We start from the raw sequence: 72,089 nt of genomic DNA on the forward strand, positions 1-72,089 counted from the left end.
CTAAGACCAATAACAAATGAAATGGTCATGCTGCAGAACACCCCCCCTCCCCCCAAAAAAAACAAAAGAAAAAAGTCTCTTTCGAGACTGTAGTTTTATACTTATAATAATAGAAAAGTTGCAACTGAACTTGTGAATTTTTCTACGAAAAAGTAAATTATTTAATAAAAATAAAAACTTATTAGTTTTACTTCCATAAAATACACATAACTCTTGATGATATATATATATATCTATATATATATATATATATATATATATATATATATATATATATATAGATTTATATATATATATATATATATATATATATATATATATATATATATATATATAGATTGATTGTTGTTTAACGTCCCTCTCGAGGATATTTCACTCATATGGAGACGCCACCACTTGCCGGTTGAGGGCTGCAAATTATATAGATTATACAACTCTTGCTCATATCTATATATAGAAAGAGAGAGATATAGATAGATATATATATATAGATTGATTGATTGTTGTTTAACGTCCCTCTTCAGGATATTTCACTCACATGGGGACGCCACCACTTGCCGGTTGAGGGCTGCAAATTATATAGATTATACAACTCTTGCTCATATCTATATATAGAAAGAGAGAGATATAGATAGATATATATATATAGATTGATTGATTGTTGTTTAACGTCCCTCTTCAGGATATTTCACTCACATGGGGACGCCACCACTTGCCGGTGGAGGGCTGCAAATTTATACCAGTTCTCGGCACTCAGAGCCATTGAGCAGTGATGAAACTTTTTCATGCCAACACCTACTGCGACACGGGACCTCGGTTTGTACGATCTCATCCGAAGGACCGGTCTCCACATCACGCAGTGGGATTCGAACCCGCGACGTAAGGATCAGCTCCTTACTCCTTACTGTAGAGCAGACGCTCTAACCACTGTGCCACGCGGGCCGACTATATTTAGTCTATTACTTTATTAATAGAATATTAGAAACAAACTGATGGATTAAAGACAGATACCTTACAAATGAAATACATAAACAGTTCTCGGGCTTAATTTGACCAGTAGAGTTTATTAAATAACGCTTCAGATTTTATTAATAAAATAAATATCAATAATTCCAATCTTAATTTTATTTATCGATTTCCTGTGTTTCGATTGGACGAGAACAAATTCAAGAAAAAGTTTACACATCGATAAATTCTCAATCAGAACTACTTTCTTGACCTAGCTTTTATTGTAAAAAAAAAGGAAACAAATCGTTACTTCTATTCAGTGTTTTAGCTAAACAATTACAGAATCTTGAAATTAAATAAAAACAAAACTGACGACATACAGGACTGACAGACGGGAATATTATGTTTATGTCACTGTCAGATCACGAGGGTAAATTTTAAATATCTGTAGTCATATTCCCGACGTTTCTAATAGGCCTACAAAACAAATCAACTCAGTTCTCGGTAGCGCTGTGATAGGAAAGAGAAACGTACCTTAGACTCTTGCCTTATTAGCATCAAATTCATTTTTCTACATCCTATATTCTGTCCCGTCTTTGAACAAACCAAAGCAATTCAAGGTTGTCGTCTGTCTGTTACTTTCGTTTTAGAGCGTCTGTCGTTATATTGTCAACATGGTCAAGGACGAATTCTTTTGAAGTCTACTTGTATTTACGATATTTGTTGACTTTAGTCTTAAACAATATTCGAAGAGTTTTTATAAGCTTATTTTATTAAATGTTTTGACAATTAAAGTTGAACGTTATTTTGATTGCGATTCATTTCCACATCGCGGTATAAAGTATTCCTCCGCTGTACAGAAATAACAGATTGTATGGAGGCTTCAAAGAGAAATAATTTTAAAACTGCGTAATAATTGGAATTATAAGAATTAAACGTTCTTTTTTCCAGAATTTATCGATGTGTAAACTCATGCCTTTGTACTCACAAACTTTACGTAAAAGTGCTTCGCACTTTTATTCAGTTTGCAAGTACAACGGCATGAGTTTACACATTTATTCAGTTTGCAAGTACAAAGGCATGAGTTTACACATCGATAAATTCTGAAAAAAGAACATTTAATCCTATAATGAATTCATCAATTTGAAGTCATACGCAACGTGTATATGGATTTTACAATGTACCTTTCCCACTGATAATTTTCTGGGATATTTTTAATTTAAAATCGAAATACCATCAGATGTATCGTCGGATACCCACGGCCTACAGGTGATTTCGTCTTTTACTTATCACCCGTGGACAAACTCGTCGAAATATCGTCGTATGTAATCAATATGCGGTCATTGAATTGGCTGCTGCATAGAATCGCGATGGCATATCAACGAATCACAGTTTACGTTACGTATGTATGTTCGGCAATGACAAATGCTTTTCCGTAGTTAACTCATCGACTGCAAACAAATCCACTCGCCGGTGCATTTAGCAGTTTGAGAAAGGTACTTCTATATTATTCCTGAACGGTTTTTTGCCAGTGACATGTACGTGTGGTTTATCGTCAGGCCCGTAGGAAGCAATTTCAGTAAGGAGGGCCCCCGTGCCCCCCCCCCCCCCCCCCGGTTCCTACGCCCATGATCGTTTTAAAACAAAATTCGCACGTTTTAACGGGATCACGATTTTACCATAAATAGCAAACTTATAAACGTAATTTTAAAACTGAAGAGTCCCAACTTTCTGATTGGTTGTCTATACTCGACGAATTTGCATAATAAACGACGATATTTCAGCGAGTTTGCCCACGGGTGACACCCGTGGGTATCCGACAAGTAAAAAGACGAGACCACCCGAAGGTATCCGACAAGTAAAGAAACGAGATCACTTGTGGGTATCCGACAGGTAAAAGACGAGATCACCCGTGGGTATCCGACAAGACGAGATCACCCTTGGGTATCCGACGATGCATCAGATGTTCTTCGACAGAATATCAGCATACTCTACCAGGAGTCTTGAAGAGATATCAAATGATGAAAATCCTTGTATTTTTATAAGACAAATTAACAAAAAAGAGTTTTAGCTGGTATTTCCAGAGGATGTGTACAACATAATCAGGCATAATAAAAAAGCACAAAGGTTCTTTGATCATTGGAACTCTTAGATTAAACAGGGAATAAGAAAATAAAGTTCAAAACTATGTTGCGTATGTTATTAATTACACGTGAAGTCAAAAAACTAACATTTAAAAACCCCTTCAATTTACAAAATTATGATCAAGTGACAAGAGCTTTTTAACAGAAGTTTGTTTACACATCTTTTTACTATCGATAATCTCACGGGATACGTCTCAACTAACAGGATACAAATTAATAATTTTGTCTAAGTATCAAACTCTTGGGCTGAACGTCAAGATACAGTAAAAAGACAGAAGTGCAATTAAAATATTTTCTTCAACCACTAGTCTAAATAATAAAAAGAAATCAAGGTAATTTTTTTTAAATTTAATAGTCAGGTAGCATTATAATTTTAAAATTAAGTTTCTTTAAGTTTGTTTTCCAAAGACAGGGTGGAATACAGAAATAAGTCAAATGTTTCAGTGATACACTGCAGTGTATATAATATTTTTAATCTTGTTCAACTCATTTCTCAGCGAGAGTCAATTTCTTGGAAAAAGCAAGACATGCGAGTGTTGTGGCCCAGGGACCAATGTTTCATTGGAGCTGACGCGGACCGAAGTAAGGACCGTTCATCGTGATCGGAACGATGTCCTCTTGGTAGATCTGGTACTCAGACGGCGGTGGTACACGTCTTTTGGGTGCCGCCGTATACAGGGGGCTCTACTGATAATACCTGGTACGTTTTCTTTTTTCCAGGACCTTCAAAATAGAGAAGAAAATACGTTTTACATGTTACTTAGTAAATGTTATTCTCTCATTTGTGATATTTTTTAAGTTCGATAAAATATCTGCAGAAATTGACATGATTTTTTATACTAAGTACTGTTTTCACTTCACAAATTGCCTTTAAAAAATTAAGCTTATAATACTTATTGACTTTTATACATGAAGTCATTACTTAAATTGCATTGCCATATACTACCCACACTAACTATAATTCATTTAATCATTATTGTTTTGTAAGAGGAGGGAATGAAACATGGAATAATGCATACAAAGCATTTATTCAGAGCACGAAGCACATGAAAATGTGGGGATCAAGCTCGAAAGCAAACAACAAAATACTACAAAATTAAAAGGACAAACAGGATCGACCCCTGAAAATATCAGAAATAGGATCAAGTGGCATGGAAGAGTAAGCATCCCATGTCGATCATGCAGGCTACAACTGATTACAACATGTACAAATGTTAGTAATTTTTTTCTGAAGTGAGAACTAATAAATACTTAAAATAATATAAAATAAATCGACAAATTATAACAAGAAAGTATGTGCTCATATACAGAATCAATATAAACACTAGTATTAGTCGAACATTTTTAGAGTGTCTAAGAAATGTCAAGTTAGAGTTTTATGTTGTATATACTGGTATGTATGTACGGATACATATTTACTAAATTTTCGCAATTTTTAAAAATAAAAATACTGAAATGGCTGTAATCTGCAATTTTTCAAATCATGGAGCTATAAAGAAATGGTATACATTATTCTAAAAAGTTGTATTTTGCTGCTGGGGTGCACTATGTCTTTGCGATCTTACATTAACTTCTCTGGAACTTTCTGGGCAAATAATTTGCATGATTTAATTGAGTGAAATTGATTGATTCTATGTTGTTATACGTCCCGTTTGAGATTTTTTCACTCATATAGAGACATCACCATATACCGGTGAAGGGCTTCAAATTTGGACCTTTACGCGGCACTCAGGGCCATTGAGCAGTGAGGGTTCTTTATCGTGCCAACACCTACCGTGGCACGGGGCCTCCGTTTTTTACGTCTCATCCGGAGGACCCGCAACTTTCACTTCAGAGTGCCGAGCGCTTGGCGAAGGAATAGTTGCTACCGATTTTTTATCGACTTAGGTCAGTCACGCCATGATTCGAACACACGACCTTCCGATCACGGAGCGAACGCTCTACCGACTGAGCTACTGTGACGTCTTCCAAATGTCAAGGGATTGGCAATCAAAATTGACGATAACACTTAAAATATTTCACGACCTTCTTTCCATCTGGGTATTAAATAAACAAATTATGTTCATAAATTGTGATCCTTTTCTTCTAAATTAAACTGTAAAATTTATATACATTGGAGTGGAGTGGGTATAACGTGCAGGAAAAAAGCAAGCACTTAATGTGCATAAGACTCTTAAATATATGCCCCTGGAAAATGAAATTACAGGAACTCTTCTGACCTGTCAGCTATTTCGTATGCATAGTAATATTATTAAGCATAGCCCTCTGTTCTTAAAAAGAAATTTCTTCCCTACACCTTCTTGGAGAAAATCTTTCCTATTCCAATGTAAATACAAGATCTCACTTTGACCCCATCCGACCCCCGGAGCATTTTAACAAATTTGAATCTGCACTACCTGAGGATGCTTGCATATAAGTATTACTAATAACAAAATAAATATTTCAATATGCAGGTAAGCTTTGTTATCTCGAACAACGATATCTCGAATACCAGGGATATATCGAAGTGATTTGGCAGTTCCAACCATTTTTTACTTCATGTTTTGAATCATTCTCGTCGTATGTCGAATCCTCGGATATCTCAAAGTTTAATCGTGGTCCCTTCGAGTTCGAGATAACAAGGTTTGACTGTATGGTACTATATATTCCGACGCAAAACACAAATCCCCTATCGGGAGGACCACAATACCACCACATTGCAAGGTATAACCGCTACTTTTCACCTAGATTTTACAACTCAACTCATTACCTTCATATACAAATTTTCCGGAGAGGTATATAATAAAAGGGCCCTTTACAAGAAGCACAGAATATGAGTTCTATTCAATAAAATTCACTCACAATATACATGTATAGTCGAAGTACAATTTAGTGTGAGTTCTATTCAATGTATAATTCATTTCGCTTGTAGTCGAAAGTACAATTATATGGAGTCATGTTGATCGAAATGGCTCCTATTAAGAGGTTTGTTACAAATTGCCTCAATGCATGTTTAATCACTGATTTTAAAACTTCTAGAAAAATAAAAACTGTATGTCTTTTAATTAAAATGGCCTAGGATTTCAAATAAGCAAGTGATACGAAAATCATATTCGAGGCATTGTAGTGGTAATTTATACATATAAATGTAGTGGTAATGTATACTATTTTGTAGCGGTAATATGATGCACACCACTACTGTGACCTTATCTACATGTAGCCCAGGGGCGATAATTTGACAAAATCGACTCTACACTATACGAGATTGTTTGCAGATTATTAAAACCAATAGTGGTCCACCTGTTCTTGGGAATGAATATTTTTATGATTAATTTAATAAAAATGATTTCCTTTAATATATATATTTCCAAGTTAAACTTTGACTCTGTTGTGACCCCATCCTAATTCCAGCTGCTATAAACTCGTATCTCTACTATAAGTAGCTTTCACATCAGGTTTTTTTTTTCATTTTTGGTCCTGTTGTTCTCCAGTGGGTAATTTTTAAATGAGCGGACTAATTTTGGCTATCTCTTAATTATCTCTCTTTTATAGCGGCTCTTTATTTGGGCAAATTTAAATCCCCTTTTACCCGAAGATGCTTGTGGGAAGTTTAGTTAAATTAGATCAGTGGTTTTCGAGAAGTTGATAATGTGAAAATGATGCAGACGACGAGCTATCAGACGTCTTTCGATCACAAAAGTTCACTTCTCTGACAAGGATATTTCTCGAAAATCAACCACGTTACGTACTGTTAGTTTCAGTAGTAGCAACGCGTCTGTGGCACTTTAACTATCGAATACGAAATTGTCGGCTTAATAATATTTTTTACCATAATCCTGATATGATTGAAATTTTGCTTAAATTTTGTATGCAGAATAGACCCTTGTGTGATAAATATGTTTTTAGCTCACCTGAGCTGAAAGCTCAGATGAGCTTTTCTGATCACAATTTGTCTGTAGTCCTTCTGTCTGTCACTCCGTCTGTAAACTTTTCACATTTTCGACTTCTTATCCAGAACCACTGGGCGAATTTCATCCAAACGTGTCACAAAGCATCTTTGGGTGAAGGGGGTTCAAGTTTCTTCAAATAAAGCGCTAAGCCCTCTTTCAAGGGGAGATAATTAAGAAATAGTGAAAATTTGGTGGCATGTTTTAAAAATCTTCTTCTCAAGAACCACTCGGTCGGGAAAGATGAAACTAATGTGGAAGCATCCTCAGGTAGTGTAGATTTAATTTTGTTCAAATTATGACCCCCGGGGAAAGGATGGGGCCACAATGGACGATCAAAGTTTTACATAGGAATATGTAGGAAAAATCTTTTGAAATCTTCTTCTCAAGAACAACAAAGCCATGATTGGTCATATTTATATGGAAGCATCCTCAGGTAGTGTAGATTCAAGTTGTTCAAATCATGACCCCGGGGGTAGGGTGGGACCAAAATGAAAGTTCAAATTTATAGGGAAAAAAGCCACAGTAAGTCAAAGAAATATGTAAGCATTCTTAGTGTAGATTCAAGTTAATTCAAATCATACCCCCCCCCCTTTTTAGGGGTGGGTCGGGATGCATTTAAGCTTTTCAATACTGGATTGATTTTTGGTTTTTTTCCTAGCTACATTGCTCAGGTGAGCAATGTGGCCCATGGGCCTCTTGTTGATGTTGTTTCATACTACCAACCATTTACCCTTTAATTCATGTATTGCGCCGATTTCAAACTGTGGCCTCCTGCTTTCAAAAATAACCGCTTTTTCGATTGATCTAAGACGTTACTTGAGGAGACGATGTTCTAAGAATCGATGATAAATAACGTGAAAAAGACATGAGTTATAGTTTATGCTTTGCAGATAGGTACGATAAATCCTTCGTTGGAATAAGATTTAATACTGCTGGCGAAAAAGTTCTTTTCCCCTTTCGTGAAGGACTTAATTTAGTTTATGAACTTTTCCTTTGGCGAGTATCATTGGATCTTTTTCTTGGTGAAAACTCAAAACTATTTTGTTTGCAGAAAATAAGATAAATTCTTTGCAAATACATGCAATACGTGTTTTCTACCTCTACGAAATGATTTCTTAGCTTTAAGCATTCTCATTTAAGCACAAGACTGTTTTGGCAGGACACAGGCATGCTTTGTTTCAAAACCCAATATCAGTACATTTATCAAAACACGAGAAGAAAATGGAATGAATCTTGACAGAAAATTCAGAGTACGATTCCCATACACTGAAAAGCAATATTGAATGCTTTAACAAAAGAAAATACGCAAACGACATACAGAACAAAAGAGAAGCAAAAACATACCACTAACTGGAGCAGCTCCCCTACAACAAGACATCCTAAGCATTAACCAGAAAATTGATTGATAAAAAAGACCCCTTACATGAATAATTCTGACTTTGACCTTTTAGCAAGTGGCCTTTGAATATAAATTTGAATATATATTGGTTGTGTAGTTAAAAGGGCTTTTTAAAAGAAGTTTGTACAAGACAGCCACATAAATTTTGTAGACCTTTTGGTCTTGATCTTTGCTCAAGAGGAAGAAAAATCAATAGAAGCCTGTTAACATTCTCGATCTATTAGTTAGTTAAAAAGACTGTAAATTAAACAGTATCCAGATTATCGCATCACAATGGTCTCTTAAATTACCCTGAGTCTTTGACAAAGTGACTCGAAGAAAAGTGGATAATCTAAAATTTTGACCTTGATCGATCAAATACCCTCTAATTTTTAGATGTCTCTACCCACAGCCATCTTTCACATAATTTGTAAACACGAAATCTGCACTTTGAAAGATACACAAGTGATTGAAAATATATCTCTGGTTTAAAGGGTACTCAAGTGATTGAATAACATAAAACCGTTGGAAAAGACACAGTGATTACTAGTGCCCCCCTCCCACATATATTAATGCGGGCCCTAACAGACATATCAGTGACCATGTACATATACCATTTGTCAAACATACATGTATGTACCAGAAGCAAAGCATACTAGTATCTTATCAGACTAGCGAAAGCGTGCTGTGCAAAACATTCCAAATAATTCAAAGCTTTGAGTGAATTTTCTTCCAACTTAAAACTGACCTTTTTACTTCAGCTTGAACTTGTTTGAATGGAATACTGATTGGAGCTATTCCCAATCCTAAACTGTGCCTTACTTCCCCTTTTCATTTCCATGGGAAGAATATACATAAAATCGTTTGAACTGGGTTTTGAAACAATTGTCCTCCAAACTAACCTTGGATTACTAGGCACCTTGCAAAGTTGGAATGCACCGTAGATTATGGGGTTCAAAATAGAGTTCGTAAGTCCCACAAACGTCAATCCGCTCATGACGGAAGGATTCAGTGTAGTCCAGTGTCCAAATGCAAATCCGGTGAAAACTACATAGTATGGCAACCAACAAATGAAAAACGCGATGACAATAAAAATGGACATGCGTAGTGCTTTCCGTTTAGCTTTGCGCAAAAGACCACTGCGCACATGGCTCCTTCCGCTGTGTTCTCGTTGGTCCGAAGAATTAGAAACATTTTCAGGTTCTACAACAAGAATATAAAATAAATCTTAATTAAGGAACAAAGACGTAAAGTTATTAGTTTACATTAATTGCATTGTATGTCTTTCAATAACAACTGAATCCAAGCTTCTTCCGAGTCCCATTTTACCTTGTTTATGCTCGAGTATTATTTTCACTCAGTGCCAAGTCATCTTCCCGAAATTGCGTCTTAAGGGGTGTTGCTAAAACGCGGAACGGAACGGAAAATTTGATGTCAAGTTTTTCATTTTGAACAGGTATAATTCAGACAAAGGAAGCAGTATTCTTTATCTAAGACATGTAGTTCAAATTTAATTAAAAGTTATCGTAACAATGTGATTTATTCATGATTTTTTCCCCTCAAAACATGTGGCATATACATGCAATGGTCAATAAAATACACATTATTTAGACTCACATCCCAATTATCTATCAGAATGTCTCATTTATCATTAACCCAAATCTGAATTTACATGTAAAAAATGGATTATTCGTTCAAAGACAAAATCATCATTATTGATTATGAAAGGGGCAATGTTGCTTTGAAACAGGCGGAGAGAAAGAGAAAGACGGTATAAAAACAAATGTGTTAGAGAGAATAATCACTGGCATTAAGGATTTTTTTTTCTAAAAAGTTTATCACAACTACAGGAGTGTTGATGCAATCCACATGGACCTGAAACGGGGATTTAAGAAAGATAGCATAGATGTATATGACCAAATTTTCAAAACAGCGCAAACTGATTGCACAGAATAACGTAAAGATGGATGGGAAATTACATATTTTCGAGAAAATATAGAGCTGTTATTTATATTTTAGTATTAGGCGGGGGAGGGGGTGTGCAGAGATGTACGTTATCCACGCTTACGGTACATGAGTACATGTACATTTATATCCATTGAAAGTTATGGAATTTTTATTTTTCGCTCATACAGCTCATAAGGATTTCGAAAATCTGCCGTTCATATTGATCAGAGTGATCTTCAATAAAATTTCCCACTCATCCATTTTTTACCACAACTACATGTTACAAGTATATACATGTATGTACGGCATTACATATTTTCTGTTCCGTTTTCCGTACCCTTTGTCTATATGTTCAGAGATCTTCATGAATAAGAGAATGAACATGACTAAATCAACTCGTATTTTAATAATTAAGGATAAAATATGAAAATTTATATAACATATACCGTTTCTGGTATGATTTTTATATTTTAAATGATTTAACCTGGAATCATATTTTCCGTTCCGCGTTTTAGCAACACCCTGTCTTAGGGCACAGAATTCTATTTTTACATGCCAGGATATAAAAGGTTTGGCTCAGTAAAATGAAACAAAACAATGTCAAAGCCAATTCATAATCCTCTAAATAGTAACTGAATAAAAGTTACAAATCACGTACATATCTTAGCTCCGATACTTTTTATGCCCCCGGATCGAAAGATCCCGGGGGTATATTGTTTTTGTCCTGTGTGTCTGTTCATCTGTTTGTCCGTTTGTCTGTCTGTCTGTTGTCAACTTTAACCTTGCCCACAACTTTTGATTGGTTGGGGCTATGACTTTCATATTTCACATGTGTATTCCTTGTGACAAGACCTTTCTTTGGATACCATCATATTTGACCTTTTGACCTTGGAGTTTGACCCACTTTTGCAAAATTTTATGAGACTTTAACCTTGGCCATAACTTCTGAACAGTTGGTGCTTGGGGTTTCAAACTTCACATGTGTGTTCTTTGTGACAAGGCCTTCCTTTGGATACCATCATATTTGACCTTTTGACCTTGACTTTGGACTTTGACCAACTTTTGAAAAAATTTAACCTTAACTTTTGAACAGTTGGTGCTAAGGGTTTCAAACTTCACATGTGTATTCCTTGTGACAAGATCTTCCTCTGGATATCAACCACTTTGATCTTGACCTAGGAGTTTGACCTACTTTTGAAAAACTTTGACCTTGGCCATAACTTTCGAATGGTTGGAGCTAGGTCTTTCATACTTCACATATGTAATCCTTGTGACAAGACCTTCCTTTGGATACCAACCACTTTGACCCTTTGACCTTGACCTAGGAGTTTGACCTACTTTTGAAAAACTTTAACCTTGGCAATAAGTTTTGAATGTTGGTGCTAGGGCTTTCATACTTCACATATGTAATCCTTGTGACAAGATCTTCCTTTGGATTCCAACCACTTTGACCTTGACCTTTGACTTTTATTTAAAAAACTTTAACCTTCACCATAACTTTTGAACAGTTGTATCTAGGTCTTTCAAATTTCACAGGTGTATTCCTCGAGACAAGATCTTTCTTTGGGTATCAACATTTTTTATCTTTTGGCCTGGATTTTGACTTGCATTTGAGAAACTTTAACCTTCGCCATAAGCTGCCATACGGGAACATCAATGTTTCACAAACACATCCTGTTTGATTTTGATTTGTCTTAATCCAAAGTCTGAATGTCACCTTTGCCCAACTATGAGCAGATACCAAGCCTTGACTTCAAATTGACGACATATATATATATATATATATATATATATATATATATATATATATATATATATATATATATATATAAATACTACATAATATATCTTTTACACACGTATTTTAGAATCATGTTTTCATCGGTAAGAAAGGCAAACCGAACCAAATATTGTAGGGCATAAAAGACCTTGGGGCTAGGACTTTCATATTTTATATCATTTTAAATGACATTTCTTCAATAGGATATATTGACCGTCACGGTAGCTCAGTCGGTTAGAGTACCGGGTTCGACTCTCCTTCCTGGCCCCGCGTCAAACCTTAGACGTAAACATAGGTAGCGACTGTTCCTTCGCCAAGCGAAGTCAGTCGGTTTAGGAAAATAAGCCCCAAATCAAAGAAATTGTTTCCGTTTTCTGTTGATTAAACGCATGTTGACGACTGACAAACGCATCAACATTTAGGAAAATCATCACTGTAGGGGACAAAACCTTGGCAACGAAATAAATTAATGCTTTAGAGTCCAGAAATAGGCGCTGAAGTGGGTGGCGGTATTTTTTCCAAGACGAGAACTTTCGTCCCTTGTAGAGTTTATGTATATAGGTATGGTACGTCTTTTTTTAAACGTGGTTTTTCTTGACAGAAAGTGTCAGAATATCTAATTTAACAACGTTTAAGTGTATTTAAAGAAGATTCAATTTTTTAAAATTTATTTTACATTTAACAATCAGAAAGACAAGCCCCCATGGATAGCAAATGAAAAAGTAAGTCAACTTTTACAACATATGAATACCTATCCTGTTTGATTGTTGTTTTACGTCCTTGCGAGAAATTTTCACTCGTATGAGACGTCACCATATACCTCTGAAGGGCTTCAAATTTAGACCTTCACTCGTCTATATGGCGGTTCTCTTTAGTACCAATGCCTACCGTGACAAAGGACCTCAGTTTTTTTTAAGAGGTCTCATCCAAAAGACCAGTGACTTTCACTTCTAGTGCCGGGCGCAGTCGCTATACTATGTTTACGTCAAAGGTTTGACGCGGGGCCAGGAAGGAGAGTCGAACCCGATCACGTACAGTTTGGAGATTTGAAATATTAGTACACGAAAAGTGCAGTGGTAAAATACAGTAGAGTCCTTTCTCTAAAAGTACTGAGTACGCTCCGACTCATCGAAAGTCCTGTTTTTACATCTATCTGGGATTCTCGTTACACCGATGCTGAAGACAACACAGAGGTAATTATATTAAATAATCTAGTAGATTTTTTTCCCTAGGATTTCTCAAGAAAGACCAGTGACAATTTTTTTTCTCCATCTTTTTATTATATATAAGAAATGTTTATCCTTGTCTTAATCCTTCTAGCAACTACTTAACAAATATAAGCATTAAAGAAGAACAGTCCTTTAACACGTGCAACGAGAAATAGAATTTCTTTTCATCTAGCATTGATTGAAATAATATTTGAATTAGTTATTTATCAAATTAAACATTTTCAAACTTGTAGAAATAGTTTGTGGGCTTCAATTCATTTTCGTGTTTTTTTTAATTAGTTCGTATATTTGGGAATTACAATATGATATTGAAGCATCCCAATGTTGTGTGAATTCTACCTTGGTTAAATCATAGGTCCTTAGAATTAGATTTTTGTGAACAATATGAGTCTTTTTGTATGAAATTAAAAGAGTAAATTAAAAAATCAACTGATAATTATAAACAGCAAGGTCAAAGAAACTCAAGTGAGAGTTGTGGACCATGGGCTTCTTATTTTAAAAATATTATAATGATACTAGACGAAACCACAGGCCTTTAGATCGCTTTAAAAAATTAAGGTGTTAAAAAAATAAAGGTATGGAACTCCTTACATAGGGTATCCACATTCGCCAATAAAATACTTTTAAATCAAATGATCTAAAATTTTACTTTCTATTCATAACTAGTCACATATAAATAATCAACGTTAATACCAAAGTTCTTTCCGAAATTCCGTATACTTCCCGAGATATACTGAAATCATATCCCAAAATTGATCTTATTTTTTACTTGACATTAGCCTGGGCCTCTGAATAGTTACACTAATTGTAAAGGGGGAACGACGGGACGAATTCTTCCCAGAATTTATTCTTTACTCTTTGAATATTTGTTTATTAGTACTCAGTCTCTATAAAATTTTATCTGGTTTGATCATTTGGTCTTACTAAGTTACCACCAACATTTTAGCTGTGAAGTTGTTGAAGCAAACGTTTTCTAATTTTTTTTACCGCGAAAATGGGGGTAACTTAGTAACCAATATCAAACCTGACTAAATTTACGAGACTGGAGTACAGTAAAAAATGTTGAAAGATTGTGCAAATACTATGCAGGTGTTCGCTGCAGTTCAAACACCGTCTGTATACATGTGAATAACCAGGGCCCAAGCTAATGTCGAGTAAAAAAAAGTAGGTCAATTTTGGAATTTATTTCACCATATTTCGGGAAGTACACTGATTTTGGGAATGAACTTTGGTAGTAATGTAGATTGATTATATGTGAAAAGATATGAATAGAAAGTAAAACTTTGGAACATTTGATTTAAAAGTATTTTAATTATTAGCGAAAGTGGGTACCCTATGTAAGGAGTTCCATACCTTTATCTTTTTTATACACCCCAATTTTTTTTAAGTCGGATTTAAGCGATCCAAAGGCCTGTGGACGAAACTGATCATGGTATAAGAAATCGATTTTTGTTTAGCACATCTTTAAATCCTTATAGTTAAAGCATATCTCTTTGATATGTATAGGAAGAATTATATTATTTGCTTCGGGAAAAAAAATGAACTTCCAACAAAGGATCACAGCAATGTAGCAGAAGTGGCCATCTAATTTTTTTTTTTAATAATTAGCCCCAAATTCTGTGTTTGAGGGCTTAACGCGTCGAATTTTTAAGTGTTGTAACGTATGAGCTGTAAGAAATTTAATCTTTGTTAATAGATCACTTTATTTTACAGAAAGCTTCATATTAAACGCATGCTAAAAAGTATCAGTCAATTAAGCTAGCACGGTGCACCTCGTTCAGCCTGGAATTACGAGTTTCAGTAACCATTACATATAACATAATTCGTGGAATGACAAATCGGCTTGCATCTTAACCTTCTTGCATTATTACGTTCTATGAGGGCCGTTATTAGAACCTAACATAACCCATTTTCTTTCAAAATTCCATTAGATTTCAACATTTTCAGTTAAGTTAATGATAAGCTATGACGGCAAAACACGCGAATTCAGTCACGAAATATGAAGTCCATACTCGTACACTTATTTCTACGAAAATTGTTGACCCACATTCAATACAATTCTAATTATGTCACCTAAAGTGAAATAAGGTCAATATTTACATGTATGTCAAAAGAGTTTCAAAAAAGCAAGACATGATAAAAACCTTGATATACTTCTGAAGAAAGAAAAATAAGTACAATGTTTTTGGGGTTTTTTATCTATAGTGATACCTATCTGACATAAAGCTCTACATACTTAGTACATGTGTGTAGGTTGTACATCATTTCTGTGTAGAGGAAAGACCTTAATTCTGCTTAAGGAAGTTGTACTTTAACGATTGAGACGCTTTAACCAGAAAAGGGATCTCGGTCGGAAAGGGAAAAAAAGAAAGAAAGAAATGACTGGTAAATATAACACGTCTTGAAATCATGTGTGTTTATTGTCTATTAAACATAGACAACGGTGATAATTGTTAAGAAATTCGTGGAAAACAATAAAGACTTATTGCAAGTTAAGGGACTAAAGTTGCACTAAAACAATTCCCTAGTGTTGTACTAATTAAGTCTGTAGCTTTGTCTTACTAAGATAAATGTGCTTACATCAACCGTGGGAACTAAAATTTATGACTCAATTTCCCTTTTTCCTCGAGCTTGCTCTTGTCCTATGTTTTAAAAGGTTTTTTTTTTTACCGTTTAAGTTTGGGATTAAAGATATAATGTAATTGAGTTCACATCAATTAGCGAACAGTTGTACCCCTTCAACAAGGACTGAATTGCAGGCATACTTTTTAATGTTTATCATTATTTTCAGGCATAAATAACAGTTATGTATGTTGCTGTTATTATTATTATTATGAGTCGCTGATTAAACACAATTTTGTGATTTCCTAGCGGAACTTTTCTTTCGCTGATTTCACAGAAAACTTTTTTTTTGATTTCCTATACTGGAAATCGGAGTATTCCGACCCATGAAATACCGGAAAACACTAGGAAGAACGTATATGCATGCGGTATTGCTATAGATACACTAATGAAAGCAAGTCTTTTAGAGAATCTGATATCCTTCCTGCATGCCTTGGAGATACATGTAGCCTATTATCTGATAGATCGCCGATATTATAATGGGGATATTTCTATATTATAGGGTTATTGGTGAATATTGGCACGAGTTAGCTGAACAAATACAGGAGCTTGCGGAAACGGTACAAATCTCGTCATTGAAGGGGAAAAAACAGGGTGCCAGCCCTCGATTTAAGGGAGCCGACTGGGATTTTATTGTGTGAAAACTACTATAGAGAAACTCTTTAATTTTATACCATATGTACCTTAAATTGACTTCAGTATGCATGCAAAGTTTAGTGAAAATCTACCGTCTGGTTAAGTTTTACGGACCATATCGAAATACTGGTACATTTACTATAGGATTATATAGGAAATTACCATTTTTTCGCACTTCCGAGCAAATTATACAAATGCTACTATAGACTTTTTGCTCAGATTATATTATTTGATGGGTAATACTGTATTGTACATTTTGTGCAAGAAACACAAAATTCTACCGTTTGGTTTCCAGAGGGGGCATCTCAAAATGTCAAAATTCATGATATTTTCCTATTTTTATGGAGTACAACAAAACATGACAGATACCACAGATTTACATAAAAAATAATAAATATGATTGTTAGATTCTCAATTTCCTATCTTTAAAATTTCAAGGGCATATATTTTATACTTTTTATTTTATGGTATAATGAATGACCCCGCTTAAAGAACTTCGGTTATTCATAACGTCAAAAACACACTATTACGACGTCTATCTACCCATTATTTGAAAAATCTTTTTTAAAATCAGTTATTTAAAAATGTAATTAGAACTTTTAACCTGAGATTTCCTAAAATTTGTTAATTTTTATAAATTATGTAAAAATAGTTGCTTTCAAAGAGTAAGTACGCTTTATTTTACAATGCTGCGCAAAGTATTGCGCAATGAAAACCCCAGTCGGCCCCCTTAAGTTTACATGTTTAAATGTTATACAAGATCCTCTATACATTATTGAAATATATGCTTTTAGGGAATTTGAGAACATTATATGTTATAAACTTATATATATTTACCTGATTTCATTTTTATGCCCCTAGATCGAAAGATCCCGGGGGTATATTGTTTTTGTCCTGTCTGTCTGTTTAACTGTTTCTCTATTTGTCTGTCTGTCTGTTGTCAACTTTAACCTTGCCCATAACTTTTGATTGGTTGGAGCTATGACTTTCATATTTCTCATGTGTATTCCTTGTGACAAGACCTTTCTCTGGGTACCATCATATTTAACCTTTTGACCTTGGAGTTTGACCCACTTTTGCAAAATTTTATGAGACTTTAACCTTGGCCATAACTTCTGAACAGTTGGTGCTTGGGGTTTCAAACTTCACATGTGTATTCTTTGTGACACGGCCTTCCTTTGGATACCAACAACTTTGACCTTTTGACCTTGACCTTGGAGTTTGACCTACTTTTGAAAAACTTTAACCTTGGCCATAACTTTTGAACAGTTGATGCTTGGGGTTTTAAATTTCACATGTGTATTCCTTGTGACAAGACCTTCCTCTGGATATCAACTTCTTTGACCCTTTGACCTTGACCTAGGAGTTTGACCTACTTTTGAAAAACTTTAACCTTGGCCATAATTTTTGAATGGTTGGTGCTAGGGCTTTCATACTTCACATATGTAATCCTTGTGACAAGTCCTTCCTTTGGATACCAACTACTTTGACCTTGACCTAGGAGATTGACCTACTTTTGAAAAACTTTAACCTTGGCCATAATTTTTGAATGGTTGGTGCTAGGCTTTCATACTTCACATATGTAATCCTTGTGACAAGACCTTCCTTTGGATACCAACCACTTTGACCTTGACATAGGAATTTGACCTACTTTCGAAAAACTTTAACCTTGGCCATAACTTCTGAATGGTTGGTGCTAGGGCTTTCATACTTTACATATGTAATTCTTGTGACAAGACCTTCCTTTGGATACCAACAACTTTGACCTTGACCTTGATGATTTACTTACTTTTAAAAAATTTAATATTTTTTATCTTTTGGCCTGGATTTTGATTTGCATTTGAGAAACCTTAACCTTCGCCATAAGCTGCCATACGGGGGCATCAGTGTTTCACAAACACATCTTGTTAACATAGAAAACTAATCATTCTCCCCATGGAAAAATGTTCAAAAAGATTGATTGATTGTTATTGTTTAACGCCGAGTCGGCAATATTTCAGCCATATTTCGGCGGTTGAAGTTTATGTTCCGGGTTGAATGTTTCTGGGATTTCTCTGGCGGCCCCCAATGAGCCTATTCTTTTTCGAAGAACAAGGCACTGATGAACGGAAATCACTCATACTTAAAGGGGAAAATACATGCAAATAACGAAACTATGAAATTATTTCATCTTGGCCTAATATTATGTTAACAATACTGATTACAAATTGTGTATCTTTAAATCAAAGGACGGCTCTTGCTTTCTTGCAAGATAGTAAGCCGGAGCCCTTGCCATTATTTTAAAGATTTAAAAGCAAGTAGGAAAACGAAATTCTCCAAGTCAACTACAAAATATCATTTTTTGTCAAAATTAAAATAATTTCCTGTTTTGTCATTTCTATTGCGTTTACTTGTCCAATGTAATTTATTCCTTTATAAGGAAAAAGACATCAAGAACTATACTTAGTATACATGAAGAATCCAAGGGATTACAAGTACAGGAAATTCTAGACGGGATTGAATTAAAAATATTCTTTAAAAAATCAAGGTGTTTCTTCTTTCCGTTGTAAAGTCTTCAAAATGCCATTTATGTCTCTCTAAATGGTTTTTAAAAATTCAGCTTTAAGAAGTAGGTAAATCGTTTAAAATTACCAGACAGTGATCTACTTGCATGATTATAATTATATAACAGTTAGTAATGTGGACAATTTGATGCATTGCAGCTGGCAGCCATTGGTGTCACTCCTGTGAACTATGAAGAATATGTAAATCTTTAAGAGTATTTAGGATAATAGAATTAAAAAGGAATTAATGTCTAACCTAGATGTACCCTGAAGAAAAAATGACATATAAGCCATTTAAGTTTTATTTTTGCAATGACTTGGAGAGTTTTTCGTCTTTCTAAATTATGTTTAAGCTGATAAACAGTTAAACTAATTGCATTGTTCAAAGTCCGCTCAGTTTGGATTTTATAATAGTATCGTGCTGTAAGAAGCTCGATTCATTTATCTCTCTCAAAACCATTTTTGAATGGTACAAAAAAAAAGAAAAACGCACTTAAAGAAACAATGAAAATAGGAAGAACTTTGTTTCCTTTGTTTATTGTTTAACGTCCCTCTCGAGAATTTTTCACTCATATTGGAGACGCCACCACTTGCCGGCGGAGAGCTGCAAATGTTGACCTGTACTCGGCACTCAGGGCCATTGAGCAGTGAGTGATCTTTTTCGTGCCAGCACCTACTGCGACACGGGACTTCGGTTTATACAGTCTCATCCGAAAGACCGGTCTCCACGTCCCACAGTGGGATTCGAACCCCGCGACGTAAGGATCAACTCCTTACTCTACGACTCTAGAGCGAACGATCTAATCACTGTGCCACGCTTGACGACAAAGTAGGATGAGAAGATTTATTTGAAACATCATTGAACTATGGCGAACGGACTTGATACATAACATAACGAAAGCATTAAATATCCCGCAGTATGTTTGTTCGAATAGCCTTGAATATTGATCTTGACCTTTCAGAAGGGCCTTCAAAACGATCTTAAGGGTTTTTTTTCTTTTGGTTATGAAATAAATAGAAAGTTTTTAGGTTGAGTAATATCCTTATGACCAAAAGGAATGGATTCATCGGAAAAAAACACTACTTTTGGATAAAGTTTTTTTAACAACCTCAAAATGTGTGTTCAGAGAAAAGGGGATTTTTTAAAGCTACAATACCTGATTTATTGCATCACCTAAAATGGAAATGGCCAAGTCAATATCATACAAGACAACTTGATGTTGCCATCAAATGTCGCCCGGGAAATATTCTATGTTAATTAATCTTTCTAGTTTAATATATACACTAGACAAAATTGCTAACGCACCACCAATTTACTTTTCAAAACTTATTTATTTCATATATAATTACACTTGTATGTTACTTAAATAAAAAATGAGGAATTTAAATGTCTGGTAAATAACTTCAATGTTAACTGAAGCGTGACCATAGAAAAAATTACAATCGGGTCCATACTTTTTGGGAAGAACAAAAATTTCTATTTTTTCTTTGTGTTTGTGTTCTTTAAATGTTTATATTTGTACTAATTAAAAACTCAGAAAAACTCAGAAAAAAAGTTATATCGTATGCGGCGTTTGACCCTATGTTTGACCCTATGGCAGACAGTATGGTGTCTGTGTGGGGTTTTTTTGGAGAAAATTGTAAAATATGGAAACAAAAGATTATGAATTCCTCTAATTAAAAATTGTTGTGAATAGATTAACAAACATAAAAAAATATTTACTATAGATAACGACGATATTAAAAAAGCAGCACACGATAATTTGAAAATTGTTCTACAAAATTGGGTCAACCAGAAGTTGAGTGGATTTGGTATGGACACCTAGGCACTGGATGACTACTAGACGATATGATAGTCAAAAGCTGTTTGTTATTTGATTTTTAACTGGGAGAATACTTCTTTGGCAACCTAACGGACCACCTTTGGTGATCACCAACTTCATATCTGGGCAGAAACGGTGCGCAGTGCAAGTCGGGAAATTGGTTTTCGGGCAAGAAGGTCATTTAAGGGTCCTGTCATGATGCCAAGACATTTGTCAATCCCGCTTTTTTTTGGAAAAGTTGGCATATTATATATATAATAGTACCGAACAGGCAAATGTTCAAGTCACAAATAAGAAAAACAAGTGGTGCGATAGTAAATTTGTCTATATATATGTAAGACTCCAAAGTCCGATGGTGACGCCAAAGTCCGATGGTCTCGCCAAACCCCGATGGTTTGATGTCGGTACGGACGCCAAAGTCCGATGGTCACGCCAAAGTCCGATGGCTCGTTTCTTATAAGACGCGCTGCGCTAAAGTGCGATGGTCTGACACGCCAAAGTCCGATGGTGCGGAGAAACAATCAACGTTTATGACGTCACAATATTCCGACGTCAATCCTTGACGCCGTTGTCCTGCATTCAAAAGCCATCAGTTCAGTATTCGTCCTCGCATAAAATTTTACTGGTTTTGCTTATTGGTTGCACCTACCAGAGATACAGTTGTATTAGGGTTAGTCCTCGCACACCACTCGACCGATTAGGGTTAGTCCTTGCTTCGCACCTAGGGTTTGTCCTCGCACACTAGACGAGTGATTAGGGTTAGTCTCGCACCCACCCAACATATCTAGGTTATAGTTGTTACACACTTTTCGAGCGATTAGGGTTAGTTTCACACCTATCCGAGAGATTAGGGTTAGTTTTCGCATAATATTTTTCTATACTTATTTAAGACCTTGACATGGCGCGGCATTGCAGTTTGGCGCAGTAGTACATGTACTATGGCGTCACAAACGTCAATCGTTTTTCCGCACCATCGGACTTTGGCGTGTCAAACCATCGGGATTTGGCGCAGACCATCGGACTTTGGAGTCCCATCGCACTTTGGAGTCCTACATATATATAATTTAATTCCGGTTGTAACGTTGTATTTGACTGGATAAAAAATTTACTTTATATCTTATAAAATGGGTTGCCTACATCACAATGACTTGAGTAAAAAACGTATCGATCCGCCTGACGTTACATTCAAATTTTGTACAAATTAAAGTCATTTTTAAAGGACAATCAACCTTTTTTTTCTTACACAAAATGAATGAAAATTAAATTATAAGGAATGAACAGTTTACGCTTTTTTATAAACCGCTTCGCGTTTTCTAAAGCGTAAACTGCCCCAACCTAGTTTATACCGTATAAAATGGGTAGCTATTAAATCCATTCCTTATATATATATATATATATATATATATATATATATATATATATATATCTTACATCCAGACGTTTGTCGCCTGCGTCGGAGATTTTTTTTTTGTTTTACATTTGAATTGATATGAAAAGTCGGATTGAGATACATATTTTTCGTTTTTATTTAATTTTAAAGTTCTTAAAAATCGGGAGCTCTCATTTTCTATGGGAGTATATTATAAGCAAACTTGAATATTAGATCAGAAAATTATTAATTTTACATATGAACGTAATGGAAGTAAATGTATTGCATATCCTATAAATGATAAATTTTAAACAAGAGGCCCAAGGGCCTTAACGGTCACCTGAGTACAATACAACAATTTAGAGGATCCATAGAGTATTAAAATGAAATGAAAGGTGAAGCTTTGTTGCCCAAAAGCAAGAAAAATAGGGTGACCAGGATCAACTAAATAATTAGTCTACTATTCATTAACAGTTCATAAATTAGGTTCTAATCTGTTCCCCAATTATCACTATCACCATACAGTATATTACCAAACTATCAGTGCTTTGTACTATTTTAATTCCTTTTTGTAATCTCTTACATTGGCCTCTCTTGGTCTTTGATGAACATTTAATAAGACAAGTTATTTTTGTCTCATTTTTATTTATCTATTACTTACAAGTCCACATGATCATTAAAACTATGAAAATACTTTTTGTATTATACAATAAAAATTCTTGCATAATTCTCTTATTCTATTAATTTTTCAGGTACATTATTTACAATGATTAATTATCAAAAGTAAACGGCAAAGGGGAATAACTCCTCTCAGTAGAATGCAAATTAATTGAGCCCTGGCTAGGACCAGAACACTTGACCAAATGGTCCAGATGTTCAAAAATCTGGTAAAAATACCCTTCCTTATTACAACTTTTACTCTTTTTGCCTCTGATATGCCCAAGTGCAGAGAAGATTTTTAAAGAAATAATGCATTTTCAGTACAGATTCACTATATTATCAATAGAGCCCCCCCCCCCCCCTTCACCACCGAGAAACACCAGAGCCTCTCACCCTGGGACCAGATTCAAGTTTGCTCATCATAAGTAATCACTTTGTTTAACTGCTTAACATTAAGGAGCAGACAGGATCATTTAATAGAATTAATGCATTTTCACTACATTATCAACAGCCCCACCCTTATACCAGCACATCTGACCCAGGGGTCATGCAATTCACTACTCTGGAAGAAGCACTCTTGCTCATCATAACTATATACTTAGCTTCTTTGCTTTTTAACCAGAAGCAGAAAAGAATATTTTCAAAGAAATTTTGATTTTTCACTATATAATCAATAGAGCCCCTCCCCCCCCCTTTTGACAAGGATCCTTGACCCTGGGGCCATGAAATTCACAATTTTAGAAGAGGCATCCTTGCATATCATAACAATGTACTTAGTTTGTTTAAATAGTACCCAGGGGCAGAGAAGAAGATTTTCAAAGAAATAATTCACCTTCACTGTAGGAGCTATATAGCCCCACCCTAGCACAAGAACCCCTGTCCCTGGGGCCATGAATTTCACAATTTTGGAAGAGGTGTCCTTGCTTATCATAATAATGTACTTAGTTTGTTTAAATAATACCCAGAAGCAGAGAAGAAGATTTTTAAAGCATTAATGCATTTTCACTATATAATAAATAGAGCCCTGCCCTAACATCAGAACCCCTGACCCAGGGGCCATGAAATTCACAATTTTGGTAGAGTTACTCTTGCTTATCATAACTATGTATTTAATTTGTTTAAATAATACCCAGGAGTAGAGAAGAAGATTTTCAAAGAAATAATGCACTTTCACTATATGATTTATATAGCCCCCCCCCCCCCAGCACCAGAACCCCTTACCCTGGGGCTATGAATTTCACAATTTTGGTAGAGTCACTCTTGCTTATCATAACTTTGTATTTAATTTGTTTCAATAATACCAAGGAGTAGAGAAGAAGATTTTTAAAGAAATAATGCACTTTCACTATATGATCTATATACCCCCCCCCCCCCCAGCACCAGAACCCTTGACCCTGGGGCCATGAATTTCACAATTTTGGTAGAGTCACCCTTGCTGATCATAACTCTGTATCTAATTTGTTTAAATAATACCCGGGAGTAGAGAAGAAGATTTTCAAAGAAATAATGCACATTCACTATACGATCTATATAGCCCCACCCTAGCACCAGAACCCCTGACCCTGGGGCCATGAATTTCACAATTTTGGTAGAGTCACCCTTGCGTATCATAACTATGTATTCAATTTGTTTCAATAATACCCAGGAGTAGAGAAGAAGATTTTCAAAGAAATAATGCACTTTCACTATATGATCTATATAGCCCCGCCCTAGCACCAGAACCCCTGACCCTGGGGCCATGAATTTCACAATTTTGGTAGAGGGCTCAATGCTTATTACAATCATGTCAACAGTTTGACTGCTTGATGTCCAGGAGTAAAGAAGAAGATTTTTAAAGATTGCATTAATTTTGATGGTTTTAGCCCCACCCCTCAGGGCCCAGGGGGGCAGGGACCATGAAATTCACAAATTTTGTTCCCCTTCACACATAGATGCCATATGCAAAAATTGGCTGAAATTGGTTCAGCGGTTTCAGAGAAGAAGCTGAAAATGTTCAAATGTTAACACACGACGCACGACGGACGACGCACGACGACGGACGAAAACAGATAGCAATAGGTCACCTGAGTGACTCAGGTGACCTAAAAATAAGAAATAAATAAATAAATAATAATAAAAAAATAATATATAATTTTTTTTATAATGAAATAGTTTAATTCTAAATACATGTAACTTTTCCCGTCGATTTTGCCATTACATCTACTAAGGGCAGCCCAGTCCTCCGGACTGCACCAAGCTTTCAAATTGGAGACAAGTCTTCCATCGTTATCAACTGGGCCACGGTACAGGGTAAAGAAATCAATTACTCTCCGAAGTCTTTTTTTTTTTTTAAATTATTCTGTAATTTTAAAAGCAATTATTTTGAGAATTCATTTTTTTTTTCACTACACCATTTTATAATCTAGTATATTACATCCATTTTATACATTTGTATGTACTGATCTTTTGAGTTCTGTTAGACACTGACAGAAATTTATTAATGATATGAAAATTTTGGTCGCTTCAGACCTTTGATAGGTCAATTTCTAATTTTATCCCTAACTACAGTGACAGAAAAGACACCAAATAAGTACTATTTTTGTATAACTCTCATTTTCTTATAATCTTTTTTGCACTAAAACAGATTCGTTTTTAACCTTTCATGTAAAGTTTCCCTATGCATCTTACATTTGGAACGTGGGACAGAAGATATATTGAATAAAGAAAATCCATTAAAAAGTGATTCAATGTGGAATATATCCATTAATCAGTATAAATAGGTTACGAAGAGCACTTTCCTCATAACAATAAGCAAACTTAGTTGCTGTAGCCAAGGTCTCGTGAATTGTTTTTCCAATATCAGCTTTTTTATGATATCCTCTGTCTACATAGAATAGGAATGGCGTTAACATCCGTTTATGACGATAATGGAATTAATTTAGACACCATTTGATAATAAAAGCAACACAACTTTTGTTGTAATTTGCTTGTAGATTTATTCACATATGTAACATGATATGCATAAGAATCAATATTTGGGAAAGTTTTTAAAACATACCTTGTCCAACATTAAAAAAAAACTTTCAGATCTCTCAAAACCCCGAAATGCTAAAAACGCAATGGTGACATGCCTGTTCTCGGTTTACAAATTTTCAAAGTGCTACATATACTCCTTCTACAGTTTTAATGAAACGCTGTACACGAGTAGATTACATCAAGCTTCACATGAACTTGCATTGGTTTTAAAATATCGATGCTTTTTCAATGGTAATGAAAATACCAATTTCTGTGAAATTCTTCAAAACTCTACCCCTTCTACACTCTACAAATAAATCCATGATAGACAAGTCTGCATGTATATTATTGTTTGATGAACGGTAGTGCCGCGGTTATGAAAATATAAATTTTGTGAAATTCTTAATCTACTTTTGTACCGTTTTAAAGTTTAATCTTTAAAATTCTGGGTGAAGATTTTGAAAGATTATTCTTTTAAAAAACCACAGCAATATCGTTCAAAGGAATTAAAATTCGGTGCACAGATTTATTTATATTGATGTACATAATTAGTTTACTTGTGTGCAATGTTTTGGACTATAACTGTAGAATGAGTAGCAATTGAAGAATTTCACATTTTATTCTTTTTGTAGTCAATCCTGGCAAAATATTGAAAACCGATCTACAGCAGTAATACATGTATCATTGTGTATTCTTCTTGTACCAATAGTTTTATTAAAATCAGACCAATACCGAAGGAGTAGCGTTTTTTTTTTTAGTCAACAGATTATTCTAGTAGTATTGGCAACACAGTTTAATGAAATTGATATACCGATATATATAAACGTATACATCATGATCTCGTCTACTTGTGAATCTATTTTTAGTTTAAATTAAAATCAGACCAAATATGTAGGAAGAGTACTATAGTAGCAATTACAGATGAATAGCAGTTTGACAGACAGCTAGTCAGAAGTCGTCTAGTCTCTGGCTAGTAGAGCTAAAACTCATGTTTTCTTGACAGAAATGTACATTTCAGAAGAGGTAAAGGAATCTTTAAATCATCAAAGATGGACCGGCATTGGTCATCCTAAGTTTACCCATAAGCAATAAAATGCCATGAAAGCAAAAATTTAGCTATGAAAGGTCAAAGGAATCCAATTTAACTTGTATCATAGGTATAGAAATCAATGGCATACCATTAATAATGAGAACCGTCGATCAGTTATCAAATATTTAATTAAGAAAATATTCATTTCCTTACAAATTAACGGGGGTACATTTGGTGCGATCGCATCCTCCTTAAAAAAAGAACAATTGATCATGTTAGAGCACATGTTAAAAACAAAATTGGATGAATGGATTGTTATATAATTTTGGATTTATTTTGGTGGTAAATGATGCATACTGTATAGGTTATCAATTCTACTGGTTGTAACGTTTTTCTTTCCTCTGACACGATCACAGTTTGATGAATGCGTGGAATTGGTGTAAAAAGAAAAATAATTTCAAACCACTTATATTGGATCCGCGGCACTATTCAAATAGCGTGACTGGTTTGACGATAAATGCCGAATAAATTCCCTGTTTGGTTTCCCGGTAAATGGTGTCGTACTACATGTATCCACAAAGTTGTTATACCAATTCAAAACTGACTAGTATCAACCAAAATTGTTCTTTCCGAAGGGTTATTTAAGGAGTGTTTTTAAGTTTTGTGTGAGTTATTGGTGTGTAAATCACACAGACTTCTCACGTAGGCATATTTCATGAACCGCGCTAGCGCTTCATGAAAAATATGCCTACTTGCAAGTCTGTGTGATTTACAAACCAATAATTCACACTAAACTTAAAAACATTCCTTATATTTACATTTTACAAGTTTAAAAGCACCAGTAATATACCCAATATTTGAATTTCTCGCTGCTCTATGTCGTTACATTTTTATTTACGTCTCTGTAGCCTCACTGTGACGTCATTTTAGCGCGAGTTTCACCTTGTATATTTCTACGCGTGAGTATACACAAAAATGACTTTCAAATCGATTGCACAGTTGGTCTAGTAGAAAAACACAGCAAATGTAAATATTTATAAAACATCACCGCAAAAGTTATTGAGTCAGTGCATTAATTATGTCGACGAAATAAATATTATTCCGTATCTAAAGGAAGTCCGACAGTTACTAGAATAAATAAAATTAAAAAAAGGAAAACTTGGGTTACTCAAAATGTTGATAAAATCAGGTGACAAGTATCCGGGGTAATATTAGTTACGCAAGGGTAATCAACACCCACAAACCTTGTGTTTTATCTAGATTTGGCTAATTCAAAGGCTATTTAACGATAATAGTCATTATCTGCAGATTTGGTTAAGACAAATAAACTTCATTGTTCATCTGTTTAATGTAATGTTGCTACAATGCATTGTTTATTTAATATGTGAAATGCATCAGCATACACCAAAATGATACACCTTTATGAATAAAAAGTTCTGGCTGAGAACAGAGACTACCCTTCTTTGCCCCTCGTTCGCAACACCTATCCAGAAACTTGGCTACGACCCTGGAAATGTACTTCAAGCCATACACAGAAAAATATGCATAACATTTAAAAAAAAATCTTACCTCCAAACTCTTTGGACTTTCGGGAAATTGTGAAGAGGATAAGACCGTAGGCTATTATCATTAAAGTCAGAGGCAGAAAAAACTGGATGAGCATACAGAAGATGTTGTAGAGTTTCTTGTAGGCTGGACTGGGATACCCCAGAATGTCTACACACTGGTAAAAGTCTTCTTTAAAAGGGCCTCTGTGAACGCTAAACAGCAAAGCCTTAACAAAAATAAATAATGAATGGTATCATTGCCAAAAAAAAAAAACCCAACAACAAACAAACAAACATTGACAGGCTGTACGACTTATAGTATTACACAGTCCAGTTTTCAACTGCTGAGAGAATAATCGCATATTTCCTAAATTACTCATACTGTCATTTTCCGTTTTAGATTGAAAAACCACCAAAAAGATAGCTGGTTATTTTATATCTCATAAAGAATTTTTGTACATTACATCGACATAACTGGTACTCTGTGTCTCAAGTTCCAGATGAAGCTTTGTATTCACCCGACTAGGACTAAGACTAAGTATTTGATGGACGTAAGAGGTGTTAGCAATTTGTTTAAAGTGAAAAAGTGAAAATTTACCGGTGATTGCTCATTATATTTTTTAATGAATGAAACTAAGGCGCAGCCTAAAAAAGCATCAATATTTTTTTATTACATTGAAAAAATAATTAAAAATTTTCTAAGTATTTCTCTACTGAAAAGTATGGATGCATTATTTGTCCATTTTTTCTACACTGGCTATAGGTCAAGATCATGACACACCCAAAGGTCATAAACAATCTTTGTGTGAAGTGGAAACTCCCAACATCCCAACATTATTTTCCATAAGAAAGATACATACGGACCGGACACGAATTATGAACTTTTTCTGTCTGTGACCTTGAACTTGCACAAATGACCTTGGGTCAAGGTCTTGACACATTCTCAGGTCATAAGCAATCTTTGTGTAAAATGAGAACTCACCAAGTTCATCCACAAGAAAGATATGGACCGGACACAAATTATGAACTTTTTCTTTCAGTGACCTTGAACTTGCACAAATGACCTTGGGTCATGTTCATGTCACACCCTCAGGTCATGAACAATCTTTGTGTAAAGTAGTAGATTCATATGTTCTACCGTAAGAAAGATACTGAACGGACACATTTGCACAGACAGGCAGACAGAAAGGATGATTCCTATATATCCCCCAAAACTTCGTTTGCGGGGGTATAAATATGCTTAATTAAATTTAAAACGTATGTACTGGGTGGAAGTAAACATAAAATTTAAAACGTTATCATACTGTAATTTTTTCACAGTTTATTCATAATTTACACCCTGAAGAAACGTTATAAATGTCCAGTGCAGGTCTAAATTTGCAGCCCTAATGGGCATTTGATGGCGTCCGAACATGAGTGAAATACATCATGTACATATATTCCTGATGAGACGTGAAGCCAACAAACAATCAACCACCCAACCAAGAATTTAATCTGAATAAAATCCATATAAAGATCTTTGAGGTTTGGTTGGTTTAATCTTGTTTTTAGTTCATCCATTTTCTTCCAATTATGTTTTTTACTGCACAAAAATATACAACTAATTGTCCTCTCAGATAAATAATTTGCTAAATCCGATACGTCTTTGTGATCACATGATACTGTTCACTGTGTAACGAGAAAAAAAGTGTATGGATGATTTTCTTGCGGAATTGGTGTACATGTATCGATATTTTTTTCCCTGTGACTATTCTTAAAACAATGCTACCTGTGAAAGCAGGACTATATAAAGCTTTGAAATAAGTCAAATTACATGGCTCTGTCTGAACACAATGCTTAAATTTATGGAACAATATTTCATAGTAGGAGATTGGTCTCAAACTGTCAATTCTTTGAGAGGAGGAACTAATCTCAGACAGTCCTCGATCATTTTTTTTTTAACGAATCTCAGACCTACATGTATTTGTACGGTCCTCGGTTAATTCACAAATTCACATAATGGGTACATGTAGTTGTCGGCCTTTTGAAGTCAATTGCAAAACATACGTGCACATTTGACAGAAAGAGTATCAAAGTAATTCAGTTAAAGGGGGAAAAACAAATGAACAATTTTAGAACGATCGATGCCGACAGTTAAATTAAAAATTCAATCATACCAACCCATTTTTATGCCCCCGTAATCGAAATATCGGATGCATATAGCTTTTGTTCTGTCCGTCTGTCCATTAATCTGTTTGTCCACAAAAACTTGAACCTTGCCCATAAACATTTGGATGGTTGGAGCTAGGATTTTCATATTAAACATTATTCCTTGTGACGAGACCTTTCTTTAGATACCAACATATTTGACCTTGGACATACTTTTGCAAATTTTTACCAAAATTTAACCTTGCCCATTACATTTACACGATTGGTGCTAGGGCTTTTATATTTCACATGTGTATTCCACTTGACCAGAGCTTACCTTGGGTACCAACGATTTCGACCTTGATGTTTGACCTACTTCTGAAAACTTTAACTTTGCCAATAACTTTTGAACGGTTGGTGCTAGGACTTTTATATTTCACATGTGTATTCCACGTGACCAGGCCTTTCTTTGGGTACGAACAATTTTTTACCTTTGACTTTGACCTAGGAGTTTGACTTACTTCTGAAAAACTTTAACCTTGGCCATTCTTTTCTGCGTGGTTGGTGTTAGGGATTTTACAGGTGTATTCTTGTGACAAGACCTTTCTTTGGGAACCAATATTTTTTAACTGTTGACCTTGGCGTTTGATTTACATTTGAAAACGTTTACCTTGACCTTGAACTGCCAAAGAGGGTCATCAGTATTTCACAAACACATCTTTAATATTAAATTTATGTCGGTATACCTTTAAGTTTAATCAATACAAAAACCTGTTTTATGCAAATTACAGACGTAAATGATGAACAAGTTGAATTATTTGAAGATAAATTACTCTATGGTACTAAACGAATTAATCTTACACTAGTGTATTCTAGAATTATAACCTCCTGCAGGGGTATTTTAGTGAAATCACAGTAGCAGTTATTTTATTCTTGGATAATCGGATTACACCAGATATCTTCGCCAATTCAAATCCTAATTTGTAACCATAAATACAATATATCGTGTACGATGAAAAATCGCGACTTCCATTCACACACCTGTCATCTTAGGAACTTGTCTTCTTGTCCCCTGGCAAAAAAAATCAAATACATGTTCATCATCGTTCTATTAATGGATTTCACTAGAGACGTGTCGTATGCCAGCATCCTCTAAACTTACAGCACTCCGAGGCACTATTAATTCGTTCATCGTGATAGAATAGATCTTTTCCTTGTCAATCTTGCCTAATGCGTTAATCAATATTCTGGGGGTTAAAGTTGTCCATCTGCTCATTTTTACTTACAATTCGCCATGACAGTATCTTGTCAGTTGACTTCATGTATGGCTTTTTGTCTTTCTCTCTGTTTTTTAGATTAGGGTTCGCGGAACGGAGAACCCCCATCGATTTACAAGGAATATGAAACGTGCTTTAGCGGTTCGAAATAAGGATGGAAAAAAATGTTGTTAATGATTATTTCCATATTAAGTTAATTGGAAGAATACAGCAGTTTGCTCTTTCCAGTTGTCCTACGAAATGGATCTCAGATAAAAATGCACTCTTTTTAAAGAATGTAGTGGACACCATTGTGATTGATAAAACATCATATACAATTATGCTAGTGATAGGTTCTTTACTTAAAGAGAAGCAGGTTTTTCTATATACTTTTGTTTATGTAACTTTCTAAATAACGCAACTAGGTCATACATACAGGAAAAAAATTGGAGAGAAAAAAATGAAATTTTATAGTCTATAACTACACTATTTGACATAATATCGAAATGAATGATACGGAAATTCTTCATAAGTAGGTGGCCGATCACGGTAACCTAGTGGTAAGGCGTTCGTTTCATGATCAGGAGGTCCGGGTTTGATTCTCGTTCGCCGTGCCGCGTCAAACCTAGGACGCAAACATAGGAGGTGACTGTTCCTTCGCCAAGCGTCTGGCTGGTCTTTTGAATGAGACCTTAAAAACCGAGGTCCACGGTCAGGTAGGCGTTGGCAAGATAAAAGAACCCTCGCTGCCCAACGGTCCTTAGTGTCGAGTACAGGTCTAAATTTCAAGACCTTCACCGGTATATATGAGTAAATAATTCTCGAATGGGACGTCAAACACCATTCAATCAATCAATCAGTCAGAATTAGGTGATTTAAAGTTTACACATGACATTGTACAATAGTTTTTAAGATTTTAATATGACAAGATTAAATCTGTCTGAACGGAGAGTACGGTTATTTCCAGCAGGGGTATATATTATTAAGCACACATCATTCCAGAGTACTTTGCAGGTAATTTGCGTCATTTATAATGTTAAATGTATGAAAGATATAGTTTGTATTTTATGATAAATTACTACCTGGTGTAAAGTAAAATAAAAATCAAACTAAAAATCCCATATATGTGCGCAAAATATTTTTCTTCGCTTCTGAAGAGAAAGATATTATAGTCCTTGTTATTTTGAATCAGAAAAAGTTTGTTCGTTAATAATCAAGAATTAATTTGTACTTGAATGGTAAGAGGAAAGTTACATGGTTCGTGAGGTTTTCAACATCCATGTACATTTCTATATCATCTATGCAAAAATATTGAGATGGTGTAACTACAATGTATCAACCAGATTTTCACACTTCCCGATATTTCTTTTACAATGAAATATGAAGATTACGAACAGTATTCAAAGGAATACAACATCCTACATGGACTTCTCTTCCTATCGCTTGCTGGTTGAAGACACTAATAAAAGTACTGACATATTGAAATACTGAACTGAAACGGGCTAATTTGATACTGCAAATGTATATAGATACCATGTTCCTCTCAACCGGTCAAAAGCATGAAATCAAAAAGATGGCACAACTGTAGCAGAAAGAAAAGCAGAAACAGAACACAATAATCTCCCCGATGATAATAGAATCACATCTGACTATTGGACAGGCTAACAAAGCAAGTCTGTTTTAATTTCTGGCGAGACATTTTATTTCCGAAAACTGCCAGACAGACCTCCCTCTCAGAAACAAACGTTAATTTCTTCATATCATGCTCTAGTAAACCTTATCAAAATACAATGTCAGTTCGTTATATTCACGGATCCTTTCCAATTGAAACATGTATCGTATACACTGTGTATGGCACATATATTCATCAAAGTACCAATAGAGCACTGAAAGTGAGGGCCAAATCAATTGTGCATTTTAATTAAAGATTGTATTTTATTTGAAAGATCATTAATGTCACCACAGAATTTCTATTGGGTGAACAGAGGGAAAGAGGAACCTAAATTTATCACACGGAATGATTGTATAAAGTGATTAATATATTCCTAAATTGTACATTTAGATTTTGACAAAATTTTGTGATTTCAAATTTTCTAAAAGTTCTTAAGAGTTTTTGAGAATCAACATTTGATTTACAACAATTATTTTAATATGTTGAAGCAGAGTAAGCGTACTCTGAAGTTTCTCTTTCACAGCAGTTAATTTTTAATTTTTGAGGACTAAAGATAGGACATGATGGAACATTTACTCAACCCTACAAATGCATCTTTGTAAGGATTTTTATGAGATTTTGGAATCCAGTAGAGGTACGGTTACACAGTTCACTTCCATTGACCTGGATGTTACAAGTACTTAATACTGAAACGTGATTTTGAAGAATATCCTCCTTTACAAGGAAACTGTGCAGTTGGACCGTTTGATGTGAACAAACAGATAACTGAACTTTACAAAGACTAATATGTTCTTACAAAATTTGAGAGCTGGAACCATGATTTCTATATTGTTCAAGTGCGTTTTTTTTAATTCTTTTATAATTTCTACTGACCACTATAGAAAACCGAGAGATAGGTGATACAGAAGGATCATTTATGTTCGGTGTTTCAACAACGATGCTGTAATATCGCGAAAAACAACGATATCGATGCAACGAAATTATTTTAGAAAGCATATTACATGTATTATTTTTCGGGACTTCTTTAACAAAACTAACAATTACAAAATGACTTCTTTGGAGTTACGAAATATTTATCTACATTGTACAAATGTATAATGATTAGAAAAGTGTTAAAAAACCAGAACATGATTACTACGTGCGCCCAGTCTGCATGTCCTTGACGATTTTCTGCTTGAGAAATTGACGTGTAATTAGATTATTAGAAGAAATTGGTTGTGTGTTTGGGAAAGATAAAACTCCGACAATAAAAGGGGCTGTGCAATTGTTTAACAACATCTCTAATAGAATATAATTCATGCGTAACTCAAACTACATGTAGAGGTACTGTGAGCACTGAGCCCACAAAATGAGACCCCTGCTCCATTTTTTGCTATGGGAAACCCCAGTTAGCTGTCCGATCAGAACATTAAATAGGAGGTGCACAATGGCATTATGTAATAAAGATTCTGTGAAAGTTTCAATTTTATTCAGTGGTATAGGATTTTCAGATAAGAGATGGGCACCTCAAAATGGTACGAAAGTACAGACGTACGCATGATTATGAACACCCCCTTTTACGATACTTGAGCGGTGGGTATATAATGATAAATTGGTGTATTAGCAAATCTATTTTGAGGACTCTTTCTTTAACATATCACATAACCAAAAAAAAAGGGGGGGGATATCACATAGTGCTTGTGGGCGGGAGACATAAAAAGATGTGTATTGCTTTATTTAAAGCATTGGCAAAACAGTTAATACATATAGCGACTGCCTGTAATACTTGCAATAAGTAGCGTGCTAGTCGTCTACAAATTAGGTGCAAGTTATTTGGTTTATAAACATCGTCAAAGAAGACTAAATTGAAAGATAATAAATGCTAATCTTCATTCAGATTTATTGAGTGTAGCACTTGATGACAGTAAATAAAACCAAATACTAAATCTTTTGAAGGCACGCGTTATTGGCGTTTCAAAAGAAACAAATTTCCAAATTGCATGAGGAGTATAGAATGTTTAGAATTGCTGTTCTTGGTTAATATATAATTCATGTGTCCAAGCAGTTGAGAATGGTATCTAGTTTTATGACAGAGTCTAGATACAGAGGTCATTGTTCAAGAACTCAACGGCCATGATGCTGTTCAAAGAGTAAACAGTTCAGTTAATCAGATTCAAGAAACATTAATCTTATGGATATCAATAATATATGTATTTACAAACAGATACATATCAAATGTTATTAAATATATTATATAAAAATAAACCACAAATGATAATTTTGTTGCATTATCTTAATTCTTTTACATTTTGTGAATTTAGTAATTCTACCGATTTGAAGACATTAATGACTTGGTCTTTTTGGAGTCGGAACTTTATTTTTTTCGTGTCATATATTGTGGGCATCTTAGAACAAAATGAAATTCATCCTCTATATCCCCCAATTCAGAAATATTGCATCTTTTGTTATTTCTTCAAAATTTTCATCTTTTTTGTTCAGTCATCCAATTATGTGCGATACTCTCAATCTAATATTTGGTATTCTACGCGATATTTCAAATGAACAAGATGTTTGTGAATGAGGCATTTTTGTGATTAACATAAACTGACAAAATATTTAGGACATATACATGTATGCATCACCCATTTTCTGATATATAAAATCCATTCTGTTACTATTAATACAATTATACAGATCTGCTAATCTCATCGTATGGAACTCATTTGTAAATTGAAAATCCATATATCGTTTTTTTTTATCCTATCTTGAAGACACGACTTAACATACATTTATCATTATTTCTACGTTTTAACCAGTATCTGGAAGAAATTTACGAAGTTCACAATATACATGTACAATATTATTATGTACTCCAAGCTAAAGTACTCTTTTGCAGCATTTTTTCTTGGTTTTCTTCAACTGCAAAGCTCAGCACACAAAGAAAAATACGCCTTAAACATGTCTATCTATGCTTTAAAATTCAAATATTTCATTTTGGTAATGATACTATACGTACTTCATTTCTCGGGGATACAAAAAAATCTATGCTTTGAAGAAATTAACATTAATAAACAGCATACCAAGGTAATTAAGTTCATTAACCATTTCAATAGTATTCCTAGCTCACGTCTAATCTTCTTTGTTTCTAATTCGTCCATTACATCTAAAATGCATTTATTTATGGATATACATGTAGCACTTAAACATGTGGAATTCAATTAAACAATGCTAACGTATATGAATGCATTTATATTCATTGATACGTATAAGATATAATAATTTTCTCATCAAATAAAAGAAATAAACAAATAAAATTCATTCGAGAATCTCATTTTAAAATCAACTTGTTATCGATACATGTAGTAACATAGTAATAGTGAGTGCTCTTGCAGTGGATTAGAAAAGAAACTGATGTTAGGCGAATTCAATAATTGATTATAATTCAGTCCTTGTCTGTGCCAGGTCTGTAACGAATTCATTGCACCTATATAGCTAAGATCCGTTCATCATGAAAATACACGATAATGTTCAAATGTGTAGTTGACAGAAGAACCTAACTGGTATTTCATGAAACCACAGCAATTCTCTTTAAAATATCAAAACATATATGAAATCTATTCTATCATGATAGTTTTTACAAGAATACATAAAGTATAAGGTCATCTGCCTCGGATGGTTTCAGTTACTGTCGCTTACAGGAAAATGTTGAGACAGCCAAAACGAAAGAAAAGGAACTACCAAAATTCAAAAAAAAAAAAAAATATTGAAAAATCATATAAACTAATTAATAAAAAAATATTTCAAATTCAACACGCTTAATTTTTTTTCTTGAAGATTGGAAGCCAAGTGCCATTGCTTCAGTATGTACTTGTACATGTATATGAAATTGAACTAGAATTCTTCAAAGCTGTAAATAGATAAATTTTACAGAGTTTCCTACATTTACAACTTCAATACCTGAAAATCTATAGAACATCTTACACCACTAAAAACCTTCATTGAAGAAAGGATCAAATCCAATCGCATCGCTTTATGGTCTGTTACCAGTTAGCAATCACGATACAAGATTTTTGACATCTTTCCTTAAGTAAAAAATAAAGTAAGTCAATCATTGTATGAAGTAAGAGAGAACTACAATTGTCAGAAGACTTCCTTTTTCTCGGTTAACAAGCGCACAAGTCTTTGATATGAAGCATTGTCCCTCAAACATTTTTCATTTTTGACATATACTCGCGATCGTCCGTTGAAACACAACAGACACAAACAACAACAAAAAAAAACAATATTAACGAGATTGAAGAATTATGTCCCATATGCAGGAACTAGGCAAAAGATTTTGCATACGAAATTTACAGTACATCAATGTTTTTATTTACACGAGACTTTTGACAATAACAAAGTTCGTTTAGTCATTTTTGTGGTATTCAAATGATAAACATTTAGTCATTTTTCTGTTTTTTTTCCTGCAAACTGGCAGATAAAAGTAAAGGAATCTCGAGAATATTTGCTTCCATGGTATATATACATGTCTACAATATATTCAATTATGAAATCCCTCTAAAGAAAACTAATTTTAAAACAAGACTGATGTGCAGGATTGGAACGCCGATTACTAATAAAACCGGAAGTTGATATAAAAATGAAATGTGAAGATAACAAACAATGATCATTTTCAATAGTCCATTTAAAATATAAGGAGCCTGAAGCTGGGTTTTTATTTTTTTTCCTTCTGTGATTTTACTGTATTAATGCTAATTATGTATATTTTAAAGTTTAAACACCACAAGACTATCATATATCTATATTGGGATGCTAGAATACATTGCAACAATGTATTTGATGCTGCAATGAAAATCTTATTTGTTTTAATTTCCAAAATGTTAATTGTTTACAGTAAAACACATTCGGATACCTTAGATGAACTCTTCTTCATTTCTTTTTTTATGACAGTGATCGATGATTTCTTTCAATGACCTTACAGTATATATTTTATGCCTAATTAGACCAGATTATCTTGATATCGAGTATACATTAAATAGTTCATACTTAGTTTGATTGGATCTAGCATTACGTAGTAATTGACGACGTTTTTTACATTACAGAAGTTCTTGGTCGTTCGCAGCTGCGTCTAATCATGACGGCTTGTTATTTTTAAGAATGTTGCCCCCTTTTAATTTGATATCTTGATGAATTGATCAAAGACAAGCACAGTAAATTTCTTTCTTGGATTTGTTTCTGTAATGAGCTCACAAATTATCTACAAATTTTACATCAAAGCTATGATTTATGTCATCCGTTACAAAGTGAATAGCATTGTAAACATCATGAAGAATTATTAAAGACACCATCCTATATGTATTTGTAAAATGTTAATATCTACTTCAGTTATCGACATTTCTGCCTAAATAGCAATAAACACGAATTTTTTTTTCGACTTTTCTCTTTTTTAGAGTGCTTTTTTTTAAATTGTGGTTTACTTGCTTAAGCCCAGAGGTCAAGTGAGTTTATGCAATCATTCAACGTCCGTCATCATCATTTAAGTATTGATATGGGATATGTTTTCTAGTTCACTGTCACTATAAATAGAAGAGAGGTATGGTATGCAGTTATTGTCAAATACTCTAGCCATGTCTATATAGTAGCTACTTAATAGCAAGTTTCATTCAAATATGCGCATCTTCGTTGGAGTTACTGGCCCTGGAACTTCAGATATTTTTTTTTCAAAAATATTTCTTATGAACTTACCTGGAAGATTTTTCTTAGCGTGTTTGTAACACTACTGGGTTTGTCCTCTACAAACGATACAATTTTTTAATCTAACTCTCTGAATAACCAAGACAGTGTAATGATATTATACGAATTTGTATATGTACGAATGAACCGAGTGATGTACGAATTACTTATGTTTTGTGTCGTTGATAAACGTTTCATATTAACATACACGTGGTGTGAATCCGCATGATTGAGGAACCCAGATTAAAACATATCAGAAAACGATACATAGTGTCAGAAGTGGCGGATAAGTCCACCTTCACAAGTAAGACACGGCTATCATGGAGTTATGCGGCATTCCCCCACTGACCATGGACTGGTCTAGTTCGAATTTGCCCGAAGCCTGGAAAAAAGTTTGAACAACATGTGAAACTAATTTTCGCAGGCCCATTGAAAGAAAAGGATGAAGAGGAACAAGTCTCATACCTTCTGTTGTGGATTGGTGAGAAGGGTCGTGATATTTATAATACATTTCCAGTATTTTCGAACGATGATTTGAAAAAACTGCAACCACACTTCGATAGATTTCTCAGGTACGTCCAACCCAAGTTAAACCCAATTTTCGCCAGATACAAGTTTAACAATGAAGTACAGGGACAAAACACGTTTGATCAGTTTGTAACGAAATTGAAACTTTTGGCCAGAGACTGTAATTTTAAAGACACTGATGAAATGATTAGAGACAGAGTTGTGTTGGGTATTCAATCAGAGAAAATTCGGGAAAAGCTGATTACTGTTGGCGAGGAACAAACACTAGATAAAGCTGTAAAGATAGCTCAGGCATACGAGTACTCTCAGGAACAGCTTAAACTCATGGGACAGCAGTCAGCACATGTGCAAGCAGTGTCCAAGTCCACAACCAATGCATACTCATCTACAGAGAAGAGCGGAAGGAGACCACCCGTCCAGACAAAGACTCGACCCAATCCGACAAAGACCTTTGCCACCCCGACAAAGTTTTCATCTACAACAACGAAGACGAAGCCATGCGGCAAGTGCGGAAAGCGACATGGATCTCAAGATACTTGTCCGGCGCAAGGTCAGAGTTGCAACAACTGCCACGAGTGGAACCACTTCGCCAGTGTTTATCGTTCGCGATCAGTAAATGACATTAACCATGCGAATTCTAGTAACTGTCTGCAGAAGTCCAGTGAAATGAACAATGTTAATTGTAGCTGCAATAATGTAGCCCTCTCCGATTTTTTTTAAATCTGATATTTTTAGGAGAGGGCTACAATTCCACTGCATCTCCGTAATGGTGCAAATCTATTTTTTAGATACGGGCGACTGCAGGCAAAATAAATTGTTTTTGCATTCAACTTACTTCCAGTGAGACGGAATTTTTATTCACCGTCAACATCATAGCCCTTTATACGCGAAAACTAAGTAAAATAAATCTGCGTGTTTACCAGTCGTTCTCCTCAGCAGCCATGACAGTTCTCGCGTGATGAACTGAGACTTGCGCTTGAAATAAATAGAATCACTTGATAAAGTAAATGTCAGTGTTGATAAATGTTTGTGTTGAATGATATCACTAAACATCGATAAATAAAAGCATTCCATGTGATATTTTTTTCATAAACAGTTATATTTATGCTTAAAATAAGGGAAATTCCCGAATTCTCATTGGTTGTCCGAAAATAAAATCGATTAAGGTCAGTAAACATGGCGGATAAATTCAAGTTGTGATGTTGACATACACGAAAAATAACCGACATACGGATTGTTCTGTATATTTTTGGATCAATTCATGTCTTGCATAACTACATTTTATGAGTTCAAGAAAGATATGTTAATAAAATACCCACTTACTGATAATTTGAGCTGAAATCTGTGCGGTAGTGAATCACTCCCGCACTTGCACCATTACGGAGATCCTAAGGAGTTGTAGCCCCCCCCCCCCCCCCCGCAAAAAAAATCGGAGAGGGCTACATTATTGCAGCTATGTTAATTGCACTAGTGATTCTTCACAGAGATCTTCTGACATCAATTATGATAGTGTATTTGACAATGATGTTCATGAGTCAGATTCGGACTTTAATCTTGACAATGTTGATAGCAATGTTGAGCATGATCAAGCATTTATTAACATTAAGCTAGGCCCAAAACACAAAGAGGTTAAGTTCAAAGTAGATACAGGGTCTCAGGTCAATATTCTGCCCGATTCTTTGTACAGTGACTTAGCCCCCTATCACACATTAAGCAAATCTAAGATCGAGCTTTTCTGGTCACTTTTTGTTCGGCGTCCGTCTGTCTGTCTGTAAACTTTTTACATTTTCGACTTATTTTCAAGAACCACTGGCCAATTTCAACCAAACTTGCCACAAAGTATTCTTGGGTAAAGGGGATTCAAGTTTGTTCAAATGAAGGGCCACGTCCTCATCAAGGGGAGATGATAAAGAATTAGTGAAAAATTAATAGCATCTTTTAAACATCTTCTCAAGAACCACAAGGCCAGGAAAGATGAAATTCATGTGGAAGCATCCTCAGGTAGTGTAGATTCAAGTTTGTTCAAATCATAACCCCCAGGGGTAGGGCGGGGCCAAAATGGAGGATCAAAGTTTTACACAGAAACATATAGAAAAAATCTTAAAAAATCTTTTTCTCGAGAACAACAAAGCCATCATGAGTCATATTTATATGGAAGCATCCTCAGGTAGAGTAGATTCAAGTTTGTTCAAATCATGACCCCCGGGGGTAGGGCGGGCCCACAATGGAGGATCAAAGTTTTACATAGAAATATATAGGAAAAATCTTTAAAAATCTTCTCAAGAACAGCAAAGCCATGATGAGTCATATTTATATGGAAGCATCCTCAGGTAGTGTAGATTCAAGTTTGTTCAAATCATGACCCCCGGGGGTAGGGCAGGGCCACAATGCAGGATCAAAGTTTTACATAGAAATATATAGGAAAAACCTTCAAAAATCTTCTCAAGAACAGCAAAGCCATGAGTCATATTTATATGGAAGCATCCTCAGGTAGTGTAGATTCGGAGCTACGCTTTTGCAGGATGGCAAACCAGTTGCATTTGCTTCAAAGTCACTTACGCCAGCAGAAATCAAGTACCCGCAAATAGAGAAAGAGATGTTGTCTATCCTATTTGGCTGCGAGAAATTTCACCAGTACCTGTATGGTAGGGAAGTCAAGGTCCATACAGACCATAAACCTCTAGTTGCCATTCACACAAAGCCACTCGCACAGGCCCCAGCAAGGTTACAAAGGATGCTTTTGCAACTGCAGGCCTATGATCTGAAGTTGACGCACATCCCAGGCAAAGACATACCAATTGCGGATACCCTTTCACGCAAGTTTCTGCCAGATACTTACCCACAGCTAACAGCAGGCATGGATCTACATGTACACAGAGTGATGTCTAGTACTCGGATGAGTGATAGAAGATTAGAGGAAGTCAGATTAGCAACCCAAGCTGACCCACAGATGAAGATACTTATAAACATAATACATGATGGTTGGCCCGAAAAACGCAAAAATGTCCATCCCAAGCACTAGAATATTGGAACCATAGGGATGAGTTGACAGAGATAGATGGCATTATATTTAAGGGTCACAAGATAATCATACCAAGAGACTTAAGACGCCAGATGATGGAAGCTGTACATAGCGGCCACATGGGTGTGGAAAAATGCTTGAGGAGAGCTAGAGACATTATATTTTGACCCAGGATGTCAGCAGACATCACAAACATGGTTCTGGAGTGTGGAGTTTCTTAGAGAGGAGGAACTCAAACCCCAAGGAGCCACTGATCAGTTTTGATATTCCAGACTATCCATGGGATGCCATAGCTACAGATTTGTTCACATCGAACAACCAGGAGTACCTGTTAGTGGTTGATTACTACAGTAGATACTTTGAAATAGAGAAACTACACAAGACAACCAGTCAAACTGTTATAGAGAAAATGAAGGAGATGTTTAGTAGGCTTGGTATACCACGAAAAGTTGTATCGGATAATGGTCCACAATACGCAAGCCAGGTTTTTTCCATATTTGCTTTGGAGTATGACTTTAACAATGTCACTTCCAGTCCAAACTATCCACAATCCAATGGATTGGCGGAGAAGACAGTACAGATTGCTAAAAGAATCCTGGATAAGAGCAAGGCAGATGGGAAAGATTATAACCTAGGACTACTAGAATACAGGACAACACCTTTGAACTTTGGCTACTCACCCGCCCAACTATTAATGTGTAGGAAGTTGAGGTCCATACTTCCAGTCGTTTGGGATGAACTAAAACCAAAGGTGCCAGTCAGGGTTAGGGAATTGATGGAAGCAGAGAGAGAGAGAGACAGAAAGAATACTTCGATCGCAGTGCTAAGCCTCTACCACCCCTTTCAGTAGGAGACAGTATAAGGTACCAAGAAGGGAAACTATGGAAGCAAGGAATAGTCACCAAAGAAGAGGGAGACAGATCATATACAGTAAAAAGCACAGAAGGAGCACTGTACCGGAGAAACAGACGACACCTGATCCATTCAAAAGAAAAATTTGAGCCAGATACCTCAGACTCCAATATCGTCAGTTTCACAGAACCTTCTACTTCGCCCCCTAGTCCAGCTAGTCCTAATTCTGTTAAACCAATCTCAGAGCCAGCTACTGAGGCTAAGCATGAATCCCCTGCTACATGTAACCCCACTCCTTATATTACTCTTTGTGGTAGAGTTGTGAAACCCAAAGTAATTGTATCTGTGTAAATGTTTAAATGAGAAAATGATTCTGTTCAATCAAACAAATGTCTTTACAGATATTTTTACATTTTTTATTAGCATACTTGTTTTACTCAAAAGAAGGGAGATGTAATGATATTATAGGAATGTGTATATGTACGAATGAACTGAGTGATGTACGAATTACTTATGTTTTGTGTCGTTGAATAAACGTTTCATGTTAATATACACGTGTTGTGAATCCGCATGATTGAGGAACCCACAATTGATTAAAACATATCAGAAAACGATACAGACAGATGTTTGTATAAATATTGTAAACAAAATTTTCGCCCCGTTTTATTTTCGCTCAAGATACAAATGTGCGAATTTAAGACAAGGCGAATTCAATGAACACAGTATATTAATTTCTTAAACAGAATTGTGACTGGGCGAATTTAAAACGGGACAAATTGTTTGCAGGTGTGAAAGGGCGAATTAACAAGGGACGAAAATAACCCTGTATACAGTAGAATATAAGGGTAACGTAGTTTTTTTTTTCGTTAATAACTCAGAAATAAAAGCAAATAGGCAAAATCTAGCAGGATGGAAAGATTGAACAACTTGGCAAACTTCATGAGAATCTGTGCACCCATGTGGGAATTTGGGCCTCTGAAATGTCAAACTCCTCTGATTCTTGTATTTTTTGATAATTGAAAACTAATGGGAGTTAAATATATGTTAAGTGTCAACATGGAATAGTAAGGTTTACTTGTCTACCAAATTTCATAAATTAAAATATTTTATCCCAAATGCTTGAGTTATAGCCCCTAAAATACAAATTTTTATATTATGTTTTTTTTGCTGAGTTATACAAGATAGATGAAAAGTGTGTTTAAAAAATGGTCCATTAGACAAAAATATGTTCTATACATGTATAATTATATATATTATCCATTTCGGAATAATTGCCGCTGAACTGTAAAAGTTTTGTTATTCTTGGTTCATAGTCCAGAAAAGTTTAGTCCAATCCACGTTTTGAAAAAGATGTTTCCCTTTGCAGGGTCAAGCAAAAGGGAAAACAGCAGTGTTTCAGAATCTCTTCTTTACACTACTAAACATTTGGACACATTGTAAGAAATTCACAGTGATTAATTTTTTTTCAGTCACGGCTACCCCATTACCGGGGCAATTCAATGACCATTTTTATGTCAAAGTTACAAACGTTAAAGTTTCAAAGACCAGTGTGGGAATTCTGTGCCCCCCCCCCCCCCCCCAAGACGGCAGCCAAGGGACATAACTTTTGAAAAGTGTGGATTCAACTATTGGATTTTTTTGATTGGCTACAACCAGGTGAGCAAATCTGGCTCCTGGAAGCCTTTTTTCTTGTTTATTTTTGATTTGTTTGTTTAATGTCGACAGAAGTCAAGAAAGAAAGCGTAAAATGTAAATAATCCTTTCATGTAGAAATTAAGACTAATACTGAATAATTTATTCATATTACATAAACTTGAAAACATGTTTTCAACAACTCAAAAAAGTCATATTCTAAACCCCGATCCATCATATTACATAAGCCCGAAGTTGATTTTATCACTTAGATTCAACTTTGCACTTAGAAACCTTTGGCTCAATAAAAAGTTACCTGTAATTTGTTGATAATAGCGATTTCACAAGACAGAACTGATCATTTGTGAAGTAACACCATCATCATGTATGATGATGTTGTTGCTTCACAGAATCCAATTACCTCAATTTTTTTGTCAGGCGATTATCACACAATGTTTCCAGAAGTGGAAAATTGCAGCTTACCTTTGATCATTTTTACAAATGCACGTAACGTTACACAATATTTGTTTGAAACTTCCCTGCTTCATATGAGATATTTATTGCAGCAAACTTTTCTATCTACACACTTTTATAGCCCGATTATAAATAGGGAATCTAATTAAAATTAGATGTTCCGAATCCGCTACTGCTTCTCAAACCATTCGGGGTCACGTTAGAGTGTCCTTTCGATCACCCAATGAAATCGCCGTCGCCGAAATCTTGCCTTATCGTTCGGATGCGTTTCTTTTTTTACTGCCAAACCTAAACGCCCGAGGGGTTTCGTAGTAAACAAAATATGCATGGTAAAGACCGTGCTATATATATGAATGTGACGTGCGGGATAAATAGTACTTTGTGCATTTTCGTTTGCGTTATTCAGGTAAGAATGTCAGATTGGCGGACTATACGTTCAATTTATACCAAAATTACTTTAATTCAACGTAAAACAGTCTACTGAGCATCAGTAATGTATAGATGTTGCCGTGGAACTAATTTTAGAATTGTATACAGAAGGTTGAATCTGATTGGCCAAAGTTTTTATGTTTATTCGTAATCGAAAGGTCGCTCTGACGTGACCCCGAATGGGATGTTGTTAGATGTTTGAGAAGCGGTAGCGGATTCGGAACATCTAATTTTAATTAGATTGATAAACAGGAAAACTAGTAACCTAAGACCGATGTGAGTGTATATATATATGTTCATGTAAACAGTTTTAGAATTTGCAGAATTTATAGTCGTTGTATATTTATTGCGATTTGTGCACTATCTTATGGTAATTAGTTTCTTTGAATTTTTATGCCCCTGGATCGAAAGATCCCGGGGGTATATTGTTTTTGTCCTGTCTGTCTGTTTGTCTGTTTGTCCGTTTGTCTGTTTGTCTGTCTGTCTGTTGTCAACTTTAACCTTGCCCATAACTTTTGATTGGTTGGAAGTATGACTTTCATATTTCACATGTGTATTTCTTGTGACAAGACCTTTCTTTGGGTACCATCATATTTGACCTTTTGACCTTGACCTTGGAGTTTGACCCACTTTTGCAAAATTTTATGAGACGTTAACCTTGGCCATAACTTCTGAACAGTTGGAGCTTGGGGTTTCAAACTTCACATGTGTATTCTTTGTGACAAGGCCTTCTTTTGGATACCAACAACTTTGACCTTGACCTTGGACTTTGACCTACTTTTGAAAAACTTTAACCTTGGCCATAACTTTTGAATGGTTGATGTTAGGGCTTTCATACTTCACATATGTAATCCTTGTGACAAGACCTTCCTTTGGATACCAACCACTTTGACCCTTTGACCTTGACCTAGGAGTTTGACCTACTTTTGAAAAACTTTAACCTTGGCCATAACTTTTGAATGGTTGGTGCTAAAGCTTTCATACTTCACATATGTAATCTTTGTGACAAGATCTTCCTTTGGATACCAACCACTTTGACCTTGACCTTGACGTTTGACTTTTATTTAAAAAACTTTAACCTTCACCATAACTTTTGAACAGTTGTATCTAGGTCTTTCAAATTTCACAGGTGTTTTCCTCGAGACAAGATCTTTCTTTGGGTATCAACATTTTTTATCTTTTGGCCTGGATTTTGACTTGCATTTGAGAAACTTTAACCTTCGACATAAGCTGCCATACGGGGGCATCAGTGTTTCACAAACACATCTTGTTTAATGGTATTTTTAGCTCACCTGAGCCGAAGGCTCAAGTGAGCTTTTCTGATCACATTTCATCCGTCTGTCTGTCTGTAAACTTTTCACATTTTTCGACTTCTCCAGAACCACTGGGCCAATTTAAACCAAACTTGCCACAGAGCATCCTTGGGTAAAGAGGATTCAAGTTTGTTCAAATGAAGGGCCACACCCTCTTTCAAGGGGAGATAATTAAGAATTAGTGAAAATTTGGTGGTATCATTTAAAAATCTTCTTCTCAAGAACCACTGGGCTGTAAAAGTTGAAACTTATGTGAGACCTTCATTACATAGTGTAGATTCAAGTTTGTTCAAATCATGACCCCCTGGGGTAGGGTGGGGTCACAATGGGGATCAAAGTTTCACATAGGAATATATAGAAATAAATCTTTAAAAATCTTCTTCTCAAGAACAACGAAGCCACTATTAGTCATATTGATACGGAATCATCCTCAGGTAGTTTAGATTCAAATCTGTTCAAATCATGACCTCCAGGGGTAGGATTGGGCCACAATGGGGGATCAAAGTTTTACATAGGAATATATAGGAAAAAATCTTTTAAAATCTTCTTCTCAAGAACAACAAACCCACAATTAGTCATATTGTTATGGAATCATCCTCAGATAGTGCAGATTCAAGTTTGTTCAAATCATGACCCCCGGGGGTAGGGTGGGGCCACAATGGCGAATCAAAGTTTTACATAGGAATATACAGGAAAAAATCTTGAAAAATCTTCTTCTCAAGAACAACAAACCCACAATAAGTCATATTGATATGGAATCATCCTTAGGTAGTGCAGATTCAAGTTTGTTCAAATCATGACCCCTGGGGGTAGGGTGGGGCCATAATGGGGGATCAAAGTTTTACATAGAAATATGTAGGAAAAATCTTGAAATTGTTTTTTTCTCAAAAACAGCAAAGCCACAATTAGTCATATTGATATGGAATCATCCTCAGGTAGTGTAGATTCAAGTTTGTACAAACAATGACTCTCGGGGGGTAGGGTGGGGCCACAATGGGGGATCAAAATTTTACATACGAATTTAAAGAAAAAATCTTGAAAAATCTTCTTCTCAAGAACAACAAACCCACAATTAGTCATATTGTTATGGAATCATCCTCAGGTAGTGCAGATTCAAGTTTGTTCAAATCATGACCCCCGGGGGTAGGGTGGGGCCACAATGGGGGATCAAAGTTTTACATACGAATTTATAGAAAAAAATCTTTAAAAAATCTTTTTCTCAAGAACAACAAAGCTACAATTAGTCATATTGATATGGAATCATCCTCAGGTAGTGTAGATTAAAGTGTGTACAAATCATGACCCCCAGGGGTAGGGTGAGACCACAATGGGGGATCAAAGTTTTACAGAGAAATATATAGAAAAAAATCTTGAAAAATTTTCTCAAGAACAACAAAGTCACAATTAGTCATATTGATTTGGATTCATCTTCAGGTAGTGCAGATTCAAGTTTGTATCAAATCATGACCCCTGGGGATAGGGTGGGGCCACAATGGGCGATCAAATTTTTACATAGGAATATACAGAAAAAAAACTTGAAAAATCTTATTCTCAAGAACAGCAAAGCCTTGTTAAGTCATATTGATATGGAAGCATTCTCAGGTAGTGTATATTCAAGTTTGTTCAAATCATGACCCCTGGGGGTAGGAAGGGGCCATAATGGGGGATCATAGTTTTACATAGGAATATATAGGGAAAAAAACTTGAAAAATCTTCTCAGGAACAGCAAAGCCATGTTTTGTCATATTGATATGGAAGCATCCTCAGGTAGTGTAGATTCAAGTTTGTTCAAATCATAACCCCCAGGGGTAGGGTGTGGCCACAATTGTGGGATCAAATTTTTACATAAGAATATATAGGAAAAAATCTTTTCAACAACAGAAAAGCCATGTTTAGTCATATTGATATGGAAGCATCCTCAGGTAATGTAGATTCAAGTTTGTTCAAATGATGGGGGGGGGGGGTAGGGAGGATCCACAAGGGGGGATCAAATTTTTAACAAGGGAATATATAGGAAAAAATCTTTAAAAATCTTCTGCTCAAGAACAGCAAAGCCCTTTGTTATATTGATATGGAAGCATCCTCAGGTAGTTCAAAATCCAAGCCCCCCCCCCCTTAAACTTTTCAATACTGAAGTGATTTGTGCTTTTCCCTAGCCAGTGTGTTCAGGTGAGCGATATGGCCCATGGGCCTCTTGTTATAATAAAGCTTCTCATTGGAATCAAACCATATTGGTTGAAGCCTATTTTCTGTATTGGTTATTACCGTGTCAGTCCATCAATTAGTTTCTCATAAAGTTTCTTTATCATAAAGTTTTATTTAAAATAGAAACTTTATCTCAGAAAAACGATGATGTGTCAGATAATGCCTTTTATCACATGTTTACTGCTTTATACAGTGGATATAGCTCATAGGATATCGTTTTCATATCCACGGTTATGACGTCACAATGGTTTTTGCGTGAATTTGATCAAGTCAAATATTGTGGATTTACTTATATAAAACTGTGTAAAACATGAAATAATTTTGTGTAAAACATGTGATAAAAATAATCTCCTATGGTTTTTGGTTGGATATGATTTTTTTTATCCAACTCGTTGTGTGTTTTTATCCCCTCGCCAAGGCTCGGGGATAAAAACATGCAACGAGTTGGATAAAAAATCTTATCCAACTAAAAAACATGGGAGATCCTATATTTCTTTCTATTTTATTTCAGTAATTGCCAATTTGAACATTTCAGATGTTACCGCATCACATCATTATTTTCATACCAAGCTGTTAAACCTTCATCGACGTCTGAATTGTTTGTTTTGTGAAGTTTCCTTCTTTATTGTATAAAGGTAAACCTTTATGTGGATCCATGACGTACATGTGAACAGTGTAGCTCTCATAAAAACTAGTACTGCCGCTATGGACCAAAACATGTTTCGATCCCAAAACTTTTATCACAATCATTGATTTCATGAATGACCATATATTTCCACATGTGAATATTAAATAATTAATTGCGATACCTTCTTGATTTTACGTCAAATACGTGAGATTCTTATCTATCCAATTTCAAGACTTGGTGCAATTCTGGTAACCCGCAAAATTAGATTGGTACAATCTAGAGCATAAAAAATACAACTTATCTTTAATATCGCGAGCATCAAATATATAAGGTGAAGAAAATGGTGTAAATAGTGTATCTTTGTGGCTTATCACTACAATTAAATTGACGAAAATTTCTTAGAATAAGATTTTCTTGAAGTATGTGCATATTGAAAACCCTATTTCTTACCCCATATGATCTGATAATGCTGTGAAGTTATGCGATTTCCCAACTTTATTAAAATAGAAAAATACTCTTATACTGTAGAACCCCAATCACATCATCAAATATGTAGAAAAACTAGTACTATTCCCGTGATTATTGTTTGGAATCAATACATGAGGAAAAATTGTACAGTATGTTGGCGTTTCATTTATCATCTTTTGATGTGTGCTGAATGCGATGATAAATACATTGTTCTCTTGTCTGAATTCAGATAAAAGAAACCTCAAACGGCTAAGTGGCATTGCTGTAAGCCCAACGTACAATTAAACCTGTAATTCGACCGTTATTCAAGGTTTCTTTTATGCCATTTTTCCTCTGACATGTCGCTATGCTTATATCTGTGAGGAATTTAGACTGATCTCTCCCTTAAAGTCCTTGCGTTCACCTTATTCAAACACTTCCTCAATTTTTTCCAGTTGCTTTTCTGCGGTCTGAAAGAACTATTGCGGTAGTAATTGCAGAATGACATAATATTCCATAATGGAGTGACGGACACAAACTTCTTCATTAAGCTTTTAGTAAAATCAGTAAGAAGAAATTAAAAAGACGCACAATAATTTACATTATATATAGCCTTTGTTTTTTGGAAAATCAATCCATCAATTGACATCTTTAAAAGGTGAACGTAAGATCGAGGATCGGTTGGTTGGTAAAAGATTTTGCAAACAAGGCTAATGCACGATTAAAAAAAAACAAGAAGTCCGTTCAGATTCCTCGATAACAATGAAAATTTGCAATTCGTTTATTTTTACTGTCCAAATGTGAAGAACATCAAAATATATATGACAACGTTTTGTCATCTACCAGACCATACATTTGCATATTTTACAGGAAAAAAATATAGTAACTATATCAGAGCATGAGATAAATTGGGACAATATATCCTAAAACCTCAGTCATTTCCAAAAACAACCGACGGTTTTAGAGGCAAAAATAGGAATCTACGGGCGACAGTCGGCAGTTCATCGGGCGTTGTCTTGACCGATTTTGACCTCTTTTTTCGTCGGCCGACCAGTTTTGTGTCCGTCGGGCCAAGTTATATTTTTTTCTGCGTTAGTGGACGATTCCTTCATTTGAAGCAGTCGTTGATTAGTCCGTCGAACAACCTTCGCTCATCGGCAGACGGTTTATGAAGTCGGTCATAGGTCGGTCGACATTTCGGAATTGGGTTTTCGTAAATGTCGGCTGACGGTGAAAATCAAACGGCGGCTCAGCGAACGATGATCGGACGACGGTTTGACGATTAATAAATATTTTAACTTTTAAAGGCATCGGTTTTGCTAGGAATTAATGTGACTACTCTGCGTCGCCCAACACAAGTGTCGACCAATCCTACATGTAGCTGTTTTTTAGCCGACGATACGAGAAAAATTTGGTCGCCCAACCATCAGCTTAAGGTGAAAGATCCCTCTGCTCCAAATTTCACCACCCAACATTGATTTTCATCAACAACAATAGCATTACATTCAAATGTGGAAAATAGTTTGAAATATGAAGCGTTGCTTATTTTTTCAGAAATTAATATTACGTCTAAAAATGATAAGAAGGAAATTAGATATGGTGAACAGAGATTAAAAATATGAGGTATGTATGAAAAAAAGTATTTACTTTCATACCTATCTAATTCACATTAGAAAACATAATGAAGCGTTGCTTTTTAAATCAGAATATCACATTGTTTTCTGTGTCATCTACAGGAGTTTTTAATAAAATATCACATCATCTTGAACAGCTAGTGATGTTGAGTATTTTTTGTTTCGAAAAAGTGCATACTTTGGTAAATACTGTGTTATGATGACTTCAAGTTGAATTGCATTCAAACTATACACAGATCTGTCAATGAACTGGAACTTACATGTACCTGAAAGTCACCATGGCACCTAATATGATCGATTCTAGTTTCGAGTTTAATAAATAAGACTTACTTTTTCGACAGAACAAAATGAAAACAAATAAAAACAGTTGTCTCTCTTGGAAATTTAAATTCAGGAATGTTTTTAGCTCACCTGAGCCGAAGGCTCAAGTGAGCTTTTCTGATCACATTTTGTCTGTAGTCCGTCTGTCTGTCCGTCCGTCTGTAAACTTTTCACATTTTCAACTTCTTCTCAAGAACCACTGGGCCAATTTAAACCAAACTTGCCACAAAGTATCCTTGGGTGAAGGGGATTCAAGTTTGTTCAAATGAAGGGCCACGCCCTCTTTCAAGGGGAGATAATAAAGAATAAGTGAAAAATTACTAGCATCTTTTAAAAATCTTCTTCTCAAGAACCACAAAGCCAGGGAAGATGAAACTCATGTGGAAGCATCCTCAGGTAGTGTAGATTCAAATTTGTCCAAAGCATGACCCCCGGGGGTAGGGCGGGGCCACAATGGAGGATCAAAGTTTTACATAGAAATATATAGGAAAACCCTTTAAAAATCTTCTTCTCAAGAACAGCAAGGCCCTAATTGGTCATATTTATATGGAAGCATCTTCAGGTAGTGTAGATTCAATTTGTCCAAATCATGACCCCCGGGGATAGGGCGGGGCCACAATGGGCAATCAAAGTTTTACATGGAATAGGAAAATTTACCTTTAAAAATCTTCTTATCAAGAACAGCAAAGCCATGATGAGTCATATTTATATGGAAGCATCCTCATGTAGTGTAGAGTCAAGTTTGTTCAAATCATGACCCCCGGGGGTAGGGCGGGGCCACAATGGAGGATCAAATTTGTACATAGAAATATATAGGAAAAATCTTCTACTCAGGAACAGAAAAGCCCTGCTTGCTCATATTTATCTGGAAATATCCTCAGGTAGTGTAGATTAGAGTTTGTTTAAATCATGACCCCCTGAGGTAGGGTGGGGCCACAATGGAGAATCAATGTTTGAAATAGAAATATATACAGGAAGGTATCTTCTGATGAAGAACTGCAAAGCCATGATTAGTCATTTTGATATGGAAGCATCCTCAGGTAGTGTAGATTCAAGTTTGTTAAAATGATGACCCCGGGGGATAGGGATGGGCCACAATGGGGGATCAAAAATTTTACATAGGAACATATTGGAAAATATCTTCTTCTCATGAAATGAAAATCATGTTTAGTCATTTTGATCTGGAAGAATCCTCTGGTAGTGTAAATTCAATTTTTGTTCAAATGATAACCCCCAGGGTAGGGTGGGGCCCAATGGGGATCGAAAGTTTTATATAAGAAAAGATAGAAAAAATAACAGAAAAGTTATGTTTAGTCATATTGATGTGGAAGAATCCTCGGGTAGTGTAGATTCAAGCTTGTTCAAATGATGACCTCTGGGATAGGGAGGAGGCACAATGGGGGATCAAATTTTTACAAAGGAATATATGGGGAAAAAATTTTAAAATCTTCTCAAGTACAACAAAGCCATTTGTTATATTGACATGGAAGCATCAATAGGTAGTTTAAAATTCCTCCCCCCCCCCCCCCCCCCCGGGTAATCTTTTCAATACTGAACTGATTTGTGTCTAGCCAATGTGCTCAGGTGAGCGATGTGGCCCATGGGCCTCTTGTTTTGTGTTTAAGGTAAGTAAGCGAGCAAAATACTTATACTTTTGAAAAAAAAAACTTAAAAAGAAATAAATGTTAATTATATATATTGCCGAGAATTTCAACTTTTATTACTGAAAATTAACTTCTGTAACGATTAACTTTCGAAACGATTTTTCCCAAGAAATTTTAACTTAATACCAGATTCGTGACCAGACTTCAAAACTCATGTTTTACCGTTCTATACTCAGCATCAGAAAAAGAAATAGATCAAACTCACCTTTATTTCAATAATAATGAGTCATGTTTAAGTATTAACTACTGCAACACTGCTTTATAACCACTGGTAAATCAAAATTGTTGTATAATGTAAACGATACAAAATTTGTGGATACTTTTTTCACTCTCTTTATTAGTGAGAAATTCTTGAATGGGACGTAAAATATCATAAAATCGATCAATCAAGTGCAATAGTATGTCTTGTTCAGAATTATGTTGTTTAATTGACTATTTGAAGCAAGTATTTTTTTAAATCTTAATTAATACATGGTCCTTTTATTGTAGAATGACTGAATGAGGCAATAAGATAATGTACTTGCATGAAATGTAATTACTAAAGAATTTTGCCAGATTATCCCCTTGCTACAGTTTGATCGATTTTTGCTAATGGATCGATAGGTATAAGTTCCTTGATTAAATCTAATGGAGTTTAAAGCACATTACCCTATTACTATAAGACATTATATACTAGCAGACATTAAGGGTACTGAATGTGGTTAAGTCAACGATAAGCATTAGATGGAATATGATATGGGTATTAAATTGTTAATTATTGTTAGTACATTTGTCATTATTTGAGTTGTTGGATTAACTTTCAAGCATCGTCTAGACATCATCTATTCTGCAATTTATTTAGTGATATATATGATCGAGTATTTATTTTGATTGCTTGTAAGTTGTTTAACGTCCTTTTCGAGAATTTTCACTCATTTAGAGACGTCACCGGCTTTAAGTGAAAGTCCTTGAATACCCAACAGAGAGAAGAAATTTAAAAGATCCTAACAAAATGACAGAATTTTCGATAAGCCGATCAAAGTGTTAACAATATTGAGTAATCCGAAGAGCCTTGGAATGGCTTGACAATGCGTGTATCTGGTTAACGATTTATATGTCATCAAAATTTTATAAGAATGTGAAGTTTCTTGGTTTTCTTTTCTTTGCAAGTGAGAGTAGGATGAAATATGAAGATAACGAACAGTATTCAATCTCGGAAGTTCAATGAAACGATACAAATTTGGAGCAGAGCAAACACGGACCTCAAAATTTAGAGGTGGGATCAGGTGCCATGGAGGAGTGGGCATCCCCTGCCGAACGGTCACACCCGCCGTGTGCTCCTTGTCATGATCGGGGGAAAAATGGAAAAATCCGTAGGCAGTTCAATGTATAAATAATGGCCTTACAATTAGAATTAAATAAGTCAATCAGCATTTGACTCAATGATAGGTTGTATGTGCTGACAAGGTTATGGTATCGACCGTAAAACTTACAAAAATGTTACTTCAAACGAGACTGTTGATATCCTTGTTTCATCAACTTGTTTGTCAATAGCTTGCCTCCTTTAAGAAATTGTTTATACGTAGAGCATGCTCTAACGTATCGAATCAACTGCCTCATATGCAGGTAATAAAGGGTAAACTGCTACGTAAGTAAGAGAAGTTGACGATTGAAAAGTTGAAGTCTTCACGTTAATTTAGATGAAAGCTTGAATAGAGGGGACGTGGAAGTCATTTAGAATATAGTATTAAAAAACTAATCCTCCATCGTTTTAGAATCTTATGTATCAAGTTTGTTCTGATCAGTTAATTTTAAAATGGTAATGTTCTGAAAGATATGTTTCTTGTCGAATTTAATTTTCCAAAGAAAACGACCCTCAATATATCACGTCTGTCTTTCGTGTTCTTTTTGTCCTGTTCTACAAAGAGGAGGTATATTGGTTATGGCAGGTTGTCTGACTGTCTTTCAGTCTGTCAATATTCCAAATAATTTTTTTGAAGGAAGTACCGCTTCTTTGCCAGCAAATAAATGAACATTTTTCTTTTTTCTGAAAATCGTATTCGACGTTTATGTGTTGTAAAATGTATGAAAAATGCAGAAAAAAGAAGAAATTTGAAAAATCAGTTAGCGTCGGACATTTATTCTTCTCTTTGAAACATAATTTCATTTATATTTCTATTGATTTCATTCTGGGATTATATAACTGTCAACAACATTTCTTACAAGAGCGTAAGGACATGTTTCCTTTTTACGGTTAATTACTGCTTTAGACAAAAATTCAATACTTTTAATTAATTGATCTACTTTAATAATGGGCAATTTTATTATTGCTTCCTCTTGTCACGTGTTTTATTTTTTTTTTGGGGGGGGGGGGGGTTATCCAGTCTATAATGCGTGTAATATTAATGTGATTTACAGAAATAGTCACGATATATCAAAATAAATTATACATTTGGAAATGTAACATACAATGTATATCTTATAACTTTTTTATATGCTGATGACAATATAGTAGCAGTCTAAACAGAAAATGTCTGCCTTTGCAAGAAGTGTTTCAACAAAATGATTACAGAGAGTGAGAGTGAAATCGTAACGAAGTCTAAATGGATGAAAATAATGGGGGGAAATTTGCAACTAGATATTAACGTTTTAAAATATTATTGAAATATTGATATATGCAGGATATTCTCATCTATCCACATTCAAGGAGACAATAATTATAATAGATGATTTCGCAAATTATTTTGGTTGCATCACATATTAAAGTTAGTACAGAAAGGTGATAAAATTTCCCGAAACTCGATTGATTTAATAAGGCAATGCAATGACGCTTAATAAGTAAGTGCAAAACGGTGATAGAATTTCCTAAAACTCGGGTTGATTTAGTGAGGCAATGTTAATACTGTGATCTCTAAAATCGACCCAGCTGTTATTAACATTTTCCTCTCAAGTATTAGATCAATTACCAGCTGCTAACCGTGTTTCCGCATGGGATCTCGACATAAATGTTTGCACTGAAATTCCCGATTACAAGACGGAGAAGAATCAGGAGTTGTCTATTGTGTTTTAAAACATAACTGTCATCAAAATGTTTGACAATGATCTCAGAATAAAAGAAAAGATTTTATTGAGCTCTCCATATGTTGCACAAGTATACAGACATCGAATTATCTTTTTCGCGTACATGTATATATAATGTAGGTAAAAGCATTTATCAAGATGTATTGGCTTTTCTTAGAAAGGTTGCTGTGTACGATTAACTGGACAAATGTTCTTGACAATTACAAGGCTACATATTGCATGTATTGTTTCTTAGTTGTACTGAATAATATTTTGTTTACGACAGAGAAATGAAAAGTTAAAAGAAAATTATTTTGCTTATATTTTAAAAGAATTGAAAAGGGATTTATGTTTATTTTTGTTTAACGCCCCTTCGAGAAATTTTCACTCATATTGAAACGTCACCACTTGCCAATGAAGGACTGCAAATTAGACCTGTATTCGGCACTTAGGCCTTTAAGCAGTGAGGGATGAAAAGGGTATTAAAAAGAATGCTGAAAATTGTACGGATTGCACATACATTGGATATCAAACAAATCCCGCTATTCATCTCATAGACAAGATTGATAAAAATGCTTTATTTACTGTAAAAACAATTATTTTCGTAGGGACAATTTTTGTGGTTGGAGGAAAAATATATTAGTTCGTGTACCATGATGTCGTGGGTCAGGGTGCATATAGATGAACACGATACTGTTTTTCGGAATTTCAACATTTCCCAGAGGCCCATGAATTAGTTAGTAATCTTTTCATATAACCAAAAGTAAACCCACAACGACAATATATTTATTTTAATTGTGTATGTGTTCCAATCTTATTCAACATCAATGTTTCTCTTTAAAATACGAAAAAAAGAAGCAAAAACATTCAAAAACGCACTATTCCGATACCTTTGCAGTGGATGTAATTTCTAGATAACATTAAATCATATGATGGTCGTGTAATAATATTTATAATATAGTTTATAGTTAATTATAAATTGTGCCTAAGAAAGGTATATTTCTGATATTTAAAGAACAAAAATATTAATATGGCGTGGATTACTGAAGGTCGGGGTCTAGAGTAGCATTTTACGCTGAGTGTGTCTGTAGCCCCCACTCCCCCCCCCCCTCACTTATGGTTCCTTGGGTGAAAAAGTTGATACCGGTGAAGAGCAATCGGATTTTTTTCAATTTATCTAAAAAATCGGATGCACTTTAATCGATTAGAAATCGATAGATTTCAAGCATTAAATTTGTTATTTTTAAATGAAGAATAAATTGATTTTAAAAAAGTCTGGAATGATTTCTAAAATGCAATTTTGATATATTTTGTATTATTGGATTCATTTATTAAATTTTTACTTAGGATTGAGTTACATTCAATTAAGGAATGTTTTTTAAGTTTTGTGTGAGTTATTGGTGTGTAAATCACACAGACTTGTCACGTAGGCATAATTCACGAAGCGCGCTAGCGCTTCATGAAAAATATGCCTACGTGCAAGTCTGTCTGATTTACACACAAATAACTCATACTAAACTTAAAAACATTCCTTATACTTACATTTTACAAGTTTAAAAGCACCAATAATATACTCAATATTTGAATTTCTTGCTGCCCTATATCGTTACATTTTTATTTACGTCTCTGTAGCCTCATTGTGACGTCACTTTAGCCCGAGTTTCACCGTGTATATTTCTACGCGTGAGTATACACAAAAATGACTTTCAAATCAATTTCACAGTTGGCTTAGTAGAAAAACACAGCAAATGTAAATATAGAAGAATGAATCAAGAAATCATAGAATAATTTGCTTTTAACAAATATTTTGATTAATCGATTATCAAAATTGCAATCGATCATCTATAGTCGGGGATCATGTCGATTAGATAATCGATTAATCAGTACATCACTAGTAACAGTACTGTTGATACTTCCTATGACTTTATGACAAATCACGTACGTATACGTGCTAAACATGAGAACAAATTAACATTGATGCCTAGAATGTAAGTAATCTGTGCAATAGGCATATATGCGTTCAAAGATATTTAAGGGTTAAAACTGGTATTTATCTCGGACAGAAATTTGTAAAAAATAAAAATGTGAATCACCAGTCAATATGAACATATCTATTTTTGCAGTCATAACCTTAAAGATTTGAACAATTTTAAAATTGATAAAATTTGTATGTACAGTGTATAATGATCATTGAAAACACATTTTTAAAAATCATCTAAATTGCAAGTTGTTGAAAAAGACATGTGTTTGTGAATGTACAAAAATACAATTTCGCAGAGTCAGAGTCGGTTTAATTCATATCATATAATTGGAAACTCCATCACTCCTTATGATATATAGTTTTTATTTCTTTCTTTCTTTTTTTTTTTTTTTTTTGCTTTTAATAAAGAAATTTGACTGGGTTTGGTTCCCCACCCTCGGAAAAAAATATTATATCCACTCTTGCTTTCCGTGACTTACCTGGGGTACGCTAAATAAGGCACTGAGGAACCACGACATGATGATCATTATTTTAACCCTCTGTGGAGCTTTGTTCCGGCTAATTGGATCAGTAATAACACAGCATCTATCTAGACTAATCACAACGGTTATGTATGTGGACACTAAAAGTCCCGTCCCTTGAATAAAGCGCAGCATCTTGCACATGGCTACGCCTGCCACCCATTGGACAGTAAGTGCCCATATAGCTTCCGCTGCCATACAAAAGAAAGTAACAATGAGGTCCGAAATTGCCAGATTCACGATAAGGGTGTTTATCGTGGAACGCCGTTTGCGAACACGATACATTTGAATCAAAGTCGCTGTATTTCCTATTAATGAAATTGTAAAGAGAACGACAAGTACTACTGTTTTGACTAAACTGTCCTGAAATGTTGGTGGAAGAGGGGAGGTGAAGTCAACTGTGAACAAAGATTCAATTTCCGTAACATTGGTCATATTTTCAGATCCGTTGGAATTCACTCCGCCGATCGCTGAAGAAGAAATACCGTAACTATGGTACGGCGCTATGTGAAGAGATTTTCCAGACATACTTAAATTCAACACAATTTTAACACATTTTTTTTTAAATTTGTAATTATGTATTTTTAGCAGGTATTCGCAATTGTTACATTTAAGTATCGGAAGCGTTCGAGCTGCTGTGTCTTTCTATAATCATTCACGCTGGTCTTATAATGGGGAAAATCTACACGAATTGGCGATATCGATTATACGTCTAGATGGCGTGGTTTCATATAAAATCATCTCCTCCTTTAAAGAATTGTTCTTTCTTTATACGGAGGAACTTTCTATTTTTCTACCTGTGCGCGGTGTGTATATCACGATATGGACGGTTCTCTTCCTACAAATGAATGTTATTTCATTTTTATTGTTACGACAAGCTGGATGAAGATGTAAAACATATTTATTAATGTCCCCTAACAATTAAAAGCAAGGAATATTTTTCTTTGTAAATTCTGAAACGCCCCTGGTTTGTAAACTTAACTACATATGGAGTGGATCTTCGTAACATTGAGAAACTTTTTGCATGCTGGGTAAAAACCAATTAGCTTACATTCTCTACAGGTACTAATTATAGTGACAGTGAGCTTGGACAGCCAGTATCTAATTGAGCAAATATTGGTGACCTGTTGAGAAAGAAAATGCATTGACGTACGTTAGTAAACTTGCCGTTTAAATGATTAAATACATTATCTATGGACTTAAAGTTGTATTGGACGTTGTAAATAGATAAGCAAATAACCAGACCGTAAAAATAATAAAGGGATACATCTTTGCAGTTTAATTAACCAATATCATGATAAAGTAAAGAGGGAAATCCAGTTAAATCTATCTGGCGTAGAGCATGATACATGTATGAAAAGCATTTGTGAGAAAACCAGCAATTGTTGAACCTTTTATTTATTCATGTACAACGCTTGAAACAATCATTTTTTTTTGCAATTAGGTCTAAAGAGTGTCACTCGCACGATACCATCTACCCCCCCCCCCCCCATTTCCCCTTATAATACGAACTTTGCATCAAAGTACTCAGAAGTACAGAGAACCGGGCTCATTTACAGAGTATTCAACAAAGACCGTTTTACATGAAACATACATTGTAATATAGCAGATAAATAACACGAAGTTAAAAAAATGGATGAATATGTAACACAAAAAAGGATATTTCTGTGGCATATAACATAAAAAAAATGCCAAAAATGAGAAATACAGTTAGAATTTAACAGACTAAACATTTCTTGGGTCTTATGTCAATTACAGAAGTAAATAAACATTCATGCAGCAAGGCCAAACGTTTGTGCACAGATGAGTCCTCGGCGGGGAGTTTCGCAGCAAGGTATACATCAGGTCACATGCTACCCGCATCAGGGTAGCCTGGTAACAGAACCTGTTATTATAGAATGTGACGCAGACAGGGGGACTTGATGAGAACCTTTCGCATATTTTAACCAAATAATTAATAGACGAACATCTTACCATTAAGGACAGAAGATACAAACAAATTTTTATCAAAAGTCTTGAAAATAACAACTAAAGTCATGTTTATATAAGAAAACTGAATAATTTTAACCGCATAGATATTCATTTTTCTTTTAAAATTTCACAATAATTGGATTTGAAGTGACAAAAAATTATTTGTATAGATTAATAAGGAAATTTGCAAAAAGGTGGACTTTTGAACATCGTAGAAAGTTTACAATTTCTTAATATTTTAGAAATTTAATATTCTAATCATTTAGAACCAAAATAGGCCAAAAAAAATATATACCAATCCAGGCATCCATTTTTTGTTTGTATCATCTGTCCTTAAAGTTTATTTGATTAGAAAATTCCCCAGTTTGTTTACTTTAGTGTTTGTTTTGTATCAAAAGCGACTGAGCATACGTACTATATTTTTACTCGAAATTTTGATTTGGCGGTAAGGAAGCAGTATATCCGGTTGAACACCGTGACAGAAACCGTGACAGGGTCAGAGTTAACCTGGCACAACCGAATGTAAACGAACGGATCAGTCTGCATGATTTCCTTACCCGTTTTTCTTCGTCTTTGTAGAGAATCAGGCTATCATGACAACATTGACAATCAAAAACCTTACGCATATGAATTTAGCTGTAAGATTTGTAATTTAAGACTGCAATTTTCAAAATCATTACTTTTAATGTTTATTTGTAAAGAAATTAAAATCTTCGTTTTATTTTTGTTGTTATATTATATTTGTATTATCTCAAAAAGCGGTTGAGAGTAAGTGCTATATTTTTACATGTAAATTTATTTTGGCGGCTGTGCGGTCAACTTCTGCTTGTACAAGCTGACAATAGCCGGTAATTACTCTTTGAGCAATGAGCCCGGCTAAAAACAAAAGGCCCACGGGCCTCAAGAGTCATCTGAGTATAATTCAACACTGTAAAGGATCTACGGAACATTTTAATGATTGTATTATAAGAAAACAAAATAAACTGACAGATAAAGATATGCTGCTCAAAAACAAGACGAATAGGACGATCAGGGATCAACAACTTAGAAAGTAGATCTACATATTTGCCAGTTCTAACAACACTCTATCACTAAAACCAAACTTAACAACACAACACTGATTTACCAAAAGACAAAGTATTCACGTAGTAAAGCAAGCACGATACTCATACCACTGGGCCTCTCTTAGTCTCTGGATTACATTTAATGTACAGAATAACGGTATTTATGTCTCATTTTTTATTCATCTATTATGTACATATCAAAACTATAAGAGTATTTTTTTTTAATTATACTTTGAATCTTTTATTCGATTATTTACAGTGATTAATTATCATAGTTGAATAACAAAGGAGAATAACCTCTCTTAAAGCAGCTTTGCAATTTCACGCATTTTCACTTCACGATCGAGTCCTCTCCTAACACCGTAACCCCTGACCTAGGGGCCACGATTTTACAATTTTGGAAAAAGCACCCTTGCAAATCATATCTCTGTTTGTCAGCGAAAGATTCTAAAAGGATTTATGCTAGGGATGTCAAAATTGTCAATAATTTCATATTCGAATATTCGATAGGAGTATTCGAATATTCGACAAAATAAATAAGTCTTGGATTAATATATATATATATATATATATATATATATATATATATATATATATATATATATATATAAAATATTATATAATTGAATAAATCACATCTCTCTCATTAGCTGAGATCCAACAATGTTAGAAAAATACTACATTATATTGACCTGCACATGACCTTCCAGGTCAATATAAGGAATTATTTATTCTACATTGGACCAAAAATAGATAGGGAAATTCCAATTGATGCAAATAGTTTTGGAAAGTTATTTCACTTGCGCCTGACTTCCACTCATATGAACATAACATTAAGGCACATAGATTCTTAAGTGAGGGGTGGGGTGGGTGGGGGGGTGCAGGAGGCCTGTCCCTCTCCCCACCTTTTGAGAATGTGAAGTTTTAATTTAAACTTTAAGGATAAAAAAATTCAATGAAAGCCCCCCTCCCCTCGTTTATTGACCTTTACATCCCACTAAATAAAATTTTAAGTTGGGAGAATTCTTTTCCTTTTTTTGAAGGGGGGGGGGCGTAGTCAAAGATGGCATGGATTGCTTAATGAGTGTCATTTAATCATTGAATCATATAATAAAACAATTATTGCTGTTTTTTCGGTCAATACGATGATTTAGCCACCTTCGAAGTACAATATTCACCTCGCCCTTTGGGCTCGGTGAATACTGTACTCCTCAGCTAGTACACGTTTAATGCTGTTATTTATTCTTCTTCTAGTTTTATGTAGAGTTTTGTAAATGTACAGTAACTTAAGTATCTTAATTTATAAAATATTTCTCAATATTTTATAGAGTACACTGTATATTGACCTTAAGTGTATACATCTAAAATATAATTCAAAAAATATTTTGAAAATTCAAAAGATTAATTGATCGTCTTACCAAAGACTACACTGATACATGTAACTCTTACGACTTTATACCGTGCAGAACAATATCTGCTGGATAATTGATATTTCATGTTTTAAAAATAAAAACAAACAACTTTAAAGCAATTATTTTTAGTAAATTAATATTCTGATAATGATATATAAATAAACAAGGAATCCATGCGTTTATTGTAAAACTGTCCTTACAACAATACAAACTGATTGTAAATACTGGACACTGTAATACATATGTACCACTAATTCAATGACCAAATGAATAATTTATTTTGATAGACACACACTTCACATTTTTAACATAATCCAAGAGGAATGTCCATTAATTTTGTTTTAATATTATACATATATATCATACATATTATACATATACATGTAATTCAAAATAAAATGTAATCAATTGAACTTGATTAAATTTCTAAAAAAAACTTTTTTCTCTCGTGTAAAATGAATGCAAATATACTTGAAAAAAAGAATATTCGAATCATAAATTCGAATATCAACTCATCGAATGAATATTCGTCGATATCCCTAATTTATGCATTTTCCCTCATGTATATAATCTATAGAGCTCCATCATAACACCAAAACCCTTGGCCCTAGGGCCGTGAATTTTAAAATTTGGTTGCGTGTTCAATTTTTATCATAATGCAACATTTGATGGCTTGATGTCCAGGAGGTAAAAGATTGTTTGAATATTTTATTAAATTTTATGGCCGCACCCCTTAGGCAGACACCGTTTTGGTGATTTTCAATTAAGAGGGTTGGGTGGTTGTGACCATTTTCAGACTATATTGATCTCCTTTAGAAGAAGAGCTCCATATAAAGATATACAAAAATGATCAAATTTTAAAACTAAAATGTATAAAATTTTTGTTTGCCAAATGATAGTTGACAGCATAAGACATCATATCTAAAAAATTAAGTTATATCTGATGGTAAATTTCTTGACCCCCCATCCTCCTCATACTGTTTTTATATATTTTTAAATTTCAAGTCCGTCAGATGGGACGTTAAATGGTGCCCCGTGTCAAGGATTGTGCTAAAGATTGATTGATTGTATGTTGTTTAACGTCCCTCTTGAGAATTTTTCACTTATATGGAGACGCCACCATTTGCCGGTGGAGAGCTGCAAATTTTCTCCTATACTCGGCACTTGCGGCCATTGAGCAGTGAGGGATCTTTTTCGTGTCAGCACCTACTGCGACACGGGACCTCGGTTTATACGGTCTCATCCGAAGGACCGTTCTCCACGTCCCACAGTGGGATTCGAACCCCCGACATAAGGATCAACTCCTTACTTCGCGACTCTAGAGCAGACGCTCTAACCACTGCGCCAAGCGGGCGACGGAACGTTAAAAATCGTTTCTCTGGTTTTCTGAAAAGAGTAGGCTCAATGGGGGCCGCCAGAGAAACTCTTTAACTTTCAAAACCGTTTCTACAATATTTAAATTCACTCCACCGAAATATTGCCGACTCGGCGTTTGTTTGTTGTTTAACGTCCCTCTTGAAAATTTTTCACTCATATGGAGACGCCACCACTAAGTCTTGCCGGTGGAGAGCTGCAAAGCGACGTAAGGATCAACTCCTTACTCCACGACTCTAGAGCAGACACTCTATCACTGCGCCACGCGAGCGATCCAACTCCGCGTAAAACAACAATAATCAATCAATCAATCAATCTATGTATGCTATTCATGTACATCGAAATTGAATCAAAGGTTCTGGAGAAGAAGCAGAAAATGTTCGAATTATAACGTGCAACACAGCCGAGCTGGCGTATGATGATGTCTTGTTACCTTGTAAATAATGGGAAAGTTATATTCTTGTGTTCCTAATATATTGTAAGTACATCTAAGATTTTGTTTCTTAATTTTCACCTTCGATTTGGAGGCATGAGTATTAAATGGGGTAAGAAGTGCAATGATATTTTGTTCCTGCAACCCCCCCCCCCCCCCACACACACACACAATATCGCAAATATATATGGAAAAATTACCCAATAATTCTACTGAACTGTTTATAACAATCGGTAAAACTCTACATTATGAATAAAGTGGTCAGGCATACATGTACAATATAACCTACTTCCACTTCTCTTCGCAAACCCTCATGTTTTGATTCTGGAATAAGACGTACGAATATCGGAACTGATGACGGTCTACGCTATCACAGCTGTTTCGAACCAAATATACATGGAATTACGTAGTTTTCATCTATAACAATAACGCATGCATCTGTCATAAAGAAATCAACACTTACACTCCTTGCTGTTTATCCTCTGTGGACTATTTTTTAAAAAGAAGTATCAGGTCATGGTGGCTTTATCGCACTACACTCCATACATTTATTATATAATATTGCAGAACAGCTCAAAGTGTAACCCAAAGCAACAATTACAGCGTGCATATTCCTTGATTCAAGAATAATTATGACCTTCAAGATTTCCTAGCTATTATAAAATTAATTAATGCCCCGAATGATTTTAAACATCGGTCTTGCAGTAATTGTCAAATAACTGTTTCTGAAAGGCAAAGTGAACTGGAGTTCTTGCACGGCATGTTTTTAAAGGAAACACAGATTGTGGTGACTGAACTCAAGCAAGATGTAATGCACTTTTTACATTTCTAAATTTCTAGATTTTTCCCCCTCAATAGACAAAGTCGAAAAAAAAGTTTAAAAAAAAAACAATGGTGATAAACGTGATGACTTTAACTTTTCAATCGTCAACTTCCCTTACTTATGCAGCAATATACCTTCATCACCTGCATACGGGGTATATATCTCTCAGTTAATTCGATACGCAAGAGCATGCTCTACGTATGTACAATTTCTAAAACGAGGTAAATTATTGACAAATAAGTTGATGAAACAAGAATATCAGCTGTCTCGTTTAAAGTCATCATTTCGTAAGTTCTATGGTCGATACATTGACCTTGTCAGCAAATACAATTTATCATTGAGTCAAATGCTGACTGACGTTTTTCATACTAATTGTTAGGCCATTATTTACACACCGAATTGTCAACGGATTTTTCCGTTATTTCCCGATCATGACAAGGAGCACACGGCGGGTGTGACCGGTCGGCAGGGGATGCTCACTCCTCCATGGCACCTGATCCCATCTCTGATGTTTGGAGGTCCGTGTTTGCTCTGCTCCTATTTTGTATTGTTTAATGGACTTTTGAGCTTGAATACTGTTCGTTATCTCCATATATTTCATTGCGATGGGATTCGAACCATGAAAGAAAATTATTGTCACTCGTGATTATAGCAGCAGTGCTTTAACCGAAAATTGGTGAAGGAAACGAACACTGACCAATCTTATAAATCCTGTTAACAAACGTAACCGTGAAAAGGGCACTGCATAAAAACGATTATGAGCCTAGAAGAAGCCATCCACTACATGTATCAAACGGTCAAACCCGTTATAAGCTGATAAATGGAGTATAATCCATAGTCAGAACAAGAGATGTTTGTGAAACACTTATACCCCCCCCCCCCCAAAAAAAAAATTAATTGAATTTTTTCAAAGTCCAAGGAGCATAACTAAGTCAATAACTGCTCGATCGTACTCAAAACAGAACTTGACCTAGATATTTTATGATAAATCTGTATACCAAATTTCTTTTCTTCTGCGAAGATAATGAACGGAAACTGCAAATAATTGGGAATTTTTCAAAGTCCAAGGGTCATAACTCTTTCAAAAATTGCTTGATCGAACCCAAAACAGAACTTGCCCTAGATATTCTTATGATAAATCTGTATACCAAATTTCATTTCAGTATGTGCAACCTCTGCGAAGGAAATGAACGAAAACTGCAAATAATTGGAATTTTTCTAAGTCCAAGGGGCATAAGTGTCAAAAATGGCTCGATCGTACCCAAAACAGAACTTGACTTAGATATTCTTATGATAAATCTGTATACCAAATTTCATTTCAGTATGTGCAACCTCTGCGAAGAAAATGAACGGAAACTGTTGGTGGACCGACAGATAGCAGCAAAGCAATATGCCCTCCCTTTTTCGAAGGGGGGGGGGGGGCGTAATAAATGTGAAAACAATGGCCCTACAATTAGTACAAAATATCTCAGTCAAAACACGACCCAACGATAGATTGTGTTTTCAAGTAAGGTCAGTAAAATGACACACTGCAGTAAAATTTGCAAAATGCTGACTTTAAATGAGGTTGTTGAAAGTCCGTGATATCAACTAATTTGTCAGTAGTGTGGCTCGGTTACAAAAGTGATCGTATTCGGAACATGCTCTTGCTTATCGAATCAGTTGAAGGATTAAATTTAAACCTCGACGCGGCACTCAGGTCTTTGAGCAGTTAGTGTTCTTTCGCGTGCCACAGCTTTTAGATTCTCATACGAACGATCAAGAAAATCTTGATAACAGGAATTTTTTTCATGTCAGAGGTCTAACGAAGGGGTTACTAAAAGTAGGATAGTCCACACTTCGATTTGCACAAGGCATTTTGCAACAGTATAATATTCATGTAATTATGAATTTATATAATTTTACCTTTAATAATTGTTTACATTTCTGCCACAGTGGCACCGCCTCCCTTTGAATCCATCAGTAATATGATTGCGTGTGATATTGAACAACAAAAGTCTAAGCATAATGATCTTCGTAGGATGACTCGAATGCCCAAACCAATGATTTCATTACTGAAGCTGTTTTCCTTACCTCCTTGAATGATAAGTATAGTAATTTATTTGATTACAACAGCGATCAGAATAATCTTCTTAAGCCAAGAATCAATCCTGATACAGAGGTCGGTTACCTAACTTGTTAAATCAATGATATGCACATAGTCAATGGTCGACATCCGGATGGCTTTAGCAATAGTTTTCCTTTTCATAATCGAAGAGAAATGTAATATATGGATTATTCACTACCTAAAAATAATTTTTTTTAAAGTTTATTGAAACAATACTATGCATAACTTCAGTAAGTTCTCAAACCACACGCGAATACATCTTTTGGTGCAGATATTCAGGTATCAAGACAGCTCTGTGAAAAAGTAGAAGATGTCTTAAGTGGTATAGTGTAAAGATTCGTGAGGACAGTCTCACGCTCGAGCAAAAACTTGCCGTCATAATTTATAACAATGCGATCGACGGGACCAGGATGCGAACCTAGCCCCGCAACTCTTAGACAGGTGCTCACCAAATGAACTATTCGGCCATCGGCGATCGAATCTGTCTAACCGCCTTGTTTCTCCATCCTTAACAATTTTCGCCTCAAAAGACACCAACCCAGGTTCTTGCCTAACAGCTCTTTCACCTGTCACTTCCGAAGCATGTTCATGCACCAGAAAATGGTAAACTCTAGGCAGAGGCGCATCCAACAGATGGTGAACTTGCCACCGGCAATCGACCCTGCCTGACCGCCACTTATATCCCTTCTTGGATGCCTTCGCCCCCAAACACACTAACTCGGATTCTTTAGTATGCATCTAAATACATTCAGTATAACCAAAAAAATGTTATCCCTTGAAAAAAGTTCTTCTTTAGTATTTTCTTTTCAATGCATCTAAATACATTCAGTATAACAAAAAATGTTATCCTTTGGGGGAAAAAATGTGAACCCTTGAATACCATTGCTGACCTCGGCTCTGCCTAAGTCAGCAATGGTTTTAAGAGATAACAAATTTCCCATGTTAGCCTAATAAATATGTAATACTTTTATAATAGCAGACATGCTGTTATCAGTTATTAAATCTATGCAATTCAACTTTTAAAAAAAAATCGTGTAAAACTTGCTTCTTTTAGATTGTAATTCCTGGTCATTTATAGAGTTCAGTAAAGGTTTCAACCCTTCAAAGGATACCATGTAAACAACTTAGGGTAGACATATTCGTCACAAGGATGTAGGTGGAGAGCTGCAAATTTTTTTACCTATACTCAGCACTCACGGCCATTGAACTTTTCGTGCCAGCACCTATTTTTTACCTATACTCGGCACTCACGGCCATTGAGCAATGAGGGATCTTTTTCGTGCCAGCACCTACTGCGACCTCGGTTTCTACGGTCTCATCCGAAGGACCGGTCTCCATGTCCCACAGTGGGATTCGAACCCGCGACGCAAGGATCAACTTCTTACTCCGCGACTCTATAGAGCAGACGTTCTAACCACTGCGCCACGCGGGCGACTGAGAAGAAGGTAAAATCAATAGAATATATCAACAAATAGTATTTAAATACTTCGTTAAATTGTTTTCCAGAATTTTATTTTCAGTGGGTCATTATATTGTTAAAGAAGTATGGCATATCATTAGTTGCATACCGTTTTATTTTAATGTGTTTGCTGTTCGTGATTTTTGTTAACTCAACTGGTCAGACACCAGAAGAGCTTATGCGATATTAAGGTGTCCGTCGTCAGTAAACAATTTTTCAAAATGCTACCGTACTCCTCCTACAGTGTTGGTCTGTTTTCAATATAACATGGCACATAAGCAGACTACACCAAGATACATAATTCTGTTTATCGGATTTTGATTTCAATGAACGGTGTTGCCATGGTTACTAAAAATAGAGATTTCTGGGAAATACTTTCAAAACGCTACTCCTCCTACAGTTTTGGTCCGATATCAAAATAAATGGCACACAAGTAGACTATTCTAAGATACATAATCTGTATATCGGTTTTTGATTTCAATGATGGTATTGCCATGGTTACTAAAAATAGAAATTTCTGTGAAAACCTTCAAAACGCTACTTTTCCTATAGTTTTGATCCGATTTCAATATAATTTGGCAAACAGATAGACTATAATAAGATACATAATTCTCTGTACTAGTTTTGGATTTCAATGGACGATGTTGCCATGGTTACTAAAAATAGAAATTTCTATGAAATACTTTCAAAACGCTACTCCTCCTACAGTTTTGATCCGATTTCAGTATAACTTGGCACACTAGTAGACTATAATAAGATACATACATGTAATTCTTTATATCGGTTTTTGATTTCGATGAATGGTGTTGCCATGGTTACTAAACGTAAAGATTTCTTGGAAATACATTTAAAACGCCACTCCTCGTACAGATTTGGTCTGATTTCAATATAACTTGGCACTCAAGTAGACTAGACCGTTCACGGTAGCTCATTCGGTAGAGCGCTCGCTCCGCGATCGGGAGGTCGTGAGTTCGAATTTCGACCGTGTCTGACCTAAATCGATAAAAAAAAAATGGGAAGCAACTGTTCCTTCGCCATGCGCTCGGCACTTTGAAGTGAAAGTTGCGGGTCCTTCGGATGAGACGTAAAAAACTGATGTCCCGTGTCACGGCAGGCGTTGGCACAATAAAGAACTCAATGGCCCTGAGTGCCGAGGTCAAACTTTGAAGCCCTTCTCCGGTATGTAGTGACGTCTCTATATGAGTGAAAAATTCTCGAATGGGACGTAAAACAACATACAAGCAATCAAACAATCACAAGAAGACTACACTTAGATACATAATTCTCTGTACTAGTTTTGGATTTTAATGAACAGTGTTGCCATGGTTACTACAAATAGAAATGTCTGAAATCCCTGTAAAACGCTACTCCTCCTACAGTTTTGATCTGATTTCAATATAACTTTGCACA

General features: G+C 35.1%; 1 protein-coding gene across 3 annotated transcripts; it reads right to left on the minus strand.

Moving 5' to 3' along the window:
• Nucleotides 1-3,429: 3,429 nt before the first annotated feature.
• Nucleotides 3,430-60,590, minus strand: LOC133171892 (gonadotropin-releasing hormone receptor-like). 3 transcript variants are annotated; one of them, XM_061306697.1, is made up of 4 exons: nt 59,995-60,590; nt 28,602-28,806; nt 9,302-9,602; nt 3,430-3,815 (listed from the first exon to the last, which is right to left on the minus strand). In XM_061306697.1, the coding sequence occupies exons 1-4, from the start codon at nt 60,562-60,564 to the stop codon at nt 3,686-3,688; spliced, it is 1,206 nt and encodes a 401-aa protein (XP_061162681.1). In that variant the 5' UTR covers nt 60,565-60,590; the 3' UTR covers nt 3,430-3,685. The 3 variants fall into 3 exon arrangements, with proteins under 3 accessions (XP_061162681.1, XP_061162688.1, XP_061162675.1); XM_061306704.1 differs by having other exon boundaries at nt 3,702-3,815; nt 9,319-9,602; XM_061306691.1 differs by lacking the exon at nt 3,430-3,815 and having other exon boundaries at nt 9,157-9,602.
• Between the last annotated feature and the right edge of the window lie 11,499 nt (nt 60,591-72,089).

The sequence above is a fragment of the Saccostrea echinata genome, unplaced genomic scaffold (genome assembly GCF_033153115.1).
Source record: "Saccostrea echinata isolate AGI-Se365-2 ecotype Australia unplaced genomic scaffold, CSIRO_AGI_Sech_v1 ptg000002l, whole genome shotgun sequence".
Classification (NCBI taxonomy): Eukaryota; Metazoa; Mollusca; class Bivalvia; order Ostreida; family Ostreidae; genus Saccostrea; species Saccostrea echinata.

Bases quoted from the DNA above. Each gene is read 5' to 3' on its own strand.
- LOC133171892 (XM_061306691.1), bottom strand. From the start codon at position 60,564: ATGTCTGGAAAATCTCTTCACATAGCGCCGTACCATAGTTACGGTATT. The intron at 28,807-59,994 runs GTAAGTCACGGA...ATTTTTGTTAAG, and splicing joins CCTTATTTAGCGTACCCCAG to GCTTTGCTGTTTAGCGTTCA. The intron at 9,603-28,601 runs GTAAGATTTTTT...TTCTTGTTGTAG, and splicing joins AAAGTCCAAAGAGTTTGGAG to AACCTGAAAATGTTTCTAAT.